Source organism: Lipophrys pholis, assembly GCF_963383615.2.
Source record: "Lipophrys pholis genome assembly, chromosome: 2".
NCBI classification, from domain to species: Eukaryota; Metazoa; Chordata; class Actinopteri; order Blenniiformes; family Blenniidae; genus Lipophrys; species Lipophrys pholis.
Genome location: NC_137636.1, coordinates 29,627,327 through 29,688,274, shown reverse-complemented (window position 1 = coordinate 29,688,274; position 60,948 = coordinate 29,627,327). Strand labels below are relative to the sequence as shown.

Below are 60,948 nucleotides of genomic sequence, written 5' to 3'. Positions count from 1 at the left end.
TAATTAAAAATCAACAGAAGAAAGAAACGGAAAAGCAAACAGTTTGCAAGTTTTTTTGCAGCCAGAATTGAGAAGTAGGAAGTTCTGAAACTGTCTTAAATAGACTCTCTAATAACAGCCTTGCTGCAGTGTCTTTGATCTGCTGCTTTTTATGGTCGGCGACGAGCTTCTATTCTTGGATAGAAGTGCGTAACTTGTCTCACTAATATGAGCGTAATTCATGACCGAGCCTTTCTTCATTACTTAAACAGCAAGAAACCATCTCTTTTACTTCACATTGTCACTGGATGCAAGGTTCCAAATGTTTCAAGTTATATTTGAATACCTGTTGCTCATATTATTCTTTCTTGGGGTTCTCAAACAGCATTCCCAGATATATGTTATTATTCTACAACACATAACGTCACAAGATGCTAGAAGAAAAAACTGATCAATATAAACACAATTGCTTTCAATGCAGGGCAGTCGGCACAACAAACTCTACAGGGATATACAGCGTCACACTTTCCTGTGCCGAAGTAATTTTTTTAATTCCCCATTGATTTGGTCACATCCTGGAAAATTATTATCAAGTTCTTTTGGAATCTGAGTGATTCTCAGCATAAAGATTTAAATGACATCTGATTTTTGAGCTGTTAACCTTTTGGGCCTGGACTATGTCTCTTGTTTCCTCATGTTGTGACCAAATCCCTTTTTTCCCGCCCCCTCTCTTTTCTTTCCAGCGGTTTCCACTGTGCTTCCACCTCACTAAGATTGATTATTTTCCAGGCTGCCACGTTGCTGTGTGTGTGTGTCTGTCCCAAAACACACACACACACACACAAACACACACACACACACACACAGAGGTAAGCCTGTGTGGACCTTGAACAGACAAGGACCTCTCTGTTAGCTGTCATCGTGCCACTTGGGAGGGGGGTCACCCTACCCTCACCCTGACTCGGCAATAACCATGCTCACTTTTCAATGAAAGCTGTGCCCCAAAGGTCAGCATTTCACCATGTGGGTGGGTATGAGTTGTAAGTGTCCCTTCCAAATCCTTCCCCAAGGTCCCATTCAGTTCAATTCCCACCCAAAAAAAAGAAAAAAACCAGGAGAGGCTGGTTTGTGGGCGGGGAGTATGATAATAGCCTCCAGAGGAAGTGAGCACAGTGTAGTGGAATGTAGTTGCCATTAGTGGGAGTTGAGTTGACGCTGGCTAACAGCTAGCCTGCTATGGTGAGTCTGAGCTGAGACGCAGAGGAGAGGGATGAAAACATGCCTCACTTCACTGTGGTACCAGTGAAGGATCAGGCTCAGGCCAGCTACGACAGCCTGGAGGGGATTAACTGGGTTGATTACAGGGATACTGGACAGGACTACCCTGATCATCAGGACACTGTCAGCTCTGATGGTGAGTCTCACAATTTCCACACTGCTCTCTATCTCTCTGATTGAACAAAAAGTGGCTCATCTAAAAAGTTTTAGAGTTGAGAAAGTTTCTTAAAAGTGATACCTGATGGGCTAGACCCAGCAGAGTGTGGTTGAGATTAGTTTTTCTCATGGGCAGAGAGTATTATGGGCAGCTGCTTGAATGGTTACCATGGCAATTCTCCAGGGCCAGAAGACAGTATATACGTCCAGCGGGCAGGTCTGTTTCTGACAGCTCACTTTAGGTGAAGTTTGAGAAAGTCTTTCTCTGTTTAATCATTCTAAATGAGGTTTTCTCACGCTTGTTGGACGAATCTGATCACAGAGACACACAACTTAGGGAGCGCTAAGCAACAAAGGGGAAACAATGAGATGGGTGAGAACCGAAGGGGGGGGGGGGGGGCACAAAGGGGGTGGGGTTGGTACTGCCGCCACAAGAAAAGGCCTCAAGTGCTTCCACGCACAAAAGATGAAGCTCTCTTTGTACCAGAGGAGGATGTCCTTTCACAGAGAGGACTAGATTTCTCCGTCCTCGCTTGTCTGCCTCAGCATGTCTCACACTATCACCCGCCTGGATTTTTTTTTCTCTCTCACAGTGTTGACACAGAAAGAGTGGGGCCGGTCTCTCATGGAATAATGAAGGGGGGGGGGGGGGGGAAAGACAAGGAGAGCTGCAAGAAGTTTGTAGCCCGGGGCAGGATTATGTGAAAGTAAAGTTTGTGTGGGCTGAGGGAGTGAGCCTATTGGGAAGCAGAGTTTGTGTTTAGAAAAGACACATACTAAAGGCGTGGCTTTCAATGAAACACCAAAAGCTGTAAACGGTTCTAAATAAAATCTGCGAGGATCACGGTTCCCTGTTTTTTAAGAGTTTAGGAGTTTGTAGTGAATGAACCAGACTTGTCTGGGTAAGGGAGACATGTGCTTCTGTGTGGTTGTGCATATATGTATGAGAGCATCAATTTGCAAGAAAACATTACCATGTAGATGAGATGAGACACGCTTCGGTGAGCCAAGGGCTTAAAGTGGACTGATACGTGAAGCATAACAAGACAGATCCTCTGCACATGTTGACCCAGCTGCTGACTTGTATATGTCTGGAATGCGTGGAAGTCGCCCAATCCTTCTTCGTGATGTTCATGCATAATGGCAATGGGAGTTGGAGCTTTAATGTTACTGTTAAAAGTGGCTTGAGTGTTGCCTGAGCCATACTTCACCCCGCACACACGGGTCATGATGACAGAGAGAGAAAAACAGATGTCCTGAAATAACCCTCAAGGTTTTTTTGGGTGAGTTCCCCGCAAGCCTGTAACTGTTTAACCCTGTCTTCCCGTAGTCATAATTCTTACGAACCCACCCGAGAAGAGCTTTCTGAAGTATGTGAACAACAACAAGCAAAATAGTGGACGGCCGCGGGGGTGACTGCAGGGTGCTACAGGTTGGAAGTGGGTGTAAGAGGGGAGAGGAAGCAATGAATCATGATTTAGTGCAAAGGGCAAGCTGTGTCATAAGGTTCAAACAAAAACAAACTTACAAATAGCTACTCATTTCATTTCATTTCTACTACCTTTTTTTTGGTTTGAAATCCAGACTTATTTCATTAATGTATACTGTATGTTCAAACTTCGATATAGAATGAAGGAAAGCAAATGTCCTCAGAATGTCCTTGTGTCTTTAGATTTCCTTGGAGATGAAATTGGGTGGGAGAGTGGTCACAGTGGAAAAAAAGCAGGCTGGATGATTTCATCATGGGAGTGGTGTGCTGGGCTGTGTTACATGCTGTATATCGCAGTCAGGAGCAAGGAAGTGGCACAGTGCAGACTCTGTCTCAGGCCGTGAAGTCAGCACTGTTCAGCACAGGACACGACCAACATTGCGATCTTTGTAATAGGCCTCTGCTTCAAACCAAGAAATAGCATCTACATTTCAGGGGGGGAAAGCGTGTTACTCCTACTGCTGCAGAAAAAATGAAAAATCAGCTTATATCTGTATTTCATTGCAGCATTCAGACTTTGCGACCCATAATTAAAGTCTTGTTGTCTTTGTTTGTACAGTTAAACCAACAAAACCAAAACATTTCTCAACTTTTTCTCTTACTGGGATTTTCAGTGCACCACAACCCAGAACTGGATAAAGTGGTATACTGTAGAAGACCTTTGAAGTTTTGCAAACATGTTGAAAGTGACGTTTTCATGCTTTGTCTATCATCTGTCCTTGTACTTGTCTAGTTTCCATTTTTAATAAAAAAAAATTGTCATTTGTGTTGTGTAACATCAGAATTCAACTGTAGATTTTTATTAATCCTATTGAGGCTTTGAGGTTTGGCAATAAATAGTGACTGATGTGCAGAATACTGTTGACATCCATGAATTAATAAAATAGCACATAATAGTTAAAAGTTCCTTCTTCTGCAAATCAGATGATAACATGTTCCTAATAAGGGCCAAATGGTGGGGTTGTGGTTCGCACTCTCACCTCACAGCAAGAATACCTCATGTCAGAGTCTCGTTGGTGGGATTTTGCATAATTAACCCACATTTGTGTGTTTCTACGGTATAAATACAGGTTTACGTGATTATCTGTCTTTGTTTTTGTAATGGTGGTCTTGTGAACCGTCAAGGGTCTCGACCCTGAACTGTAGTGGCTTGGTGTAGAAAATCGATGGATTTATAGGCGTTTATAATGACCGATGACATGTTTCATTAATATTGATAAAGTGACTCACAGTGAGAAGGTGTGGGTTGAAATACTGGACTGGGACCTTTCTGTGTGGAGTTTGCATGTTTTCCCCGTGTGCAGTTCAGTTAAACTCGCAGGACAGAAGACAAAAACTACCACACTAAAATGTTCTCTTGAGCTGAATGTGTGCCAGGAATACACAGTGAATTGATCCACTGTTAACATCAATCAACAAAACCTCCTGCACCAATTTCTTCTTGTGTTTCTGGGGAGTGTAACAGTTGTACTGTGCCTCCTGTAAAGGGGAAACGATGTGGCCGCGCAGTGCAAGCTTGTCAAACTCAGCAGGTCCTGGGGAGTTTGTGCAGCGACTGGTTTATTTGGAGAACGTTACCATGTGTTGCCTCTCTAATTCTGGAGAACATGGCGATCATTCCTGTCAAGCTATCTGGGATGCCACTCCGATAGGCTTCCAGAGATAAACACTTTTTTATGAAGCACAAATGTGGCGCTGATGACAGAGTTACAACAAAGTCAACACAAAACACTGCACATCTTTATAGGCACACAATGGAAACAGTGACAGTTCCATGCATACTCAGTTTGTCTTTCCTTCAGTTCATTTGAATGTCTGGGAGAGTGTAGGGAGGTTTTTGTTTTTCTTTGGTTGGTAATTGCCATTGGCTTCAGCTCCTGTTGTGTTTGCGATCTGCCAGAGTGAATTACAAAAAATTATATGTACCATTTGGGTCTTGATCTTTTTAATACTTCTTCAAAGATCATTGCAAGTGGGATCCTGCTTTGATTATTTATCACACACAACTTTTGCCAGTGTAATCAAATGTTATTTTGGTTCGATCACCTCATTCACATGAGAGGGACAACAGGGCTGCAAAACATCCAGCAATAGAGCCGGTTGCTGCATGGATTGCTGTACTTCTCCGGTCACCAGAACGGGTCATTAATGACAGCCGAGTGAGCCAGGTGCCATTCAACATGAATGTCAGTTTACTGTAGACGATAGTAATAATCTGTAAAGATAAAAAAAAAAGTATAGCGCGACAGATTAAAGGCTCGCTGTGACTATTAATTGAAAATCAAATGACAAACACCCAATTACATACTAGTTTGAACGTCACATCTGACCTCATGACCAAACAAATTGAAGTCCAGTATGTAACCCTGTAAACACGTTTTCCCGTCTGTAAACACGATTTGGCAGGAAAAGTGTCTTCTTAAATATATTCTCTTTATTAGATTAGACAGAGGTGTTCAGCCTGGGAGCAAACCTGAGTGGGGAGGTAGATTTCTAATTTAAAAAAAAGAAAAAGAAAAAAAAAAAAGCCCTGTCCCAACACATTTTACTGAAGCAGGGCCGTCTGCACATCAAATGAAAGCACACACATTTCTGCAGGCATCCAACGATGGCATGGTTATAATTCAGCTTAATGTCCATCGCTATCCACGGTCTGCAATCAGCGGCTCTGGAGCCTTTGTAGCGCTACTGGCTCTGTGAAGATTTCACACATTTATATGCAAATAAACAGCTGAAGCGGCTAAAACAGTCAAAATTGCTAATATGGCTAAAATCCCCAGAAATAGTAAAAAAAAAACTGATAAAATGATTAAACCTGCTAAAATAGCGACTAAGCTAAAATAATCTAACTTGTCACCATTCATATAAGCTTGAACGTCAGATACAGTTTGACATTTAGAGTTGCTAAAACTATCCGATAGGCTCTTTCGGTCAGAAAGGTTGTAAACTCCTGGTTTGTACCGAGCTCACACAATTATTACCAGGCCACACAATAAAACCTGACAAGACTTTTAATTGCCGGTGAAAAACAACAAGTCATCCACAGAGTTTAACTGTCACTTGTGTAAGCCATTTGTTGACAATTGTTTTATAACATGAGACAATGCCTCAGTGGCAGCATTTATCAGTCCAATATGACGTAGCCACACATATCAGCGTTGGCCTTCTGATATTTCAGAACACTCTATCAGGAGAATTGTTTATAACTCACACAAACCTTTGCAAAGTGAGGAATGAATGAGCCAGACACACTGGTGTCTCATATTCGTCTGAACATCTTCTTTCTCTCCCCAGCGAGCCTCTGGTATCACTACTAATCTAATTCTGAAGAGGTCGGGTGTGTCAAATGGCAAGAAGCTAAATCTACTGGTTTGAAACTCACAAGTCAGTAGCATCATGTATAAAACGTGTTTAAGAGAGGCAACATCTCTTTCAACTTTCAATTGCAAAGTGTTTGAAGATCTTAGCATCTCCAGTTCAGAAATGTCAACTAACAGATTGTGGTGTTATCTTTGGATGCCACATACTCAAGTTAGTAGTAAGTGCTTAGGATCGTCAGGCCTTCAAACAAAGTGATTCTTTAGAAACTCCCGAAGCAGACGCACGTCATCCTAATCCCGATGTCGGCGGTTACAGGTCTAGGGAACAAACATGGTGTTTTGGTGATTTCTCCCATGAATTAATAAGTACCAATCATCTGTATGGACTCTGTACAACTGATTTAAACTGGGTTACAAAGAACTTCCTGCGGTGGATTTGTTTATCCATTTGCTTTCCAGACACTGACTTCACCGTTTAGTTCATTTTGTATTTTAGGAAATTGCTGCACGATGCACCCCTTCCCGCCCACCTTTACCCCCCGAGGTCGTCAGACTGAGCTGCCATCTCCTCTCATCATTAGTGCACATCAAGGCTAATATGTTTTGCTCTGGGGCTCAGCAGGTTGGCATTCCTCAGCTCTCTTCAGATTCAGCTCCACGGGAAACTTCGCCATTACAGTTAAAGTTGGCCCATCGCTGTAATAGAATGACATTGGTTGTTGCCACAGGCTAGGGAGGAGAGGGAAGTTAAATGGAACAATGTAACTTTAGTAAACTGCAAGGAACAGTGTAGTTTGCTTTTTGAAAATGGGCCTTGTTTTCTTGAATGAAGACGATATACCAAAATGGTAAGAATAGATTCATACAGTTTGATAGAAAATGTAGCTTCTATGTTTATAATAGATGACTACGAGCACCTTTAGTAGCCTTATACTTTATTCTAACACTCGCAAGCTTCTTCTATCATTATAAAATGTTACTGTTATGTTTTGTAATGGCAGTATTTCAAATCATTCATCTACAGTGTTTGGCATCTATGCACAAAGTTCTATCGAAATAAAGATACAAAAAAAAAAGAAAAGAAAAAGAAATGATCACAAAAACAAAAATACTTTCAGTATTTTTCTGCTCAATGTCCAAATATAAACCGTAGCGAATGCTACCAGATTATATCCTTGGACAATCCTTAGTTACAATGAAGGAATCCTTTCAGTTTTGGTGCAGTGTTAGTAACTTCTGTCCTGCCTTCAGTTTGCACCCATGAGGTAATCATGTCTAATAGTGATCACATGTTTCCAGGTTCACTTGGACGTGTCCTGTTTTCATAGTAATGCAGCATGACGTTAGCCTAGTGACACACACAAACACACAATGACAAAAGAGGGGCTTCGTTTTTGTGCTTCTTCAACTCCTCCTCATGAGAAATGAGTTCAGGACAGGAAGATATTTAAATAATGTCAGCAGAACTGGAAGAGCTGGATGCTTCATTAGCTCCTTCTGTGTCTCGCACAAGTAAACTTCTTGCACTTTTGTGTAGTATGATGTACATTAATGTATTGTTGACACTGTGACTGCAAAACTAGGTGCTTGTGTACAAAACTGAATGAGCCCTTGTGAAGAAATCCTGCACGGACAACCTTTCTCCAGTAGATAAAAAACCCAAAACCTGCTCCAGTGCAAACAGATGCATTGAAACAGGTTCCCAGGTGTTTACACTTTCACCTTTATATCGTGTGAGCAGCTCTCAAGCAATCCAGTATAGTCGTCCTAGATGTGCCGTGAAGACAGAAGACAGTAGAAAGAAGAGCAGTGGGTATACAGTATATGCACGTTGCATTAGCTTTGTTTTTTTTCCCGCACACTTACCCAAGCAACACGCCCTCCAACCAGGAGTAACGAGGTGAATATTCTTGCCAACGAAGGCCACATAGAGTGAGCTAATCCGGATGACTTTTGTGCCTCTCTCAGTGTAAAGTCTTAAATGTGTATTAAACAGGAAGTTTTAAAAAGAGGCCTTTTGTAAACCCTAAGAAGCTAATGGACAGTAATACTGTTTTCCATTTATAATCGGCTTTAAAATGGCAGGGTTTTATTTTTTTTTATTTTTCATTTTTCTTTTTGTTCTTTTTGTTTTAATTGAACATTGAGAGGGCCCCACAGTGGTTCAGTGCACTCACTTCATACTGAGTACTGAGTACTTTGGGGCCTTCACACATTCGGCTCCAGCAACCTGAATTCATATCAACTCTAGAAGATTGATAGATGGTGTCGATGAGGGGTTTCTGCAGCACCTGCTTTGTGGGTGTTAAATTCTAGATCCTCATTTTCTTCTTTGCAAAGATTCCTTGAAGAAAACTTAAGACTTTGAAATTATTTGACAACTGGTCAGGAAGGATGGATTTAGATGTGAATACAACAACAATATCAATGTCAAAACATGTCAGTTATATTTTGAATGTTGTGTTTAACTGTTGCTAAAGTGTAGAATTAGTAGCACCCAGACGTATCACAGTGTATTTGTTTTTCCAGGAGTCGGTAAATAAAGTTGTCAGTCTTAAGCCTTGAAGTTATAATTAGCTCAGGCGCTCCTGTGTCACTAACTTATCACAGAGAAAAGTTAAAGAATGGATGTCAGGGTTATTATTTCTGGCTTAAAATCACTGCTTTCAATCAAATCAAACTTTTGCTGTCAGAAAGGAAGTGAAACTTTGAGCTAAATTATGCATTATTTATTTATTTATTTTCATTTTTCATTGTCACACGTCAGCCTTAAACGTTTGATTCTACACAGGAAAAGTCTTGAGAAAGTAAAAGTCGTAAATGCCCACAATGATACTCTTCCAGAGACACTCCCTTCCGCAAGTGTGTTCTAACTGCAGCGCGCTCTTTCATCTTTTTGCTGGAGCCGTGACTGGATTTGGAGGCGGCCACACATGACATGTCAGCGCACGTTGCTGTAAAAGCCTCCGCTGTACTGCGCTCGCAGCACGACTCCTGCGCACCTTCATAACAAGCCAGTTAGTCTTTAATCTTTTCAATTAGGCATTTAATGTGTGGTTATTAACAAGAGACCCCCACCGTCACTGCTTATTGTTAAACTGAGTTTTATGTTTACTGTCCAAAAAAAAAAAAAAAAAAAAGAACAAAGAAAACTTGGTGGCTGAACTATTCTTGGTGTGAGGGCAGTGACCTTTAGAGCTCAGATTGAGGGGAAAATGAGTTGCTTGAGTTGCTAGTGACAAACTTTTATCCGCGGCTGACTCATCATTGAGATAAAGCGTGTCAAACATACAGCCTGTGGGACAATACCAGCCCACAAGCGAGACCCAAAAGGATGACGTCGCAAAGTCTAAAAATAAGATAGCTACTATAATTTTTCAATAAAATTTTGTTTGTTGTGTCCAACTGTGATGCTTCTAATGCAACTCTACCAAGAAACAGAGCAGATGATATCAGTGTTGTAGCAGTGAAAACTAACTTATTCAAGCAAAAATATCATAAGTATTAAAACTATACCATAGAGGTGTGTTCATAAAAACCTGCATGCTTTTGCCCACATTAGTCTGAGTGGAAAAAGATTAGCAAGCAGGATTTCAGATGTTTTTTTTTTTATGTTTTTCATCATTAATTTAGGTGAGTAATGCATCATAGGTGAGCATTTTTAGCAATTAAACAAACAAAAAACAAAACATTGGGACTTGTTAGCAGTTATTGGCGTTCATTTTGTGTGACTGGCCCATTTGAGGTCAAAGTGTGTGTGTGTGTGTGTGTGTGTGTGTGTGTGTGTGTGTGTGTGTGTGTGTGTGTGTGTGTGTGTGTGTGTGTGTGTGTGTGTGTGTGTGTGTGTGTGTGACCTGTCATTGACTTGCACAAGTGTACACTGCAAATGTATTTACATAAAGCCAACACTAGGGGGCAGTGTTAGAATTGCTTTCCACTCCTCAAAATCCTTTTACACTTAGTTGGACAGAAATTTGGCTTTCATTGCTTCCACTCATCACCTCATTTTCCCCTGTAAAATCCAAGCTTTAGTTTTTTTATACAAATAATGTGCCATTATCACATATTAGCAAACATTGTTTAATTTTTGAGGCATTTGCAGCACCTGTGCATTTTTCCTAATTGTGTTGCATAGCTCTGGCTCTTGCATTGATCTGGAAGAATAATGTCATTATACATTGAAATAATGTTTTGATTATATGATATTCAAAACATTATGTCCATTAATACGCCTTCAACCCAACCAGTGACCTCTAAGGCATGTTTGAAAAGTCACGGGTTATGATTAGGTGTTTATTAATTAAGGTGAGATTACATCCGCAAGTCATTTCGAAGTCCTGTGAAGTCTGTGTGTGGATTGTGAATGTTTCCTCCCACTTCCAACGGCCCCCTTCAGTGTGCACTATTAGTGAGATCAGTCCTCTGAATGAGTTTTCACCCTGGGTGGATGGGTGTCCTGGATAGTAATCGACAGCTCCCTGAGCTGTGAGGCTGATAGTGCCGCGAACCAGACTGCACACGGTGCATAGCTATGCTCACCCACCGTGATAGCAGCAGCAGTGGGACACAGAACACAGGTGAGTGAGGACCACCGCTGACATTCAGCCTGTGCACAAAGCTGGTGTCCTCTGCACAGCTGACACCACTTTCTTTCTGGTTTCATGCCTATTTTGCAAGTCCTTTGTTTGTTTGTTTTCTTGGAAAATGAATGTGGGATCCATAATGCCACTGTTAAAGTTTACATGCTCCAATAACCCAAGGTTAGGCAATCTCTAGGTAATGAGGTGTGAGAGCGTGCCTCTCAGTGTTAATGTGTGTGCAGTAAAGTTTGTGCTGCTGCTTCACATGCAGTAATTGCCCCGGACGCTGTGCTCATCTGTGTTTCGCTTCTTTTTCTTCAGAAGCACAATTTTAATGAGAGTGAAATCTAATCATATGCCTGTTTATCACCTGGACGTTGCTTTGTCATTCGCCGTGGCTTTTAACTGAAGCTGTTCACTTCACTTTTCCCTCCGTGATTTGTGTTTACTGCTCAGAAGAGATGATAAGAAGATGAGATGTTTCAATTAACAGTAAAAGCTGGAAACGAAGCTGCAGTTAATATTAATTTCTCGATGGGGATATATTTATTTTTTTTATCTCATAAAGCCATACTTTTAACAATCCTTTTAATCTTTAATTTGATTATGAAATGCCTTTTTAAATCTTGCAATCAAGCAATGCTATTTTATTTTTAATGCTAATTCATGGCAGTTTTATCATGCATCCATCAGTGCTTGTTAATTTCTATTAACGGCTTGCATAGAAAAACAACCACATGTTGTCAGTGATACTATCTGCCCGGTCTGAAAGAGTAATTTAGAACTTCACCAGCAAAACGTGCTCGCTTGGCTCAAGCTAAAATGAGTTTACTGTTTCTTTCTTTCATTCAATAGGACATGGGAACCACAAAGAAGACAGCCCGTTTCTCAACAGCTCTGATTCTGCGAGCAAGAAGAATGACTTCTATGACAGGAACCTGGCCTTGTTCGAGGTTTGATCTTACGACTTTCCAACAGCTCCCGCTGAATGACCGGCTCTCGTGAGTCTTGTGAAATGAACCTCCGGCCCCGTTTCTTATTTCTTTTCTCCCAGGAAGAGCTGGACATCCGGCCAAAGGTTTCCTCTCTGCTCAGCCGCCTGGTCAACTACACCAACATCACCCAGGGAGCCAAGGAGCACGAAGAGGAGGAGAGCGCCGAGGCCTCGCGTAGGAAGACCCCCAAGGTCAGCAGTCAGAAAAAAAAAAAAAACGATCTAAAATCTCGGGCACACACTGGCTCACTGTTATAGTCAAGTATACAATGCACGGCTGGCTCGCTCCGGGCCTCAATAACCAAGTTATTAAAGCTTGTTGACTGAGTGTCTGTGTCTTTGTACACTCTGTGGTTAGACTGTGCCCCTGTAAGAGTCTGATACGAGCCAAGGGCTGATAACACGGCTGACCTTTAAAAAGTACATCAATCTATAGTAATGATCAATGCACTTGTTTCCTGAAATGTCATGCTCAATACTCCCCTCTCTATTTGCTCTCTCTCTCTCTCTCTCTCTTTCTCTCTCTCAGTCTCCCAACATGGGCACTCTGATGGGCGTCTACTTGCCGTGTCTCCAGAACATCTTCGGCGTCATCCTCTTCCTCCGACTGACGTGGATCGTGGGCATGGCCGGCATCATGCAGTCCCTGCTGATTGTCCTCATGTGCTGCTCATGCGTTAGTTTGCCCACATACACACATCGCTGCACCTCGTTACGCGAGTGGGGTTGCCTCAACCCCCTTGTGAGGGGCATGTGGCGGCTTTTTATCACGAATCAATTCACATGTTACATAAGCAGCAGCCAGTATGTGTAGACTGTGACCTCTCTGGATGGAGTGACAGTGGAGTGAGTCCTAAAATATAAAGATAACTTGCGTTTCTTCTCTCTTCCCACCGCAGTAAGGGTATGATAGTGTTTTAATGTAACGCCAGTACTTTGGGCAGTAACGCAGCAGTAACTGAATCTTATCTTAAATGAATAACAGTTTCTGTGAGCGTATCGCTGTTGTTTGAGCTGCTGTCTCTCCTGTTGTAAAAATGTAGCTTTAGCCCTTGCTGGAGCTGTCGATCCACCAGAGCTGTGATTTATTCTCAGTCTGAAATGATCTGCATGTTTGTAATGAAACATGTCGTTGCTATAGGATCGTCAATCTGTGGCTTTTAAGAATAGGTGTGATGCAGAGTTCTACACAACTGCATTCCTGCATGAGAACACTTATAGTTTAAATGGCTGTTGTTGTTTTTTTGTAATAATAACTGATTAATTAGAACGGACTACAATAACATGTGTGCACCAGCATTTCACTTCCAGCTTATTGATGTAGCTTCAGCTAAACCTAATGAATGAATCCATCATTAACCTGACTCCGGCTCAACTAATGTGTCACAGTAGACTACTTCAATAGACCATCAGGAAATCACAATTGAGAGAGAAACTTAAAAGCAATACATGAGTTACTTCTCCAACTAACTGGTCTGTAAAGCAAACTACTTTGTAAAGCAAAATGAATAACTCTGATCAAGTGCTAATTAACAGTGACTGGCGTGACACTGCTCCTGAGGGTCATTGTGTTATTTGAATGGCTTTCTGTTGATTTGATTTTATGTTTTTCTCACTAATCTACCTTGATATCCACCTTGCATTTATACAGAAAACAGCGTCAGAAATATCACTATTTTAGCAATTATCTGCACATTATTGAAGTGAATTTATTTGAACGTACAAACAAGTGATAAGACATAGCATTCACATGAACACTAAAGAAATGGTTCACACGTTCAGAGGCGGCTTACAAGGGAACATAAGTTACAGATTCTTAATGGATTGGTTCAAACGCATACTAAATATACAAAATCGTATTGTTGAAAGAGATACTCATCGTTTAAGCACAAGCGGTTTGTTGTACTCGTTGTGTGTGAATCATTAATGCTGATTTTCCATATTTTTTGGGATTCTTTCACAGACGATGCTTACGGCAATATCAATGAGTGCCATTGCTACTAACGGTGTTGTCCCAGGTAATATTTATATATACCAAGATGTTACTTGGTTCTTCTCTATGTTAAAATGTATGATCCTACATTTATACTTCACTGATTTATTATCAGTTCTGTGAATGTTTTGGTAACTCTGTGCAACCCCCCCCCCCCCCCCCCCCCCCCCCCCCCCCCCAATGACCCAGAATGTATCAACGACCCAAATTGTTCTACTCAAATTCAAAATATAATGCAGTAAAAACCTGCAAGGTAATAACTGGTCGATAATTCAACAAAAGTGCTGAGAACAAAATGTAATAAAAAACAAACTGTAATGAAACCCAAAATGTAATAACTGGTCTATAATGTAACAAGATACTGAGCCCAAAACTTAAAAAAAAATGTACCATTACATTACGGGTCAGGCCAAATATCTTTCTCTTAATAGTGTAATGATTTTTTTTTAACGTTATAAGTTGAGTCAATGATTAATGGTTTGGACTTGAACTTGAACTGCTTCACTTTCAATAACACTGAAAGAGTGAGTTCTAAAAGTTTGGACTATTTGCTTATACATATATCTTGATACAGTTTATGGTATTTATGTATTAATGCTGTTGCCCAAGTAATTCTTAGTCTTCTGTTCTCTTTCTCTATCTGTAATCTACTTCTCCAATCATCAGTACAAAATAATGTATAGGCATCAAACATATTAAGATCACATTTAAATTTTGGTAAATCTTTTTATAGCATTTATCAGTTATTACATTTTGGATTTCATAAAAAAAGTGCTTTATTACATTTCGGACTCGGCACTTTTGTTACATTATCAACCAGTTATTGCATTTCGGATTTTACTACATTATATTTTATAACAATTCAGGTCGTTGTTACATTTTGGTTGGTTGTTACGTATCGAGCTCTAAAGTTGTCGAGGCAGTTTGCGTCGGCGTCATTACAGTATGACTCCAACTCAAATATGTTGTTTGATTTAGATTTTTTGTTTTAAATTGACGCTGAAACAGCTAGGGAAACGTTTGCTCTAATATTTTTGCACTCGCAGCCAACAGAGATTTAATGTTGCGTCCTGTTTGCGCAACACAAATTAGAAGCCTCCTACAAGCTTTAAATGTATAACCGTTACCGTTTTCTTTTGTAGCCGGAGGTGCATACTTTATGATTTCACGCTCTCTTGGCCCGGAGTTTGGAGGAGCTGTTGGGCTCTGCTTCTACTTGGGCACCACCTTCGCCTCTGCCATGTACATACTGGGGGCGATCGAAATCTTCTTGGTCTGTTCAAACATTATTCTGTGCTTAAATTGGTCACATTTGCTTGCTACATTTCATAAGCTAAATGCAGTTGCAGTAGTTTTTACATAACTCTCATATCATTCCCTCTCCAGAAATACCTACTCCCTCAGGCAGCCATCTTTCACGCCACGGACTCCCACGGCAGTGACAGTGCCATGCTCAACAACATGCGTGTATACGGCTCAATTTGCCTCAGCCTGATGGCTGTGGTGGTCTTTGTGGGAGTCAAATATGTCAACAAGTTGGCCTCGCTTTTTCTGGCCTGTGTCATCATCTCGATTGTGTCCATCTATGCTGGAGCCATCAAGTCCATCTCTCATCCACCGGAATTCTCGTACGTGTTGCTGCAATAGACAGCTTGTGATAGCTGTTAAGGGAAACCTTCGTGTAAAATTAGAATTCGATGGGGCGAGAGAGCATTCCTTTTTGAGTATTATAGATGCGTTACATATTTTTGTATTGCGCTCCTTGTTTTCATATTCTATTTGTCGGTTTCCATCTGCTACCAATTACTTGCTCACAAAGTGATTTTGTGCCACAGATCATTCCACAGCCATCAAGGACATTGCGAGCAAATAACTCTGAATTGATGGCTGTAATAATACAAAAGAGCTCCGTGGTGATGATTATGAAGATGTTAGAAGCAGATATGATGGCGATGTACGTCGTAACATTGTCATATTTTCCATTGTTTTATTGCTGTAGAATCTGCATGTTGGGCAACAGGACTTTGGTGAGAGATCGCTTTGATGTGTGTGCAAAGACTGTGATGAACGGCAACATCACCGAGCCCAGTCAGCTGTGGGAGAGATTCTGTGTGCCAGGAAACATGAGTAGCGCCCAGTGCGACGACTACTTCACCCAGAACAACGTGACAGAGATTCAGGGCATCCCTGGACTGAGCAGCGGGATTATAAGAGGTAAGACGGGCACATCATATCGTTATTACTATTTTCTTTGCATGTCCATACGTCCAAACATCCAGCATCCATCCATCTTCCACACATGAGGTTGCTGTGGCTCCATGGAGAGCAAAGAAGTACAGTCACCCCTGTCCCCCAAACAAGTCAAGCGATATAATCTCTCTAGTCCTCAAGACAAGGAGAAACTTTAGGGTCTCCTCCAAGTTCTCTATTTACCGCCAATCTGAGATGACAAGGAGTCACTCAGATGGTTAAGCTCTTTAATCAGTCATAAACTCATGTCTAAGCTGCTTGTATCTGTGAATCCAACTCTTTCAATCATGACCAAACGTTCGTGACCATAGGTGAAGGTGGGGGTGTCGATCTACCAATAATCAGAAGTCTTTGAAGCTTTAGCTGATTACAACAGTTCAATGCAGCGACCACATCGCTGTGTTGAACTGTGTCGACTTTCTTTTGCATCTTGTTCATCTCACAAAAGTGAGACTGTCTCCAGCGGTCTTCGTACATTTGTTTTGGGATTTTGACCATGTGACAGTTGAGTTCATAATAATCACTACTCCTTCGTTTTTCCTAAACTTCAACTAGTTTCTGTAAAATTCCGAGTTATATTTGGTCTCACCCCCGGCTAGCTCAGTTGGTAGAGCATGCGACTCTACCAAGGTACTGGGTTCATGTCCCATGCTGGGCGCCACCTTCCCGTGGGCTCACCACCTGCAGGAAGGATCTTAATTGGTGCAATGTGATCTGGGTGACAGTGCTCAGACCGCGACCCGGTAACGGATAAGCGGGAGAAAATGGATGGATGGATATTTGGCCGCAATATTACTCAGAAATATGACTCCTGATACAAACCAGGCCAACATGTAAGGGACATTCCTCAGCGTAGTTACCCTGGTGCAGATAAAGCAAAACACTCCCTTGACATGAATACTACCGACAAATAGTGAATACGTCTGTGATTAAAATATTTATTAAATTCATCAAAGATACATTAATTGCAATGTAGGAAAATATGTCACCTGTAGATGCATGAGTCTCTTGTCAAATTCGCATACTTTACTATTATTTTTTGGTCACTGAGAAAAGAGCAAATTTTCCATTTATCACACAAACTGAATTATTGCAAACATTTCATTTCATTTTGAAAATCAAAAATACAATATATTGCAATATTCTATTTTATTTTATAATACACTATTATATCTTAAGATCAGATCTTTTTCCTGCTGTATTTTCAAGAGTTGTGTGATTCGTTTCTGCTGCAGATAACATGTGGAGCGACTACATGCTGAAAGGGGAGATCTTAGACAAGGCAGGGCTGCAGTCAGTGGACACTCACGGTGCCTTGGAAAACCTGTACATGTACGTTTCAGCAGACATCGCTACATCGTTCACACTTCTGGTGGGGATCTTCTTTCCATCTGCTACAGGTACAACAGAGTTACAATGCAAGACAATTCCATTCGACTTTATTATCAAGCATTTTTCTTATTTTTTTTACTTCCTGTAAAACATAGTTGATGCTGTATGGTAAATGCCTAAAAAAAAAAAAAGGCCACTTTTTTATCATCTTGTAGCTTGAGAGTATGAGGTGGTTAAATGGAGGTGTAAATGAAACAAGAAGGAATCATTAAACCTTTCCCTGAACTAACCAGCAGGTGGCATTATTGTACAGCCTCAAATCGTCTGTTTCCTCTTTCGTTCTGTCTGTTGCAGGAATAATGGCAGGCTCCAACAGATCTGGAGATCTCAGGGATGCTCAGAAGTCAATCCCCATAGGAACCATCTTAGCTATAACCACTACTACACTTGTTTGTATCCTCACTTTGCGTGCGCAACCTTCTGTCGTCCTAGAGAACTGGAAGCAGATTTGAAATACACGTTTCTGTGCAATTGAACTCCTTGACAAGTTGCATTCAGATATAAGTTCAGTTGTCCTGTTTGGATCCTGCATAGAGGGAGTCGTCCTGCGGGACAAGTAAGTTCAAATGAGTCCATGGGAATACCTTTTTTTTTTTTTTTTTTAAACAAATGATTCTTGATCACAGCCGTCAGTCACATTCAACACTTCTGTACTTGCAGGTTTGGTGATGCAGTTAGAAAAAACTTGGTGGTAGGGACTCTGTCTTGGCCATCTCCGTGGGTTATTGTCATCGGTTCCTTCTTCTCCACTGTTGGGGCGGGTCTGCAATCCCTCACCGGAGCTCCAAGACTTCTGCAGGCGATTGCCAAGGACAACATCATCCCCTTCCTTAGGGTGGGAGAGAACACTATGAAACACTCTTCTCCTGAAACCTTTGGCATTGTGTGAACATCACTATTTCATGGTGTTCATATGTAGTATTCTCTTTTGACAAATAATCAACAGTCGTGTTATCCCAATGATGACGTTGACCTGCAAACTATAGGTGGAAAGAGTAAAACTACTTAAGTGAAAATAGCACGGGTTTGCATTTTTTTATCGTATTGTCAAGCAGGCATTCAGTTAAATTTATCAAATGTACATATAAAGCAGGGATTTCCTCTCTTCCTCCATGATTAACTGCAAAAATACAGCTAAAGTTTTGAATTTTACTTCAAATTGTGGGAGTAATCTGTAGCCGCTTGTACTTTAAAAAGATGCAAATGAGACTTCAAGGTGTAGATTTCTCTCAAGTATAAGTACATCAGTAAAATTTAGAGGAGCATTCAAAATTAAGAAGGAAAAATGGATCAAAATGCAAGTATCCCAAAGACTACTACTTAAATACAATATAATGGATCATTTTCATCATTTCCACCTCAACTACAAACCATTCAGCCCCAGTGTATTGTTTCCTGTGGTGTTGCTTCTCATCATGTGAGTGTGGTGTCTAGATCTGTCCTCGCTTCTTGTGAACTGAAACACAAGCTGCCAAAACAATGAGGAACCATCAGTGCGTATGGAAACGCTAAGCATAAGACAAAATAACAACGATTTGCATTTGATTTGCAAACTTATCTGATAAGATGGACAAAACAAACAAGGAATGCTGTGTGAATAATTTGGAGCTTCTCTCCCAGGTGTTCGGTCATGGAAAGACCAACGGAGAGCCGACATGGGCGCTGCTGCTCACTGGTCTCATCGCTGAGCTGGGAATCCTCATCGCCTCGCTGGACATGGTGGCTCCCATCCTTTCCATGTACGCCTTACATACACACACTCACACGACTCATGCTCTCGTGTCAAAGTGCACTCACACAATCAAGCTCAATCTTTTTTCACCAGTAGCCTCACAGTTATATATACTGTATATATACTGTATATATGTATCTGCTATACCGTCTCATTTGTGTGGTGCTTTTTTTATCCTTTGTAGGTTCTTCTTGATGTGCTATCTCTTTGTGAACTTGGCCTGCGCAGTACAGACTCTCTTACGCACACCAAACTGGAGGCCGAGGTTCAGATATTATCACTGGTGAGTGAAGGCAAATACCACATAGTTTCACATATTTGTTTACACGTTCTGGCACACTTTACATAGTTTATAGCTTTTGCAGCAACACTGTTTTTCAATTCAGGCTGATTTAACTATATCATATGAGGGAGGTTTGTTTAGCCCTTGTTTTGGCGCAGACCCCTTTTACTCCTATGCAAACACATAATTCCAGTCTTTATGTGTCACGCCCACAGGGCCCTGTCGTTCCTTGGCATGAGTATGTGTCTGGCTCTCATGTTCATCTCCTCATGGTATTACGCGATCGTGGCCATGGGCATTGCCGGGATGATCTACAAGTACATCGAGTACCAGGGGTGCGTCTGAAATCTAATCAGCCATTCGCTCGTCTTGCAATATTAAAATCTTATCTTTGTTTGTTGTGAGTGACCTGTGAGTATAAACATGAGATCGTCTCTTTTTTCGAAAAACAGGGCTGAGAAGGAGTGGGGAGACGGTATAAGAGGACTTTCCCTGAGTGGTGCACGCTATGCGCTGCTCAGACTAGAAGTAGGACCGCCACACACCAAAAACTGGAGGTATGACTCCACCAACACCCTTTAGGTTTTACTGTTTAATACTGACTATCTGCTTTAATTTCTATGTTTTAATACAAAGGTTCACAGAGTCGGACATGACAAGAATGTTGGCAAAATACATAATGAACTGTCAAACGCGCGACACCCAATTGTGACTACAAACTTTAGACACTGCCACAACTGAACAATATATCTTTTATCTACTCTTAAAAAGTGTTAACATTTAATGAATATTTTAAATAATATATCTTCTGGTACTGCTTCATCATTAAGTTGAGTGTCCCGGGCTGCGGAAGCCAATCCCAGTTCGTTCTTTAAGAATGGTACATTATAGAAAATGATGAAGAAAAAAATGTACTACTGTGAGATGAGATGCCAAAAAAATCTCAAAGTCTAATACTGTATATATCTTTTATGATCTAATTAAAGGAAAAATAAACCTTTACTATCTTTATTGAGATTCATGGAATAGCTAAAAGAAATCTGCAAATTCCTCCACTATTACCTCCAATATATCCTGATGTTAAAAGAGCCACTTTGAGCTCGTCTTTGACTAAAATGTGAATTACTTTATATTTAAATAGATGCAATATGTTTTGTTAATTTAAACATTCAAGAGAAAATTTAATGAAGGGAAAAAAAAATCCTGAATTTAAACGATCAACTGGAAGATTCAGTGTGTCAGTGTGTTTGTTAACATTTACTTCTGTTATATGTGATTCTGTTATTATTCGTTCATTACGTCTTAACGGACGATAGAAATCCGCAAATGATTAAACTGCAGACTCTGTAAGATTGTGGCTCATATTCAGTTGAAGGTCTGCAGGAGAGAATAATTGATGAGTACAAAGTCCCACCTCTAATTTATCATCTTTCCATGTGTCCTGCTGACAGAGACCAGTCTTCTTTTATTAGACGATTACCTGCAGTCAGTCAGTCATCTCTCTCTCTCCCCCACTCTCTCTCTCTCTCTCTCTCTCGCTCCTGTTCTACAGTCACATCTCCCTCTATCTGACCTGAGAGGAAGAAGCAACCTTTTCGTTAATATCTCTAATACAGCCTGTTGTTGTCTTTATTTCAGACCTCAGCTGTTGGTGTTGTTGAAGCTGGACGAGGACCTCCACGTGAAATATCCCAGGATGCTCACTTTTGCATCGCAGCTGAAGGCAGGAAAGGGTTTGACCATCGTGGGCTCCGTCGTGCAGGGTAACTTCCTGGACAGCTATGGAGAACTGCAGGCAGCTGAACAGGTAATTGCTGGAAAGGGACCGACAATATATTGTACTGTCCTCTATTGTACTGGGCCGCTGACTGTGCCAAGGGTTATTGTTAGCCCAGGCAGTTTTAAAAAACACAATGAAGCGTTGGTTTCTTTCACAGTCAATGTCAAAAGTCTGAATTGTGCATAACATATTATTTTTTTTTTTTGAAGCAATGGCAATACAGTGTGTAATTTCACTTATTTAAATGTTGTGTGGGTGGTTACACACAGTATTTCATTGTGACAAGTTATTTCAGGCAAAGCAATAGGAGCTGGTAAATTAATTGAAATGTGATGTGTTTGGTGAAAACTCAAAGATGTCTGCTCATTGTTAATGTGAAATAATGTTTAAGTAACGTTCAGTTCACACTGGACTGTATATACTATATTATATATATATATATATATATATATATATACTATATCAAAAGACATCGTGTAATAAGGTGTGGTGCTCTGCATCGAGCTGCTGAAGGTGTATAAGTGCAATTTCAGCGTTTCCATTGTGGTCCAAGTGGTTCCAACGGTTTATAATCTAAACCGAACGATTCGCACATCCACTGCTCACTGTGTTAACAATACATTTCCACTTCCAATCCAATTCCAGGCGATCAAGAATATGATGGAGATCGAGCGCGTTAAAGGTTTCTGCCAGGTTGTGGTGGCTTCCAAGGTGCGCGAGGGCATTGTCCATCTGATCCAGTCCTGCGGTCTGGGTGGGATGAAACACAACACCGTGGTGATGGGCTGGCCGTACGGCTGGAGACAGAGTGAAGACCCCCGTGCCTGGAAGACCTTCATCAGTAAGAGCCTCAATGAAATTCCAGTCATACAACATTAGGGTCAAAGCTTCAAGGGTGTATATGTCGGTACATCTTCATTTTTGGCTGATATTGGCTTTAGAAATTCTATATAAACGGGGTTTGATTTGCTGTAATTGCAACATATATATTCTTTTACATAGCGATTAGCGCTACTTCACCAGTAGACTAGACTAAGTCCATTTACTAAATTAAGTAAGGCAGAACTGACACATCTCATGAATTGAGAGGGAAATCTAAACAATTAACTCTAAACTCACACTCACAGCATGTCTTACTAATTAATACAATTTACTATGGATTTTCCGTGCTTTCAAAATTAAATATATTGTAGTAAATGGCAGATCCATGGGCAAAGAATGACGTTTGTTGACAGGAAAATAAATGCTGTCTCTGCAGCCAGTGCAACATTATTCATGGCCTTGTATTTACATTTCTTTTTGCATTTTGCAGTAAAATTGTTAAGCTTATTGTTTAATCCTTATTTTAACTTTTCATGTATTGCTTTTTTTTTTTAACTATGTCCTTCCCCCCTGTCTTTGATAACAGTCTGGACCTTGTACATAGGTATCAGAGTAAAATCAACTTTTTATCTGCTGCAGTCTGACAAACCTAATATTAAACCTAATATTTTAATCATGGTAAAATGCCTGACTGAATAATCTGAGCCAATTATGATCTAGTGAGTTGCTGCTTTTCAAAAAAGTACTTCATTTAAGTGTGTTGATTCAGTTTTGTTTATAAGTATTGGTTTAAAAAAAACAAACATTTGGATTGATGATGTATTACTTTCACTCCAATGATACTTGAATCTCTCATTAGGTTTTTAAAACTGCTGGAAACATATCAGACATCTAAAAATCTCACTTTTGTTTGTTACTGCGCTCATCATTCATTTTCCAGATATTCATTAGTAAAAATCAACATTCACAGCAAACAAACAGTGTTCAGAAGATGTACTACAGTACAGAAGAGTATAAGGGCCATTGAAGAGAAAAAAAAAATTTGCAGGCTAAAAAACCCAAAAAACAACTTCATGCACTTCAGAAAAAGTCGAAAATCAAAGTCGAGATTTTTCTTTTTTTCACGGAGAGACGTCTATCCATCCTTCATCATTTGCCCGTAGATGTGAAATCACATTAAATCACGTAATTCTGACTCTATAGTGTTGCTTACTGCTTACGGACATGTGATGATTTTACCCAGGATTTCCTTGATTAATAATAACACATTTTATAAGCACCCCAAGAGCCGTGCCTTTGTCCTTATTTCTGGACGAACTTCCTCAACAGAACAACGCTGCAGGCTGCACAGTCTCCTATAGTCCTGATACTGATGATAACTGTACTGTGTTTATGAGCTAAATTCTGTCATGAAGTGTCTTTTCACCACTTCATTAAACCGCCTGCGATGCATTTTGTAGAAGCGGTCATGTGGATGGACGGACTTGGTTTTTCTGAAGTGCATGAAGGTTTTTAGTTTTTTTTAGCCTCCGAATTAATTTTTTTTCTTCAATGGGCCCTAATACTCTTCCGTAACTACAATGTGCTTAATGTACAGTGTGTAAATTCCTCAGCCTGCATGTTGTGTTTCCCGCCCAGACACAGTCCGCTGCACCACCGCCGCCCACCTGGCCTTGATGGTGCCCAAAAATGTCTCCTTCTATCCAAGCAACCACGAGCGCTTCACAGACGGCAACATTGACGTGTGGTGGATCGTCCACGACGGCGGGATGCTCATGCTGCTGCCTTTCCTGCTCAAACAGCATAAAGTGAGATGACAGAGCTCAGTATACATATATGCAGATTCCGCTTACAATGATCCCGTTTCAATGTTTTCACTGCGTCGACATCGCATGTGTTTGCCGCGTTTTTCATACACAACACATAGAATAGTCCACGTTGTGCTTCAGTTTTAGTCAGGAAGTTTCCTTTTTTAAGGAGGTTCGTATCTATTATCTTCAGTTTACATTATGCATGTTGACAAAAGCAAAAGTTTTGAGCCTCAAGGCTATATCTGCGTTTTAGGTGTGGAGAAAATGTAAGATGCGGATCTTCACTGTGGCCCAGATGGATGACAACAGCATTCAGATGAAGAAAGATCTCGCCACGTTCCTTTATCAGCTGAGAATTGAAGCCGAGGTGGAAGTGGTGGAGATGGTAAGATTTCTCCTCACACAACAACAGCTAACTTGAGACAGAAATGTAAACTGACAGGGAAGTTTTCATTTCTTTCTTTCTTTATTTTTGATAGAATCAACTAAACTCTAAATGATTTTTGCCTCAGAAGTTAACGCTGCAGCTCGAACCCGATTCAGTTGAAACCATGTGACTTTTATTTGTTCAGGAAAACAATACTTCACTGTCACATTGCCGATCTGTCACAGGCCTGTTAAAGTCAGTAACGTTGTGTTTCTCCGATGGGACTCCAGCACGACAGTGACATCTCGGCGTACACCTACGAGCGAACGTTAATGATGGAGCAGAGGTCCCAGATGTTGAGGCAAATGAGGCTGTCCAGTGCAGAAAGGCAAAGAGAGGTGGGGCTTTTGTTTTTCTTTCCATTTGCTTGTTTTGCATGAACCTGAAAATAAGCAATTTGCAGCTGTAAATGAATAATTAGGCCTCCGTACCAGCAACAGCTGTGGACTGCAGGCATTTATTTTTCAGGGAGTCGTTTGTGGAATTCATTCTCATTAATACAATATCTCAGGGATGCCTTGTGGGAACTTGATTACATTTGGCACAGTCTTTCACTCCCACTCCGTGATTCCATTATGATGGTTCACCTTCACGTATGTGAGGACTCATCTTCAAACTGTGCATGCATTTTCCTGTGAACTCCAACATGAACAGGTCAGATTTGGTTTATTTTATTTTATTTTATTTTATTTTATTTTATTTATAAATTTTGGAACATGTACAAAAAACAGAGAAAGAAACAAAGAGAAGCAAACAGACTGAAAAAAGACCAAATGTTTCCTTAAGACAAAGCATTATAGGTTACTAACATTCACAAAACTTGTAATTCTTCATACGAAAAAAGTGTTTTTTTTAGCAGGACACTGCTGCTATGGGACAACAGAATTGTGAAATCTACATCAGATGTAAATTCTGAATTCTTTTCACTTTGCTCATTGGTGGAATCAAACAACAACAATGCAGTAATATTAGTTTTAGCATCAATAAATTAACTATGTCTGTGTGGCCTGCAGGCCCAGCTGGTAAAGGACAGACACTCATTGGTGCGCATGGGGAGTCTGTACTCGGATGAGGAGGAGGACGTAGTGGACGTTCCTCCGGAGAAAGTTCACATGACATGGACGAGAGAAAGGTGCGAGGCTGAGAGGAGGAACAGGAGCAACGCCCCGGAGAACTTCAGAGAGCTCATGAGCCTCAAACCGTGAGTCCAGTCGAGATGTTTTCAGCTCCGCGTGCGTCCAACTGACTTTTGTCGGCGTTGAGCTGAATTTAAACTTGTGTCTTTCTTGGTTTTTGTCCAGTGATCAATCCAACGTGCGTCGGATGCACACGGCCGTGAAGCTGAACGAGGTGATCGTCAACAGGTCCCATGACGCTCGACTGGTGCTGCTCAACATGCCGGGGCCGCCTCGAAACGCAGACGGAGACGAGAACTGTATCCTTTACCTTTAAGGGCGCCGGGAGGTGGAATCTGTTTCTCTGTGAGCAAGACGTGCTCTTCTTTAACCTCCTGTGCCTCAGATATGGAGTTTCTGGAGGTGTTGACTGAAGGCCTGGAAAGAGTGCTGCTGGTGAGAGGCGGAGGGCGAGAGGTCATCACGATCTACTCTTGACCAATGAGAGACTGCTTCTCCATACATTCCACCTCTGGATAAAACACAGGTTTTTTTGGGTAGATGCATCATTTTTTTACACTTTTGTATGAACGTTTATGTACAAAAGAGGTTCATTCTATTCTTGTAGAATATTTGGATGTCACGGTGTACATATCTACCTGTCCGCTCTGTCTTTACAAATGAAAGCTCCCTGACAATTTAATGCTTGTTTGTCAAACAACATTTTTTTTTCTTCTTATTTATAGGTCGCAAACACTTCATAAATCTTTATTTGACAACTTGGCAGACAGAGCTATTCTGAGTAACGTACGTTTTGATAGTGTATTGTTAATATAACCCCAGAGTTTTATCCCTCAAACAGCTCTTTTTATCTTTGGATTATCTTGGAGGCACACGCTTATTTATTTATTTATTTTCCCCACCGACGTTAGAAAATGTGTTCCTGCGGGTGATGTTGGCTGGACTGTATGAGTGGGCGCAGAATTCGGTTTGTAAATATGGAGATGGAAGAGATCATGAAGAAAGTGATAATTTATAATTGTGTTGATGTTTTGGGAAGATATTTGTGTTTTGTTTTGGGGTTTTTTTTGATAAGAGGACAAAAAAACAACTGCAGAATGGTCTTTAAACTGTAACGTTTGTACTTTTTATTTTTAACCAGCCTAAAAAGTTTACCAACTTGAAAGAGAAAGAATTTATTTAATTAAAACACGTGTTTCTCTTCAAACTTAACTTTCATACTAAAGATGTTGGAGTGAATGTTTGTGGGTTTTGTTGTGGTTTGTAGGTGGCTTCTGGATAATACAGAACAATCGCAACTGGGATTGGTTTTGAAAGAGACTTGTTTTGGGTTTTTTTAAATATATTTTTTAGAGAGATCAATGAAACGCCAGATTGTGACTATTTAAAAAAAAAAAAAAATTAAATTTTTTCTTAAATGCCAGTGAATTCATATTTTAGAAATACCTTTGTGTATGGTACATCTACCAGACTGATATGAACACTATAAAATATGATTTTTTTTTTTTACTGGAATTAAATATGAAATAACGTATGTAAATTGGGCTACTTGAAGTGGTAGATGGGATAAGTATGGTGTAAGTATCCTCTCTTCTGCAGATTTTTTTGAAGTTAGGAGCGATAAAATCTAAAAAAAACGTCTGAAAAAGATTCTAGAGTGAAAGTCTCATGCTAAGTCGCACATCTTTATTGTTGTCTGACTTCCTAATGAATTCGTTTTGCTAAGCAGCCATTAAACTGGTATACAGTTTGTGTTTTGACGACACATTTTTTTTTTGTCTTGAAGGAACAGGTGGTTCTCATTCGATTCAAGTGCTGAATTCAGTTCAGACACGTTCATTTTTCACGTCCAACTTTTCACAGCTTTTTGCGATCGGGCCTACACGACACTGTCTGCAGCAGTTGTCTTGACTGAAGGACTCATATAAGCCAACTGTGTCTTCTGTGTAAGGCTTACACATAATACTTTAAACATTAAAACACAAAATCAGAAGGCAGCAAGCGGAAGGCTTTGAGTGCTTCATCCCTCTTAACCTGCTGTCATCAGTCACCCAAATCAATGTTTTATCTTCAGGATTCCTTGGCAGAGTGATACTCTCTGAAATTAAAAAGTTTGTTAGCAGTATTTTGCTCAAGTTTTATCACAGCTCTTTCGGTTGTGTAAAAAATTAACATAACCACCTCCAGGGATCTTACCCGTGTAGAATCCTATCAGTTATGTTGGCACTGAATACTGAGTCTCTGTTTTCACGGCGCATTTACACTGAGTTGCTTTGAGTACCTGCTGTTCTGCTTTAATCACTTGGTTTTAGTTGTTTTCTTGTGTAGACACTGCAATAATAAATTTGTCTGTTCAGCAAATTAATTCAGAAGACAATGTCCATGAAGTTTTGTAAACCTCGATGTAGTCATGTCAGGCTATAAGATGAATAAAGAAGCAAACAATTGCTTTTCAACCTGTGGGCCCCTGGACTATTTTGTCGAAGCACAACATGCAACTAAACACTGTCCACTGCCGGGGGTGTCGTGGTTTGTTTTCCTGTCCCGCGGCAAAAACACCCACCACAACTTTAAAGTGTCCAAAGGGGTTTGAGGACATTCGCCCTGTGATGGAGTCCAAGGTGTACTTTTTGCCTTTTACTTGTATTGATCAGCTCAAGCTCCAAACAAACCTACGCTGGTTGAAGCAGGTATAGAAAACCACCAGTGGCGACGCCAGAGGGTTTTTTTTTTGCTGGTGCTATGGGGGAGCTCAAGCTTTCAGTGACGGAGCTGTCGAATTGAGGGATCTTCACTTAATTTCTTACAGTAACACCGGAAATATGTTACATGCAGTTATACTGTCATACACATAAAGTAAAAGCTCCGCTATTAATAAACCAGTATTATGCGACACAATACGTAAGATATTTAGTCAAAGTTATAAAAGATGAAGGGTTTACAAGGCTACCACTTAAAAAAACACCACTGAATGTAAACTTTAACACAACATGTCACTGATGGAGCCTCAACAGCAGCAGGAAGCAGCAAAACGAAAAAATAAAACCAAAACTTTTCATTTCGGCCTCACACACTAACACCCTGACTCCTGCTGCCAGTCACCAAAACCTCCCCTGAAAGAAAAATATTTGGGTCAATGGATCAAATGACATATTAAAAAACACGTCATAGAGTAAACCAGGCGTCAGAATTCGGATCTCAACCACCAAATAAGCAATGATCCTGCACTCACTATTAGATGTCATAATAAAACGATACGTCGGTTGTGGTGGTTGAGAGCGAAGGCATGAACGATTTTGTCAATTTTTTTCTTGCAAAAAGCGATCCACGTTATATTACTATAAGTTAAGCAATCGCGTTACACAGTCTAACATGTAAAACGTGACAGTTTCCAAATGCTCGTAATAAAGCAAATTGTGAAAAGGAAACAGACAGGATGCAACAATCACTGACCACAGCCAGCTAATGTAAAAAAAACCATGGCTTTCCATAACTCTAAAGTGGACCTTTCACGACCTCACTTTAAGGTGTTCAATAGATTATAAAATCAAGCAAAGATAAAAATGAATATTTTATTCATCAGCCTCATTTCTCTGTTTTTTTTTTTTTATTAGCAATATGTCAAAAGAACAGCACAGCATACGCAGCAAGAAAAAAAGTAAAGTCCGAAACAAATGTACATATTAAGAATCAGCACTAAACTTTCTACGAAAATAGAGCGAAACCGTAAATGTTTCTTTTTAATTATTTTTAAACAGTAAGGACGTGATTAATCCCTGCTAATCTTTATTGACACATGGAGTCCTGTGATGACCCCCAAACAGCTGCAGCAAACTCATTAAACTCGCCTTCATTATATCAAACAAGATTAGAAAGAAGAAAAAAAAAGGATGGTGCAGCTGAATTGAAATTCAAAATATTCATTAAATCCAAAAGAGGCTGGGAAGCAGCAGCGCTGCGGCCGGGATTAGCAGACCTGGTGATCTGTGATCTGCTCGGGAGAAGGAGTTCTGCTCGGGGGGCAGCTCTTTGGGGTCGGGGCGTCTGAGCTCCAGCCTGCAGGCGTTCTGCACCTCCTCTAATGGGATCTGGACCTCGCTGGGCCTGGTTAGACCCAGACGATCACGCACCTGGGAGGAGAGAGAGGAATTACATCAACTCCGAATTGTGTGTGTGCTGGCAAAGCTTCAATTTTAAGCAATTCCATATTAATATTACACACGTGTACAATTAGTCATCTATTGATTTATATTGTGTTTAGGAGCACACTTGTAGGGAAAGGTTTGTTTATTTATTTATATACATATAGATAAATCTTTGTCATTTTAGATGCATACACTATGTTTTGTCTTTCTGCATAGATCACTCTCCTCACTAATAATATCAGGGGGACCTAGCTATGGACTAGACTAGCCTAGATTATAGCTAAATAGTTGCCCTGGGTGGTGGTGGTGGTGGTGTGTTGAACTCTGGGTGGTGGTGGTGGGTTGGACTCTGGGTGGTGGTGGTGGTCTGTTGGACCCTGGGTGGTGGTGGTGTGTTAGACCCCACCATAATAAGTTAGTTATGTTTGTTGGGTGTCAAAATCCCAGGTTGCATGTGTGAAATTGTGGAAATAAAATAAAATAAAATAAAATAAAATAAAATAAACCAACCAACCAACCAACCAACCAACCAACCAACCAGTCAGTCAGTCAGTCAGTCAATCAGTCAGTAGTACAGGCATATTTTCTGGACATTTATTTTCCCCTAATAAAGTTCAAACAGGGAAACGTCCATATATTTTAGATTTATTTCAGATTATTATGGCTATCTAGGTATAAGAGAGGTTTGTCAGCTCACCCTCTCCACCTCCTCAAACACTCGCAGGAAGTTCCGTCGGAGCACGTCGGCCAGCTCGCTCTCTGTCCAGTTTCTCTGCAGGAGTTCCTGGATTAGGACGGGGTACTTTGACACATCCTGTAACCCCACAGGAAAGCTGTTAACAAAGAAGAAGAAAAAAAAAAAAACACAACATTTTTTTAAATCATAGTTTTTGCTTCTAAATGACTCAAATGAGTCACTTTGGATTTGCCTAATGCATCACCTGAATATGTCTTATATTTGATAGCCATAACACTGAGCCTTCAGCGTCATCTGTTGTTTGATAACAAGAGTTAAGTTAAAAGTTCAATTAAATGACTACCATTGTGCAGAGAATGTAGTGCAGCAGGTTTTTCTCTTCGCATCTGTTAGCAGTATAAAGTTATTGATTTTAAACATTTCTCTGTCTGTTGACAACTGGACAGCCAAATCGTTGATATTATTATAAAGCAACCAAAAGCAGAAAAATTGATCTGCTTTAACAACAGTCTTTGAAAGACGCTCTCTCGAGAGGGCTTGAGACAACGTGCGGCCGACTGCCTCGAGTTTGCTCTCTTTTCTGAAAACTCTCGACTCTGCAGAAGACAGAAAATCGTAGATTTTCAGTTTACAAGCAGCACGTGTATTTTCCTTTGCCTTTGTGCTTCCAGTCATCTGCACGGAGTGTCGGCACGTGAAATCCTCTCACCCCGTTGCACCTTCAAAGTCTCCTCCGATTCCTATGGACTCAGCTCCAATCACCTGCTTAATGTGATCAAAATGGTCTGTGAAAAGACAGATGGAATAATAAATCACCGGAGATAAAAAAAAAGAAAAAAAGAAAAAAGAAAAAGAAAAGAAAAGAAAAGACATACAAGCTCCAGATTTAATACACGTCTATCAAAGATGGATGCCTCACCGGCCACCCGGGAGACGTTTGCCTCGTCCCTGCAGGAAATGAATTTGCTGTGGAGATTCACCATGATCAACCCCTTGTTGCTTTTCTGCAACACACACACACACACACACACACACACACACACACACACACACACACACACACACACACACACACACACACACACACACACACACACACACACACACACACACACACACACACACACACACACACACACACACACACACACAGTGTCACTGTGAAATCAAGTGTGAAGTTGGACAGAATGCAGACTAAAATTCGATTATTTTAATTGCCAGCGACAATATCTGTTATTAGACCATTCAGTCAGCATTGGCTGCTCCCATCAGTTTGAATGTTTTCATTACATTTGCGATTGTTTATCTCACAAACCTCACGCCGCACATTTAAAGGACTGCCAACTACAACGCTTAAACATACAGATACATCTGGTTGGGCAGAGATCCGTGCTGTTATCCACCAAGTGTGTGTTTGTATTGGTGGTGGGCCGATTGATCCAAATATCGTTGATATCAATACCTACTCTGGTATCGATATGAAATGATACCAGCACACTCAGATCGATACTTACTTTCACTGTCTCTCCTGTATACATGCTGCTCCAGCCTGAACACTTTGCCTGAAATAACATTTTGTTCTAGTTTGTTCTGCAGTAATAGTTTTGCACACGTTCTTTATTTAAGAAAAGAAATCCTGACATTACAATGTTTGTTTGATATAAAATCTATACATCACAAGGTATGGGAGAAAATTGTTTCGTCACTGTTTGTAACAAAACCATATTTAGGCTATAAAGATAATTAAGTATTTTCGGTTTACCTATAAACTTTTCCGAAATTCTGTTAAAGTACTTAAATGTTGTGAAAATTCATCCAGATTTAGAAACTTGATGATGCATTAACCTTGAATATTAAACAGTATTTGTATCGGATTGGCATCTGCGATACTGGCCCTGTATTTTTACCAAATCTTGCAGTATCGCCCACCACCAGTTTGTATCATCCCATGCTGGATCTCTGTGCGTGCTGTGCATGGTGAGACGACAAAGAAAAATATAGTGGGAGGCGAAGGAGGCGACGGAGATTATGTAAAGTGCATAACAATGAAAAAGCCATCAATGGGAAGTTCACAAGAATATACCCGGAGAATTTGAAATCTATTATCACGTCCATGTTGAAACAGCAATTTGTTAATGGGGGGGGGATAGCATAAATGTTTGATGCAGTATGCAAACAGATCAACAATATGAACATATAGCATCTTCTTTTTCTGGAGGTATCAATAAAAATTTGACCGAAAATTAATGAATCATTAACCTGATTGAGGAGATAATTATTCAATCAAGCAACTGAGCAGGCAATTAATCACTCGGCGGATTGTTTTCCTCACCAGCTTGTGCAGCAGCCAGTCAGGTACGTTGCGGCTGTGGTTGCAGATAGCGTAGGAAGATGAATGGCTGAAAATAACGGGAGCCTTGGAGTGCCTCAGCACGGCCAGAGCGCTGTCCCAAGAAGTGTGGGAGAGGTCCACAATCATTCCCAGCCGGTTCATTTCCTCCACCACGGCCTCAAAAACACATCGAAAGACCATTTCAGAAGCAATTTACAGTATCTCAATAAGGACGTCACTTCAGCCAGCACGTACGCAAACACTGGAGCAGGCGAGAACGTGCTGCAGGGAGGGAGCCAGCTAGAGCAGGAGAGCGTGATAAAGACGTTTGTGTCTTGACCATCGTAGTTTGAATCATCCTATTTGGAAGTGGTTCCACATATGGGGGGTGGGGGGGGACATTTCCCAGCATGATTGATGACATGGACTATCAACATTTTTGTGATTGAAACTAAGTAAAACTGAATTTAATGAAAGTTTGATAAAGATAAACAACAATCCTCAACAAAAGTTTTATTGCGAAACCAGAAGCCAAACATTTAGATTACATTATATCAGGTATATATTCATTAAAAATAGAAACATGGTGAATAGGAGAAAAGTAAACACATTAATAGGATGTATAGGGAAAGGCTGCTGGTAAATGAACAAATTAGGCATAAAAACTAATAACAGCTGCGGACTGCATACAAGGACTTACTGCATGTTTCAGATTGAGTATCTAAAGAGCTCAAGAGGGGTGTGATTTATTGCAGATTTTATGAATCCCAGCAGCTGTGAACAATAATATTTTAATGAAGAGGCGACGCCATCAAGTGAAGAAGTGACATTCAGGCTGAATGACAGAAAACATTCGGTTGGAGAGTTGCGGGGGATGGGTGGGGGTGGGGGGGCAATGTAGTTTAAACTCTGTACGGTGGGTTCATCCTCCCACACTTTGAAAACCCCTACTGTGAGTCACAAATACTATTCAAAAGATGCTAGTTTGAGTAATTTGTGTTTCTCTGAGAAAGATTATAAGATTAACTGCACTAACCAACTTTTGGTGATAAAGTCCACGTTATTTAGCCCATCTGCATCTACAAAAACTAATAGCTATAGCTTATACTGATAATAATTGAGACTACACAATTCATTAACTAAAATAATCTGATTATCTTTTAAGATTAAAAAATATATATATTAGAATAAGTAAGAGAATGAAAGAATACAGAAGGTCTACAAAAACTCTTTGTGGTAAAACAAACAGGTAAAATCATAAAAGCTGATCTTACTGTGGGTTAAACTCACCTTTCCAAAGTCTGTCAGGCTGTCATTCTGTCTTTGAAACACACTGTAAAGGTTTGAGGACGATTCAGCCCTGCAATGAGAATAAAACACTTCTCACGTCTCCCGTAACGTCGCATACCGGACTCTTCATGCAGCTACAACGTGATGCTTTGAGAGACAATTAATTTACTTACTCCTTCTGTGTAAACAGACTCGTATTAGATGCATTTCTTTCTATCAAATAACTCACAAAAACACGGCTCCATATTTTCTTTATCCGAAAGCTGGTTTCAAAAACCCGGGTCATAAAAACACGACAGCACCTAGTGTTCGACAAGAATCGATATGATGGTGAATAAATTTTTTTTACCAAGGTGTGTTGCAGGTGTGTGTGAGCGCCATGGAGCGGACGCCGAGCTGGTAGAACATGCGCAGAGCCGGAAGGCTACTGTCAATCGAGTGACCTCCCTCAAGGCTGACGAGACATCCGATCTTATGCCTCATCTCAGCGTCCTTCAGCTCTGTGACGTCGGGCACACAACAACAACAACAACAACAACAACAACAACATATACAAGTGTCAGACAAAAGGTCACATCCGGTGCGTATACCACTCGCAAAGCTTCTCTGCGATCGTGTGAGATGGTCTGATTTGCAGCATGGAGTAGCTCCACCGAACCCCGTGCGGACGTGACCAGCTCGAAGTCCGGATACTCGGTGCACATGCGTCTGACCACATCGATCTGCTCCAGGGTCAGCCTCACGGCGTCCTTCTGCTGGGCCCCGCACATCACATAGGCCGCAAACATCTGGCAAAAGGACGGCGGCGACACGCGAGAGCGCGGGAGACACGTTTTAGGAACTGAAGTGAAATGTCATTGTCTTTGTCAAACACACAGTAAATGCTGTGATTGGTTCATGGGTTTTTATTTGATCATAATATTGTGGCCGTTTTCATGGCCTACTTGTATAACTTTACGGCATCATTCTGATCAGTGTGTTACTGGTTTCAACTGACTTTACTTGCCTTGTATTTTATTTCCTTTCAACGATATAAAACATTATTAGAATAGTTCCGCTTTAATTTATTATTTCAAAGCAATTGAAATGTGTAAAACAGCCTTGTGTCAGGAGTGAGCGCCGTTTAATCTGCAGTACCTGTGTCTGAACATGTCCTGCTCGGAGGCGGGAGATGTCGGTGGCCACTTTACTGACATTATGAAGGTCAATTTGGCTCAGGCGATTGTTGTGAAGGATCCTCAGCTGAAGAGCCAGGTCATTATGACTGACAGGCGGAGCGAGGGGGCAGGAGAGAGAGGGCGACGGGGCGGACGGGAGACAAGAGAGAGGCAATCTGATTTCAATACTCCATCTCTATCAGGGCGGCATCTGTGTAGGCACAACAAGAAGCATCATTCACCCATCGATGAGAGGATATCTGGACATCAAGTCGTGGGCTCTGTCCCTCGCCGAGTATCCAGTTATCAAGTGGCACAGAGAGGAAACCAGGAGCGACTGCATCCAGAATCTGCATGAAGCACTCATCATGACAGTTTTCTTAGAGGACGTGTTCTGAAGAGAGAAAACAAACCAGGTGATCTGATAACAGACCCATTACAACTGTATGGCCAGACACACACACCACCACATAACTGTACAACTAATACAGTAGCAGAACAACAAATCTAATAAAAAGGATGGCGTTCATAAATTAAAAAGTTATCAAATATACTGTATTTTACATTATATGATAATATAATATGGCTAATTTCATCTAAATAGAGGAATACAGATATTTTCAAAGCAAACCTGTATTTTTACCATGTACACAAAAATGATAAATCATGACAGCTACAATTGTATAGCACAGCAAATTCTACATTATTATTATTATTATCGTAATTATGATTATTATTATGATTATTATTATTTTAAATAGCAGGGAAGTTACAACAACAGACTTACCATCCTGGTGGTGTTAAAGCTACTATTTGACCCTCTTGTTGAGCTTACTGTATTGAAACTGTAGGAAGTTTCCAGCACCTCGACACAAACAGAAGAGAGCCGCACCGTGGTGATGCATTCACAGATATCGGAAAATCTAATGAGGTAACACACACTTTTCGTGTAAACTATCTCACAGCGTTTAAAGTTTAGTTGCATTTATTTTCCACACCTTTATTCGGGAGCATAGCTGAACAATATGCTAATGTGACGTAATAAGTTTACATTCGACATCACCTCCAACACTGTTTATGAACGTATTTAACAAATTTACCAGGGGCATTTGAAAGCCCCATTGTGACCTTTGGGTTGGAAGCTGCCCTCTGCTGGTCACATGTTGAGCTAAAGAGTTTAGCTCATAAAATGTACTATTATAAACATTAAAAAATAAAAATGAAAACACAAATAATGAATTGAGCACAGCATAATGATTTAATCAATCAACTGAAGGCGTGGTTCGATAACGTAAAGTTACTGACCGCTTCAATTGTGGGCGTGGTCAAATATCGTTGCAGCTGCTGCCCTTTCAATAGATTAAAAACAATTGAATTTTAATATAACAATGATTAAAATGGGACAAATGGTTTTGTCAGTACATTTGTAAAGTTTGGGGAAAAGAAAAAAAATTAACTTCACACCATCATCGACAAGCCTGTCTCCAGGTAAATATCCTGATTTGTAAAACAGCATTTGGTCGAGTGTTAATTACATGAAACATAAAGAAGGAAGCGTGTCAGATTAAACAGGCTGGAAACATTTAATTTTGTGCATGCACTTTTCTTCTTTTATCACAACCTCACGACAGGAAATCCACACAAGTAACTCCAGAATGTAAAGCTGGAACCTTTACGTTTTTTTTGTTGTTGTTGTTTTTTTTTTAGCCTCAACAAAAGTGTCTGAAGACGGAGCAAGAATACAATCTCAAGGTAAGACGGCCTGTAACAGAATAACAATCACATAATGATGACATTAAAGCTGCTACTTTGCTGTTTACGGGGTGAGCAGCTTACAAGAGTACAGTAAATGTACTGTGGTAATACTGGAAAGTCTCTTTATGGCCCTTTTTAAATGGATCTACTGCACCTACTGAATGCATTATTTGTGGCAGTGATACTTTGCTTTGTCTTGATTTGCCGTGGAGGGATAAAATGTTATTATATTCCCTATTAAACGTGTGCTTTCTTTGGACATTGTGATATAGTGTTTCCTCATGATCAGACGCAGTAGTGTTCGGATATAGTTTATATGACACGCTTCATTCAATACTTATTATGACCTATTGATTCATACTTTGTCAATGTGATTGGAGGTGTGCTGCTTCAGAAACTGATCCGAATACAGCCTCATTTTCATGCATTTTCCCAAGGTAGCTTTTTCTACTTTTTGTTTCCAGGCCACATTTCTTTAGGATGTGTTTCGACTCAGATTGTAATTTTCAGTCTCCTCTTGTATTTTCTTCATGTGGCGCTGCTTCAGAGATAAAAGATAGAGGGCAACATTGAAGATCATTTTCCAGGTTCTCATACCTGGCTAGATATCTCTTCTGAGAGACCTGACTTCACTAAAATGCTCTTTTTCTATACTGACTTATGTTTTTGAACTGTTGATTGTTAATTTTTTTTAAAAAATTTTAATATATTAATTAGTTTCATTATCCAGCTTTTGGGCCTTTTTCTGAACTTTTTTTTTTCTAGATGTTTTAAATGGTGAAAGGATTTCATACACTTTGTTTCAAAGTGTTTTGCATTTTCACACACACACAAACACACATTTGGTCCACTTTACTACATGGGCTGCTGGTAGAGCAGTCATCTCCCAGTCAAAAGGTTGCAGGTTCAATTCCCATCTCCACCTGTCCTTGAGCAAGGCACTGAACCCTAAAACGCTCCCAGTGGGTGGACTGAGTGCCTTGCATGGTAGTGCCTCCATAGGTGTGTGGTTGTGATTAGCAGTGTAAAGTTCTTTGGGGGCTGCCCGGGTGGTGGAAAAGTGAAAATACAAGTGAAATCCATTTGAGTATTACCACTTGAAGCCTCTGCCTTTCGGTGGGGAGTTTTCATGTTCCCCCTGTGCATGTGCTTACTTTTTCTCTGTACGTGGAGGTTTCCTCTTTCTGTGCAAACACATGCATTCCAGGTGACTGGTGACTTTTAAATGAGCCCACTGTGTTTATCTACACATGTCGGATGGATGGATGGATGGATGGATGGATGGTACACCACACACAGTGTCCTAACCCCTCGGGACTGTGTGCACACACAACGCCTTCTCATTTGATATGAGGCGGGTTTCTTGTTGTTATCCAACCGTTCAGATTAAATCCATTTCAGGATTCCCTCCACCGGAGCAATAGAAAACCAGATAGCTCAGCTTTTTGTTGACAATAAGTGTCTCCTAAAAGTCTTCTCTGATTCCGTAAACGACCAAACCGCTCGAATTAGCCCAAAAACCGGGGTCCATATCATGCATGGCAACCTCCGCATTTAGATGCTCCGAAACTTAAGATGTGCCTTGAACTAATGAGTCTGGGATGAATTGTGCAAATGTGAATGAGTCTGGTGTTGATGGGGAGCATCAGGGCGCCACAACTGAATTTCAATTAATTTCAGTGGGAAGATGTGAAGCCTGATTCTGTGGTCCACCCACTGAGATTTGGCCTTGTAGTCTGTAATGAGGAGAGCGATTCGCCTCTGATTGGAGCACCCTACTGTTTCAATGGAGTAATCACAACTGTGTTGATATTACTCCACCGATCCCCCCACTGCGCGGAGTGGACCCCCGGCTGACACTGTTTGAATTCAGATTAACCAAATCATTTAGTCATATTGTCGACCTTGGTGCAGAATGTGACTGGCAACACAAGAAATGAAAATCCCTCGCATTAAACCTTCAGTCTTCACAGTTTGATTAGGAGGCTTAGGCCAAATGCCTATTATTAGTGTTTGTTTTAATTAATGTTGGGGGGAAATGATTAGCCCACTATCAGGTGAGCCTTTATATAAATAAATTGTTTAATTTTAGGAGATGTTTTTCTCCCTAAACGCTTCGTAGGAAACTACTTAAAATGACGACAAGATGTGCCAGTCAACGGGGGAAATGTCACCAGTGTCATATAGATTTTCATTTTCATTTTAATTTCTTATTGTGTTCATGACTTGTGTAAGTCTGCACATCACACTGGGAAGGTCAAGCCACATGTCTCAAATCCTTTGCTGTTTGAAGTGATTCTTATTTGTGCAGCACCCTTCATTGCATAAACTTGAGTTATCTATATGCACAGATTAGTACGTTGTAATTTATTTATTTTGTTAGTTAGTTAGTAAGTCTACTTTTTTATTCTTTCTCTATGTACTTGTATGTACTTGTTTTATATGAACCTGTGTCTGCAATAAAGATTAGATATACATATATATATATATATCTATATATATATAGATATATATATAGTTCTAAGGAAGATTATCATTTCCAGAATGACATCACTGTGTAAGAGTAGTAGTGAAAGATGGCAAATAACCATTAGAATTCAAAATAGAAAAAACATTATACTGTGCATTAAAGTATATTATTCTTAATTCAATAAATAAAAGCATGGGTAACACTGTATTTCAAATGGCTGAACCAGAATAGCATAAAGAAAATGCATCGGAATCCTGTTTAGGAGGTTTGTGTGGAACTTGTTTATACCTTTTGTCGCGAACAACACAAAGGGGTCTTTACCTTGTGTTCACCAAAGTGAGAGGATAGCCTGATGAGAGGTGTTCATCTCTTTGTTCTTTCAAGTGTGAGATGCTTAAGAAACCCATCATGTGCTTTCTTCAGCGGTTGTATAGATTACACCAGCTGATGATGATCACGCCCAGAAGCCTCGGCTGCTCGTCGCTGCCGTCAGCTGCGAGTGGAAGAGTGTTAGAATGCCCACATGTATCGCCGGGTGTATTATTTATCGTGGTGTCAGGCCTGAACACACATCCAGATCGTCATTGTGGTGTTTATTTTGTGTCCCGCCTCCACCTTTTACTGCGCGCCGCTGAAAGGGTCCAAAGCCAGTCCTTGTGTGTTTGCTTTTGTGTCCCTTTTACTTCACAAATATTGATCACTAAGCCCTGCTTGGCCCGTTCCTCATCGGTACCTTTTCAAAAAAGAAGACACGGTGCCATGTTGCTCCGTGTGCTTTATAGGAGACCTCCTTTGTGCTGCCACTGCTTAAATCGAATTAAGTCCTCTCATTATTGCCACAGCGAGGAAATGATGATGATTAAATGGTGGGATGTTTTCTGTGAGAAAAGAGAAGGATTTCAGCGTGCCAGCCTGGAGATTGCCATTAAATGATCCAAAAAATAGCATGGCCCACGGCTCCCATTTGCCAGTTGTAAATGCTCTGTTATAGTCTTAGAACATGATTATAGATAATAAGTTCATCAGATAATGGTGGTCTATTCTGTTACCATTTAAGCTTTGTTTTGCAAAACCCTTTAGTCCGCAGGGCCATAAATGTCTGTCGAATAATATCAGTGATGGCACTCTAGAGCAAGGGGACGTTTGTCTGCGGCTGCATTTAAACTCATTGGACCACTAGAGGGCAGCAGCAGTCAGTTGGTTTTGCACATCATCCGTTCATGTGAAGAAAATAAATGAAAGATTAATATGTATAATAACCAAAGCTGAAAAATGCATCTGTGATTTTGGGCACAAAAAAAGATCTAAATATTTAAAATATTGTGTTTTTGCTTCAGATTACTTCTACATCAAAAATCGGTGTATAATTTCCATGTTACCGCTTAGACTTGTGATGTTTTATTTTTGTTAAATTGTCTATTATTCAGTGTAAATACACTAAGCCTTCATTTTCAGCCTCAGCTTTTGAAAGCCTGCTGAAGACATTTTGGTCTCCAAACTTCTAGTTTCTTTTTTGCCCTGGATTTCTGGCAGCCGGTTAGTCGGCGTTCATTATCTGCTCTTACAGCTTTAACTTCAGCACAGCAATTACATCCTCAGCTGCGCTGATTAATCCAACATGGAGGCATTTCACAAAATGGTTTTGAAAATACATTTCCAGACACTTACCAGGGAGTAGCTGTGGCACAGCTTGTTTATGCAGATAGACCATAGCCAGTCAAATGGCAATAAGACGTTTTCAATGGCTGCTTAAGTGTTCTCTTAACCTCTAGTGTACACTGCACAAGAAACAATAGAGTGTTTGAAAAAAAAAAAAAAAGATTAATTCAATCTATTTTACCCCTGATGTATAGTGGAAGTGCCTTATGTCATGCTTGGGTAACGTACGCTTCTCTGTTGTTCAACATATTCCCTCTTTGGCCGTTCCTTAATATGTCTCCACTGCTCTCTGCTTAACTGCTTAACCTTCTATTGTCTGCCAGCAATCACACAATCAATCACTGTCCCATTACTTGACAAGGCAGACAAAGAGAGTGTATGAGTGAGAAAAACCTTTTGGCCTGTCTCGACAAGCAAGAGGAATGTCGACTTCAGAGGGCTAACACAGGCAGAAAACATAGGCCCAGTAAATATTCAATTTAAAGGATTCCCAGATAAGGCGAGTTGAAAAATTGAGGCAGCACCCATTCTTCTAGATAAGAGAAGACGGAGCCATCTGGAGGCTGGGAGATAGCGAACTCCCACGCCATCCCGGAGACCTCACTCTCATCTGCTGCAGCGGCGAAGAAGGGGAAAAATAGAGTGCCAACACTTTCATTATGTTAACTTCAAAATGAATTCATTCACATTCACTGCATGCAGTCATTGGCTTTGGTAAACAGAAGGTTACTGTTCTGTCCGCCATAGCAGAAAACTGTGATCAGCTCTTATTAATGCATAACGTTGTCCTTTTTCATTTGTAATAGTTAGAAAAAGTATTAAATAAACACCCGTCTTGTCTTGCTGCATTGTCATTTTGAATTAATCTTTAAAGGGAGGAAAACCTTGGTACGCACCGATTGAAGCTGAAATCACAAGTCTGTCAAAAACTTGCACTTTTATAATCAATCTTTGAACCAAATAGTATTTATATAATTTCACTAGAACAGAAAAGAAGCTTTATATGCAATCTTTTGTTTAGTCGGCTTTATGGAAACAACAGAATTTTGAAACTTGTCAGATGAAATATACCAGAGTCATAAGTACAGTGATGACTTGTCACTAAAACTAAATAGAGTATGGCACATCTTGACCTGAACCTCCGCTTAATCCACCTTGAGTGCATCTTTGCAAACACACATTACTGGCAAACAGACTCGCAGACGGAGAATAACCTTGTCCACACTCCTATAAGGCACTTTGTTGACTCCTCCACTGTGCTATTTCTTGCCAGCCACATTGGATTTAGCTCTGGGATAATGTGTTTGTCACTATGTTTTATCTGTTCTCTCACTCAGGTACGCAATGCCGTTATCCCTAATTACCCCCTCTGCATCTCACACTTGGCCCAGAATTCTTAATGCTTGATAACAGATGCAGGTCGATGGGAAATTTACTTATATCGGCATTATCTCTTTGACCCGCATCGCAGACTTACTGTTCCATAGGCTCTCGGGCGAAAGCTGTTAACTCTGTGATAACAACGACCCGAAGTGATAACCTTCCAGCGGTCTTGAGGACACACAGTTTGCTACATATGTGCTGTATTGCAGTGGCAGCGTTTCCTATTCAACCTTGGATGCTCTGCTGTGCTCTGATTCATTTAATGGGATCGAGAGTGAGGTTAATCACTATGTCCGCCATAGACTATTAAAAGTACTGCCTGACCACTGTATGAAATATATTTTTCCTTTTGTGAAAGATGAATTTAGAAGGGAAAATGCCGCCGGAGCCTGTGCAGATTATTATCTATTTTAAAATTGTCTCCGTAATTAGAAGTCACTTTGAATAATTTACTTCAAGAGGTCGGCATTTTCATTTGTAGATTTTCATTAAGATCAAGGGGAAAACGCTTTAGACAAGGTCCAACTTCATATCTTTTATTGTCTGCAGAACATTGAGTAAATGGGAAAAAGTTACTGAGAATTCAAATTGAATAACTCACCGTATAGTTTTTGTTTATTTTGTTTGCGACTACATTTTAGAAGAATCTTCAATCCATAAAAATCAATGTGTATGCCTCAAAACTTTTTTCTCTTTTAAAATTTTCTACCAATGTGCATTCTGCTTGGAGTTGGAATTTGCTCCAATTGCCATAGATGTCTGCAGCATCCAGTTAAGCCTCAGCAATTACTCAGAGCTACCTCTTTTGCAACTAAAATGGGATCTAAATGGTGTGAAAATGAAGCGAGGCAATGCATATAAAGTGTCAACTGGAAAAAGTCCGCAGCCATTTCATTTGTTATGTCTGTCAACCACAAGTGCACAGTTACACTTTGAAAAGTCGGCACCTTTTAGACCACATTTTCCGGCACATTATTTAACTTGAGGAAAAGGCGAATACAGAGGAAGCCGTGGACCACAATAGAGAGGGTGGCTGCATCGGGCCTATAGGACGAATCCTGAGGGTACGTATCTCGTCGCCTTGGTTTCATATTTTACAGCCGTACTGTAGTGTGCAGCTCTGTCAAGCCCAGTTTTAATCCCCTTTTCTACTGTGTTGTGTGATGTTATAGTGTTATCTTAATGATAATCTGTGCCTGTATTTCTGCCCCAGGCGTTTCTGTCAGACTGGGTCGGTTCAGGAGCTGCGCCTTATCAACAGCTTTGCCATTGAATCAGCTTTTTCTACAGACAAATTTCACTGCGGTTATTCTTATCAAAAGATCAGCGCACTGTGATTTTCTGTTCAATCAGAGCTCTGCAAATTCAGTGATGTGTGAGTAAGAAAGATGAAATAATGAGAAAGTTTCAGTTGTAAGGGGGAAAAAGAACATTTATTCAATTTTGTTTTCTTGAGGATTATTAATGAGATGAAACCGGTTGTTTTGCATTTGTCATATCATCAATGGCTTCAAGCTGCATTTCTTTTGAGTTATTGGATTTTCCTTGTGTAGGTTGAAAGGCTATATTTTAAAGCATGGAGAAAGAGAGAGATGATTGTAACACAATGCTGATAAACAATCCTCTCCACAGGTTGTAGATAGTTTACTGAAAGCAGGACTCTGGAGCTTGTGCTATTCATGGCTTTTTATTGGTGTGAAATAGGATGTAAATCGGTTTCCAGAGCTCATAGCACGGTAGCACGCATCAGAGTTCTGTGGACGTGAGAGACCACCTCGGAAGTACCGAGAAATACGTCCCGTGAACGCCGTATGTACAGAGGCAAGCTCTCAGGTCCTCGTCAAACTGACCTCTGGAGGCTGGAATTGGTAGTCAGTTCTTGTGAGAAAGCACTGTTCTGTCTGAGTGAATGTTCTGATTGTCTCAGCATTGTGCTTGAGTGGAGTGCAGCGCCAAATGAACTCCTCTGATTCAATCCTCTCCACTGTGACTCCGGCTCCGCCAGTCAGTGAGGAGGAAGGACTGAGACTCCTTCTCCCAAACACACCCTCTTACAGTGAGGAAAACTGCTGTATGGCAAAGGTCCAAAAGGTCTCTTACATGTCGCCTGTGAGGCGGGTTCGGCACCCTCTCTCTCCTCCCACAATGCACTGAGAGTCTGTGGTGGCTGATAGCCGGGTTCCTGGGGGTCCAGAGGGTCTTTGGAAAGGAGGATGCTGATGGAGGGAACAGTCCTGTGCACGGTCATCTCCGAAGCCCCCCCTTCGGCACTCTCCCACACCTCTTTCACCACCTTGTACCGCAGTTTGGTCAGCTGGTGCAAACATCCCACTTTACGTTTCATGATCTCGGCGCAGGTGATAGTCTTCGTGACGGCACGGCCTGACCCGGTGAAGACCACCTGCCTGAGCCCGCCACTGCTGACTCCACCTCCCCCACTCGCATCCTTCTCTCCCTGCATCCGTGCCATGGCAAATCCCATTAAGTTGCGGATTTTGCTTCCCTCTTTCACTCGCATCTCCAGCACCCCAGAGGCCAGTCCTGGAAAGGGGCAGGGGCTGTCCTCCTCGGTTCGGCACACTTTTTTGAAGCCCTCCTGCCCGAGCTTGAGTGCAGGAGGAGGAACTGGTAGTGCTGCCGGTATTGCTGGTTTCAACGGGCTGCATACACTGACCACTGCCGGCGGAACAGCGTTGCTGTACACTTGACCCTGGTAGACGGGGCACGTTCCCGGCAACACCCCGTTCACCATTTGCATTGGTTTGGCGACCTCCAGTCCTGGGTGGGGCCTGACAGCATCCCTGGTCAGATACTGGTTCTGGCCAGCGACCACTCCACACCCTGTAAACATTTCTGCAGTCCTCGGTGCTCCACTGTAATGTTAGTCCAGGCACACACGTTTCCCACATGGAACACAGTTTAACATCATTTTCATACGCATGTGCCGCGTTTCTCTCCCTCCAGTCAACAGCTGTAAAGTTTCAAGACTTCATATAAGAAATATTACCCGCTCCCCAAGAGCACTATCAACCAAGTCTTTAATGTTCGCTCTCAGAAAGAGCTGGAGGAATAAGATAAACGCCTGCTGGTGAATTAAAAGCGCTGTCGGGACCTTTAAAGACGTTCTGTAAAGAGCATCTCCATTTCATCCCATGAATGACTAGTTAAAAAGTATTCTGGTGACACATTAAAAAAAAAAAAATACAGAGCTAAATTATCCACCTTTCTTCTGGTGTATGCATTTCATATGGTACTTTCATCCTTAAGCAAAATATATGAAGTGCTTTGTTGATTCCTCCCTTGTAAAACTTTTTTTAAAGATAAACTAAAAACTTAAAATAAAGACTCCACCTTGTTCTTAGAGATCCAGTCCAGCGTTGTTGATTTTGATCTGCCGATCAACTCAAAAACTGCCTTCTTAGTTTGACCAGCTGTCAAGTTCCACCTCCTGTTTTGGACCTCTGGATGTTTTACTCCAGCAGCATAGTTGTGTGTGCGTCTCCTCTCTTCATGCCCATGCAGGCGTCCAGTGCACCTAAGGCCAGGTTTGCTTGGAGGTCTGCACCAGGGGGGTTGTCCCTGGAGCTCTGCCTTGTCCTCAGTGATGCTGTGGGAAGTCTGTTCTGTTCCCCACAAAGAGACATAAGGGACAGGAGCTGCCTCACTAATGCTCACAGGAGGAGTGTCTGTGTGGTTGAGGGGGAGCATGAGGGAAAGGGGAGACAGCCCTCTTAAAGGCGCAGGTCTTTTCATCTTTCAGACGAACACCCTCCCCTCCACAACTGAAGCCTGGCATCTGAGCAAAAAAAGAGAAAGGTTGGGCTACAGTGTCCCTTTAAAACCTAGAATGCAGATCCCCGGCAACTTTGTCAATCTCTGTAGAGGACGTTCCGCTGTTCAATGTACATGACTTATTAAACCCGAGTTCTGAAATAGAGACTCAGTCAACCTTTAAAAATGCATTTTCAGCTACGAAACAATGAATTAAATTAGCACGGTTATAATTGAAAACATCCTTCAAAGAGCTACTGAAAGTCAGCAGCATTAAATTGCACTGTACTTAGCCTTTATCCTATTAGATCTTCGTGGCCATTACCATTTACATAATGCAGCATTAATAGCTTCATTGTTGAGGCAATCAAGTGGCACGGTAAGAACGCCTGGCACCTAAACGCATGGATTGTTATATTGTCACAAGCCTGGAGAGCCCTTGTGATCAAGGACACGAGGACCACAAAAAGCATGGATGCATGACTACCATGTTCAAGGTGCTGTATTAAGCCTGACCGTCTTCATTAGTCTGTCGTATCTGTGCAGGTGAGGAGATGGGTCTGACAGGTGGGGTAATAAGCTTCTTAATGGGCTCTCTGTCACCAGTGGAGGGCGCTGGCTGGCTCCCTTCAGCGCTGAGTCAGGCCCAGACAGCTGTAGCATCGCCCTGTTCAGCCCAGTCTCCCAGTCGACAGGTGGATTTGTTTTTGTGTGTGACTGACAGATGGAAGAATAGGTAAAGACAGCCCACTGAGGCTGAACCTATGAGGCCAAGAGAGAGAGGGAGCGAAAGAGAGGGAGAGGGAGATGGAGGCAGACAGTCCTAACTACACTCTGCTCAGTATATCCCACGCTGCACGGTAGTACACAGGCAGTATGAACTCACTGTGGCTCGCTCCTCTTCTTACTGTGAGGCTAATTCACACTGGCATGTGTATTATACTGGATCCCTATGGTAATCAGGGAAAAAATAAGAAAACCCCCATCACCCCTAAATCCAACTATCACAGATAAAATGTCTTTTTGACTGATTGTAAATCCATACTGAAAGATCAATTGACTGATCCACTCTCTTCTCTTTTTGTTGTTGTTTTTTTTTTGGGGGGGGGGGGGTTGTTTAATTCATATGTATAAGGTGAGAGAGCTATTAATCTCTGGAGGTTTTCCAGACACCGCGGGAGACATAGTAACAAATGTCTTTCTTTTTCTTGCCTTTTTTGTAAGCTGAACAGAAGATGGGAGAGAGGGAAGACAGAGGGAGGAGGGAGGTTCTGTAGCGTTCACCACCAAAGTGATCATTCTGTTGTTTGGGAGAAATTACCCTCATCAGTCATACAGAGATGCACAGCTGCCTAAGGGGATCTGGTAATGTTACTGCATAATAAACTGTGTCTGTGTGTGTGTCTGTGTGCATGCGTGTGCATGTTCCACGAGGCTGAGAGAAAGTGAGAAGGAAATGCAAGAGGGCACAGGGTAAAAGAAGTCTGATTTAACCACCGAGAGGTTAAAATTGATGATAAAAGCAGCCCTGTAATCATCCCTCCTTACTACATGATGTTGGCACATCATTTATTGCTTCTCAGTTTAGCTCTGGGAACCGGTTTGCTGGTGGGAATGTGATTGATTAAGCAGTTCAGCATCTGAGTAAAAATGTGGGCTTTTGAGCACAAAGTCTGCAGACACGTATTCACAACATTTTTTGTCTCCATCAAAGACAAAACTATTCTCTGGATGGCTAAATAAAACTATCAGGGCTCTGCCGGAGTGCCGAGTATTGACCTTTTGGAGAGGAGCCCTTTTCTTTTAAGTGGCTTCATTTAATGACGGGTGGAGGCGGCGCTCACGCTTGGTCACTCACTCCTTCACATCTCCTCCACAGAAATGGCCTCTGCCCCTTTAGCTCTCTAAGCACTTACTCCTCACTTTATCTGACCTTGGCTGGGATCTGTGACAGTCTTGGACTTCTCTTCGGCACACTCATTTCTGTTCTCCCCGTTCAGCGGCTCCCTTCTGCTTTTCGTTTTGCCCTCTGGAATTCGAGTGAAGAAAAGCTATTTATCCCCCAAGACTGTGACAAATAGTGGAGCTTGTGTTCTTGTACACATCCCTCTTTGGTGTCGTACGTCAGGTGTCTGAGATGGTTTTATGAATTCTAGGACCTCTCCTTTTGTCGTTTGTTGCAGCATTGCAGAGTCTAGTTGTCGAGCAGCTTGTTGTACTGTTGTCATGGCTGCACATAAGCGCGGTGCCTCACTGTGACAGCCGGTCTCTCACTTTACGTTAACCGCAAGTGTTTTCACGGTCATCAACCAGTGGTGGCCTGGAGGCTGTCATTTCACTCTGTGTGGAGCTCGCCCGCGGCTCGGTTCTGCCCCACAAACTCACAGCCGGCCCTGTTTGGGAGGTGGGGGGGTAGCACATACACATGCATATGTACGCACTTAAGAGACATGCACACACAGGCACACGGAGAGAGAGAAAAAAAAAAACAAAAAAAAAAACTATATGCTCAGCATAAGGCAGGCTGTTGAAGCAATTACAGAAACATGGCAGAACACGATGAAGCGGGCCCCACTATCAGAAGGGAAATAGAGTGAGCAGAGGAAAAATGATGACGCCATTAATAACAGGGAGGCTCAGAGGCTCGTGAGGAGGTGGGGTGGATGACCCCTCTCTGTGATTTCCCTGTGACAGCACTTTGAGGTGCAAATGGTTGTGTTTGTATTAGGTTTTTAGATGTTAAAATGGACACGTTTTTTCGTCCGAAGCAAAACACACACACACACACACACACACACTTATGTACACAGGACCGCAGTGATATATTATACCAAATGAAGCATGAAGAAATGCTTCTATTATTTCAGGAAATGACAGGTCAGTCTTCCTGCTCTGTGTCTCTGACCCAAGCCGTTTGTATACTCTTTTCCTCCAGCTGCTGCTTTCCTCTCAGTACTGCAATGCAGCTGTGTCCCTCGCCGAGGCAGGAAACTTCCATTGAAGACACTTGTGAAGGAGGAACACGAGAGACGAGAAGGGAGGGCCTGACAGACATGAATCAAAAGTTGAAGGAGACAGAGGGATGCTGGTGGAAATGCATCAAACTACTTAAAATGATGTAAGAAAGTTTGAAAACCTCAAGCATTAAGAAGGGAAATAGGAAACAGATGGCAGACCAAAGCAGACATGGTAACTCTTGATTTATGAGGCCTGTCAGTGAAAATGGTGTCTTTAGCTTCATCAGCTGAACAGAATCACAAAGCCACGACACCACCTAACAAATGTTTTGATGTTTTTGACATACCACAATGATATGAAAGGCGACACTCTTTGTTTCAGCATTTAATTGAATAGGGCGGAGTTGAACCCTGTTGCTCTGTGCTTTTAGCCATATTATTGCACATGGTTTGATTAACAGCACAGCCTCTAATTTAAATTGGCAGCAGCAGTTGAAAATAGCATTTGTGTTTTGTGCTTCTGTTTTGTCTGGCCGCAGGGTAAAAGTTAATGGACTTCATAGAAAAAATGTTGATCAATTATATCACAAATTAATTGGCCGTGTTAAAACAAATGCAAAAAGAAAATGAATGCCTCAAAGGAAGTATTCACTTATGGAGATATCAAATGGGTGTCCCAATAATGCTTACTGTACATTTGTAGACACACCATTAGGTTTGCCACAGTGGAAATGGCATTTGAATGGTAAACATGAGCTCCCAAGGCAATACCTTTAACGATGTCTGCTCTTTACTGCTTATTGCCGTAAAGCAGGGACGTCAAACGTTGGACACACGTGCCAAAATTAACCCACAAATGAGTTCAATCCAGCCTGCTGAATGATCTTGTCATGTGTAAAAACACTGATTTTTCTGAAACGGTGACGAGGCCATAATGTAACGCTAGCTGTGATTACATGGACAACAAGGAATCCGATTAAATGTTCATGTGATTGAAATAGCCTCATGTAAACACTTATGTCGGATTAGACTGGCCCTTCTGATTGAAATCATGATTGGATCGAATGAGGTGGTGTAACTGTTCGTGATCCAGATCACAGTCCATGGAAACGACACTTTAGATTCCTTTTCATGTCAGTTACGTTACATTACCATGTGACGCTTCATGCGCTGTGTTTAAAAAAAAACCCAACAAATGGCAGAACACAATTGTTCAAATAAAGTGACAACAATCAATGTCATTGCGACTCAGAAATCTGAGCACATTATGTATTGTTCATTTCAATTGGATAGTCTTGAAAATTTAATCAAGACTGACAAAAAAGTGGCCGTGTAATTTCAGTTAATGAAACCAGGATACGGAGCAGCAGAGAGCAGCAACATTTGCCACTGAGAGATCCGCGATGCAGCAGTGAAAACTATCTACCTTATTGTTGGAGAAATTGCATTTTCATCAAAGCCGCACTATCAAAGCGAGTTTGCAAAAACATGCATGCTGGAGGCTGCAGAAATCCTCTGTGCTGGGAAGCAACTGACTTTAGTCTAAAGAGAAACTCATTTCTTGGGGTTTCAAAAAATTCAGGTTGTAATTAATAGATTATGTAAAATTGCAAGTTTTATTTATTTATTTTATACTTTAGAGCTGCTTGTTTCTTTAAAGGGATCATATTATCCAGCTTCTCAGCACTTTCATATGATCTCATTGGTCCAAAACTGTTTATTGTCCCAAATCCAGCTTTTCCTTGATTTTCATCCATTTGAATATTGGATCATAGGAGCTGCATTCAGAATCTGCAGTGTCTGTGTGAGCTGGACTGGCTCCATCAACACATGCCCATCTTGGGAAGAAGAGGAAGTACTTCCTCTCGTGGTGCCATGTGCCAGAGCAGAGCTGACTAATTGTGGGAGGAGTACCTTGATTGGGATTGGCTAAACCCCTGATGAAACTATATAGGGTTTGATTTCTGATTGGTTCCTTAGAGCAATACACTTTTTAAACATTTTAACAAGCCTGAGAGAGAGAGAGATGAGAGACTCACTTCTGGGGCGTCATGCCAGATATGGGGATGCATATTACTGATAGAAAACCATTAGAAAGTGAATTTTACATAATATGACTCTTTTAAATTGATGGTTACACGACCCCCTCAAGTGCTTCCTTGAAAAAAATCGCACCTGTGTGAGTTTGTTTTGATTGTTTTATATCTTTGATAGAAGACTTAAGCGATTTATTGGAGTCAGGTGTATTAGATTCATTTTTGTTAATGTATTTTGTAATGCTGGTAGATTTGACGTTCGAGGAGCCTTGCCTAAAGATTAAACGTCTAAAGAGCGACTTAGACTAATAAACGGCTTGTGCTGCATGACCAGTAAATACAACACAGCCTCTCTGTGTTCCCTATTTAACCATATGCGTTACATCTACAATCACTGCACATCATCTACTTTTTGTATTGCAAAAATTCATTAGGTTGTCAGATTACATAACATATGAAAACTCTCAAAAGAAGGTGACAGGCTTTCACGACATTGTATTAAAGAAATTATTCAAACCGGTCTTGCATATGCAAAAACCCTTCCAGCTGTGCACACTGAAAAAGACAGACCCATATGTGCTTGTGGCATGGGTAGACTGGACTGTTCCAGCCATGTGACTTTCTTCTTTATTCAAAGAATTCATGGTTCATTAGTCCTGGTTGAGCAGATAGAGGGCGGTGGGGGCTCAGTTGGTCAAAATGTTGCTGATGTACAACTTGCTCTTTTGCTGTTAGAAGTGAAACTAAACAAGACATAGAACAACAATCAAAATTGTCGCAGAGTAAACGAATGCCTGAAGCTGTTGATTTTCACAATGAAGAGACAACAGCATTTAAGAAAAACAAAACTGCAGCTGATAGACAAAGGATTTTATTCTGTGAAGATGAACTTCAAAACACAGATTATTGACACTGTCATAAGCCTACAAAGAACAGGGAAAAATACTACAAGACATTGAAAGGAAAATTCCAGAGGATACTCTCAGGTGGATATACTTTTAGGATAGCTTGTATTTCCCTGTGACCTCTATGCACTTTGTCGACTGCAGTACTATCCTCCTGGCATCGTCGAATGAAGTGAAGGACAGAATTGAGGAGTTTGGACTGACACCCTGCACCCATAAAAATCTGCCTGCGGTCGTTATTGGTGTGTGAATGGGTGAATGTGACTAACCAGCTAAAGCACTTCGCTCTGCTCAAGCAGTTGAAAAGCGCTATATAAAATAAATTAATTTCCCCTTTATCAAGAAACAGAAAGCAGATTTGGTACACAGAGTTCCATCTGAAACAATGATGATATGATCCTAATGCACCAAGTTAAGAACTTCTAAGCAGCAGCACAAATAGCACAAACAAACAATTACCAGAGTTATGGAAAACCACAATCGGAGAGAAAGACATTGAGAAAGATCATTGAGGGTCGTATCTTTATGTTGGTTTGTACAACTACTTCTCAAACTGGTTCTCTTGACTAGTAATCCAACAGATGCTTACTGCAGCGTGATAAGATCAGAAAAATATCATTAGTGTATTGGCCTTGTTTTAAAGATTGAATGTCATTATTACATCACTTGTATGAAAACTCGTTTTTTTTTTAAAATCCACAAAAAGGAGACCCTTTTTGTTTCATATGAATGATTTAAAGGTACAACTGACTTGCAACAACAGTATCGGGGTCATATATCATGTTTGATCTGCTATTTAGGGATCCCATCCCAGGGCAACCTCTACTTCCTCATTTTACAGCTTGGAGTGCATACACAAATACTTTATACACATTGTTGTAGTGTCCTTCGTTTATGTTGTTCTCTGGTGATGTAATAGTTATCACTCTCCCCTCACTTTGAAAAAAGAAGTCCAGGCTGAAAAGGCTTTCTGTGTGGAGTTTGCATGTTCTCTACATGAGTAGGTTTCCTCCAGTATCATCGCACATGTCAAAAATGCATTTGTGTTTAGTTGGTGACTACAAATATCTATAGGTTTTTATGTGAGTGTGTGTGTGAGTGTCAGTCTCTTATTTGCCCTGTGATGGACTGGTGTCCTGTCAGCTGGGTTTGGCCCCATTGCCCTGTTACCCTTAGTTAGACAAAGCAATATAGGAGATGGATGGAAGTAGTTTTACTGCAAGACACTGCTATTATTTTGGAGGTTAAATTTTTTTGTTGTTGTTGAAATGTGGTTGATAAGTGCTTTATTCATCATCCTCAATATGGAGTTGTCCTTTTGTTCAAGCTCGTGTTCACATCTTCCTATTGAACAGCTAGGCTGATTACCTAAACTCAGGTTAACTAGTTTGTTGACCAATTTATATCTTCCTCCTTTGTGTCCCTTTAAACAACACTGCTCTGGATCAGTGGTTTCTGTACAACAAAATGAGACAAAGTAGGCAGTGGCTTCTTGTTCTCCCTAGTCTCCCATAAACACCTTCCTGTCACTGAGTTTCCAGATGGCCACGCTCCTTTGTATCCCACAGTCCGTAGCGCTAAACTTCCTGGCACACACATTTGCATCAGGTCACTGCTCCCTCTGAAACGACAGAGGGTAGGAAGAACACGTAAACTACCCTGCATGCCTCCCTGGAACCCTGGAAATATGCAAATTGTTGTCCTTTTTATATTTGGAGGTGAGAGTTGTTTAGCTACAAGAATGCACACTGAACTAATAGTACTGTAGAAAACCATTCTGGTGTCCGATTGTATATGGACCCCACCTAATATTTGCAATGAAATGTTCATACATTTCAACCACATAAATAAATATGAATATAGACAACAAAATACAATAGGTAGCAGAGTTTCCTCTAGGATTTTTTTCAGCAGCGGAGGCATTCTCTCCGGGGGGTGGGGGGGTTTTCTGTAGTTTGTCTTTTACCTTAGTACTTGAACCATCAATTTGGGCAGCAACGAGTGCTGGCCATACAATCATAACACAACAGCAAGTGAATATAAATAAAAAATAAATAAATGCAGCAAATTTACCCCCACCCCCCAAACACCCAGAAGAATAAAAAAACAAAAACAAATAGACCTTAAATGGTGCATTTTAATGCATTGTGGACTACTATATACTACATTGTGACATGTGATAAATTGTAGGATCAGTTGATAATAATATGTTATGGAAGAAACATACTCATTTAAAAGCACATAACTGAACAAATAAATTTGCATTATGTGTGTATATATTTATATATATATATGTTAGTAGAGTAAAACTAATGAGTCATCATTACATGTTTGCTGTAGGATTTAAATGGGTCATATCTTCCAGCTTTTCAACACCTTCACATGGTTCTCGTAGGTCCAAAGACGACCTCTAATCCAGTTTTTAAATTTTAATATTGGATCATATGAGCTGCAATCAGAATCTGCCGTGTCTGTATGAGCTGGACTGGCTCCGCCCACACATGCCCATCTTAGGAAGCAACACATTTTTAAAAACTGAAACAAGCCAGGGAGAGAGAGGACGGACTTTCTTCACTTCTGATGCATTATTCCAGGAATGGGAATGCATATTACGATTAGAAAGCCATTACAAATTGAATTTTGCATAATATGACCCCTTTAAAGGTTGCAGGATTTGATATTTAGAAGTATTGAATCTCTGTATTGTTGGAAATTATGTAAATTTAGAGGGACATTATAAGTTAGAAAAGTCCAGTATTTATTGTTTGACTGCCTTAAAAGACAAGCAGGTTCATTCAATCCCACTTGACGGTGTGTTACCTCGAACGTAGGCATAGTCGGCTTTCCCGACGGTACAGGCTGCAGCTCTGGCACCTGCAGACGCAAAAGGAAAGAAACCTGCGTGAACCAGTCATTACTGATGATGACGATAGTCTTATCAGCTCCTCACTTTTACATGCTGCGGCAGATCATTTCAAATTGCACCGACGACTCGGCTCGTTTGTGCTGAAAACAGGATTCAAACCAAGGTCCCCCCTGACTGTCAACATAAAGGCTTATCCACTGTTCCACCAGCCTCCATCACTTACTGATATTTAACAATACAAACATTGATGAATAAATGATTAAGACGCTTGCAAATAAGAAAACGTTGGTGTTTCATTTGAATCTTTCTTAAAAAGGTTTGGTAATATTAGGAAACAAAGTTGAAATCATACTCTAAAAGAACTCCAGATTTCAGTTCAAACTATATATCGCCGAGGTCGTTTTCTACACGCATGGCTGAGTGGAGATCCTGAAAGAAAAGCATATGTACCATGGTGGAGACACACAGAGCAGAACTCCATTCAAACAGCTGCACGTTTTAAAGGATCTTTCAGAGTAAAATAAGAATAAAACATCTGCTTTTCTGCTCTTAAGGAAGAATGTCTTGAGTCTTTCAAGCATGAAAGATCATTCACAAAGAAATCAATGTTCTTTAGTTTAAAAGTCGGCCTGAACTTTTTCTTCCTGTTTGACTTCAGCACTTGTTGTCTTTTCCCCAAACAAATCAAGATGAATCAACTTACACTTCATGGTTTTGATAAGACATATCTGGGGGGAAATTACACATATTACTGGTGTTATAGCGGTACTCAATAATGCATAAGCAACCTCTTACAGAAATTCAGTGAGAGATTTGTCCAATTTAGAGATGTTGGTCCGTTTAAGATTTGATCATATGAATAACAATGAGTGTAGATTTCACACATTTGAGCTGCAGCAAAACCTTTTCTGACAGTATGAGAACATGTCAGCATATTAAAGTACTCCATGTTTACTCTAAAGCTCACTTGACGTCTTGTAAAACATTACATGCTTTAATTTATCACATCAAAAGTCATTAAAAGATATTCTAGCCTCAAATGGGGCAATTACAGGTTTCCAGTTGCGCAATCACACAAGCTTCAACAACAGGTGACATTGTGAGAGAACAGCTACTAATAGTTCTACACTTCTCAACGTAAGCCACATTTTTCTACGGTCTCCATTCGTCAATAAATACGGTTCCATACTCACTCTTTACTGCAGAATAACAATATTTGAACCATATAATGTGAATAAAGACGGGGTAGGGTTTAGGTGTCGCGCGCAGCGCCGCTCGGCTGTGCTCGGGTTCCGACGCCTGGACTCGGGTCCGTTCGGGAGGACTTACGCAGCACGCCCGAGCTGCTGGAGCAGGATCACCATCCTTGTCCGACCCGCCAGAGCTTCACTTCAACCCCACAGACGACGCGCTTCCGGCTCAGCCTCTTAAAGTAAAGCTCAACCGGAAGTGACCTTCCAGATAGACACAGTAAAAGCATGAAGGCGGATGAAGCATTTTTATTTTTCCAAATTTTTATTTTGTTTTATTTTAATAAATAAGTTACAGTGACGATGTTTTAAATTCACCAAAACATCTAAAAACACTTGCCTTAAAACACATCAAACTATTCAGACTCACGGAGGGAGGGCAAACAGGAAGAAGAAGTGCACTGTGACGCGGACAAAAACGAGTCAGTCAAAATAGTCTTAACAAAGACTCACAAGGAGACCGGACAGTGCCTCCCTCAAGGGTCTGTCCAGGAGAGGGGCGGTCCGGAGATGGGGCACCTCCAGAGGTTGGGCACCAGGCAGCTTTGATGCCGCAGGACCCCCTAAGGGAGGGGATGAGGACAGACGAGGCAGTCGTTGCCGTTGTCTTCAATGTCTCCATCGTTGGATACTGAATGTTTTCTTTGTTCCAGGAAAAAAAAAAAATACAGCAGCAGGTCCTTTTTTTTAGGCATCTCCTTCTCCTCCTTCGTTTTGGGCTTCTCCCTCTTGTTCTCCTTTCTGTAGATATCGAGTTTTACCTCTATGCTGCCAGGGAGTCCATATTCAATACTACACCGGCCATTTCTCAGTAGGTTGGGTGAATTACCTCCTTAACAGACGTGGTTGAGGTTTCCTTGCCATTACAAAACACAGCAGTCAACTTTAAGGTCTCTCTTCAGAGGTCCACACAGGTTTTATTCTGTATTTAATTGCATCGGAGAGCAATCACTCTCTGCCCTACAAATCCGCGGTAAAGCTGCGCTTTACAATAGACCCATGATTGCAGAAGTTTAATTGCCTGCCAATGCTCTGCTCCCACTGCCTGCTTGCATTGAAGAGCCCAATAATTAGAAACAGGGAGAAATTAGGTGGCAATTTTGTCTTGGCAATTATCATAATGCAAAAGAAGTGCCATTAGTATTGTTAGCCCCACAGTACATAATCCTTTGACACTGTCAAGTCCCTCTCTTAGCTGCTGGGTACAACAACTCTTGATTTCCCCGTAGCCTTTGCACTCCCTCTGTTACTACTTTAGTCATCAGCTATCCGGCCAAGCCAGCACACTCGGAGTAAAACTAGCAGATTGAACACATCCATGCCCGGAGTGTGCGGCGGATTAGACGCTACAGCATTAGCACTCTGTTTCTTTTAAAGGTATATAAATTGGGTGTTAATCCTCTTCCACCATGTCAACCATGAAATTGTGTTTGATATGACAAGAATTAATGCAGTTGACAGATACTGTATTTGTTCCACACTAACGTTTCAGTTTCTAACATTTTCTCGATTATAATATGTTTTATAAGAACTGCAGACCTCGTAGTTTAAGCTTGTATGTACGAAATAGTACTTATTAGAGAGAGACAGTTTCACCTGACGCGTGTAGTTCAGGTGAATAAGAAGATCTCACCAGAAGTACTTACCAAAGAATATTGGACATGAAGAGATATTGATAATTTAAAACTAATTACATAAAAGTACAGAATGTTTTTGTTTTGTTTTGTTTCCAATCCCACCACATACAGTGTACTGAGTTTAAGATATTGACCTTCCCTATAACAAAGCAATCCCTTTTCTTCTGTACCTTTAAATGACGGCAATACAATTACACCTGCAAGTATTTGATCGCTGGTGTTTTTTAATGTAAAATTATTATATTTTTTTTAATTCTGTGGCATTCTTCAGGTCTTGTGAACACTGCTTTATTGTGCTAAAGTATACAGGCACGAACATCAAATGATTGACGATTGAATATCTGAGCCACATTGGCTCAGGTAATTCTGATTTCATTCTGTTATCAAGACAACTATGCTCTGTTAAATGACACACAGTAACTTATGGTTCAAGGTGGCTTTTACACAGCTGGTTTCTTTTTATAAGATTAGCTGGCACCACTTTTTAAAAAAAACAAAACACCTTTTATCTTAATCTGATAAGAGAATTAAATACAGGCAGGGCGTTTGTGGAAAAGCAGTACTATTCAGGGATAGTACTCTGTACTCAAGGCTGGTTGCACTTATGTGCTACTCTGTAGGTTTTGTTCTTTTTTCATGCAAATGCACCAAAACAATAGCGGATGTTGATCATACTGTGTTGACGACCCACAAGGGAGGTGACCTTGCTAACTACACATACATGCACTCAATATCCATTCGGCATTACTGTCTTCACACAGAAGAGTTTATTAGAATAGACAGTTCAATCATATCATTTTGTTGGTATTCATCTGTTGGCTTGATGCGTCTATGGTATGTCAGTTATTGTTGTTGTAATATGTAAGTTGTTGTTTTTTTAGACCTCATTTTATTGGCTGGTATCTAATTCAGAGTGAATCCACCTAATCCACCTACTTTATTTGTACTTTTAGGTGAGTTACATTATATATTTATATACGTTTTGTTTAATGTATTTATTTATATACAAAAGTAGGACATTCACAAGAGTGTCTTATAATTGAAAAAGCTGTACATTTATGAATATACTGCTGCATGTCGAAGAATTTAAAAACATATGTAAATATTTTCCACATAATTAAAGACGGTGTAAAACTTTCATTACCTTCACCAACAAAGTTTGGCAAAAAGGTTATGTATTCGTCTGCGTGTATTTTTTACATTTATTTATTGGTATGTATGTATGCTACCAACTTTTCACAAAAACTTCACACCAAATCCCAAAAAACTGCCAAACAATTTCCCATACAAAGAGAGAGGCACCTCATGGAGATCAAAGATCAGCATCTGTTGCCATGGAAACGCTCCCTGCTCAGTGTTTCACCGTGATGTTGCTACCTGACCTACCCAGTTAGCATTTATGTGCGCGAACATCTGTATTTGCTAGCAATACTAACTCGGTTCCCCAAACGAATATGGCGTTGGCGAAGGTCTGCACTCTACCGAGTGTAGTTCTAGTTTATTCTAGATTCATTAGCCCTAAAGTAATATATTTAATGCCTTTTTTTGTTCTTTATCAATAATCTTTAGGAAATATGACAATAAAAATCAAAGGATTTATTAAATCATAAAGCAGTTCAGATTTTTTTGTACCAGAGGCTGGAGTGAACACAATTAAAATTCAAAGAGTACAAATGACTGACAATGTCATTGTTATTTTAATTATATACATATGTATTTTTAGATGCACATACAATGGTGTATCAGGATAATAAAAATGTGACAACAAACCTCCAACTACCTACACCTATATTTTGTCCACACCAAATTCTAAGGCCACATTGGGAAACGCAGTGGCACACAACACTAATAAGGGAATGTGCACAACCTGTTTGACGACTGTGCAAACTGTTGTATGAGGCAGTTTAGTGGCAGGGTGTTATCTCTGTGCGGAAAACAAGAGGTGCTAATACCCGCCTGAATAATGAAGAGAAAATGACTTTGGGAATCAGGAAGTCCTTCACCATTAATGTTGAACAACTCTCAGTGGCTCCCAAGCAATCAAGCAATGGGATTTACAAAAGATTTTAATTTGAATGCATTATCCGAACTCCTTACAGACCAAAAGGCAGGCAATTGCTCCGACAAAAAGATATGCACTGATAAGTTTGAAGGTCAACAAGCTGCTGCAGTGGAGATATCAGCAGCTGGTCTGTACCACTGCCACTCAGTCACAGTAAAATACAATACACACCCAGCGTGCACATCAGAGGGTGACCAGGTGGCATAAACACTATCAAACACTAAAACTGAGTGTACAATTAGCCTTTTTCACTCCTCATCAAAGTTTACGATCAGTGAAACGCTTCTGTTTCATCACACATTTGAAACTGGTATTGAGCACAGCTTACAATTTCCAAATGCCATAAAGGAGGGGAGCTAATGAGGCCCTATGTAGAGAATAAAAGGGGGATTAATGAACAACACGGTTTAAAGAGACGAGGCAGTCCTCACCCAAACCCTTTACAGTGTATGCATATACTAGGTGAGAATATTCTGAGGCTTTCACACGTTGCCACAGTATTGAATGGTCTGCGCCGCGCTTGGAGGAGCATTCTGCTGATGGAATCAAAACCCCTTTCACAGATTCAAATGAGGTGCACTCAGCTGTGATTGGTATTGGAAAAGCATTTGTCGGAACAGAGGCTCACAGAAGGCTTCTTAAATACAAGGCAATCACAGTGTCTAACGTAGAGACGAGGCGAGAGGTGTGCCCGGACTGCAGAGTGGAAAACAGGACAAAGGATTATGATGGTAATAAGCAGTAAACCAAAACAAAGTCATCCCCTGATCCCTCATTCTCTCTCTCCTTCCGTCACCATGTTTCTCAATCTCTCTTGCCCCTAAATCCTCTAACACGCTCTCTCGCTCCTTCCCTCCCTCTCGCTGCATCGTACTCACCACATATTGACAGGGCCCATTTTTTTCCACTGTGCCTGAGCCACAATTTAAAACTCATTTCTCATTATTTGCGGTGAATCCTTACATATACAATTTCTAATCTGTCGAGGCCATGATGGCTGCTGGCAGAAGCCGAGGCTCTTTATGCAGATGCCCGGCTGTACACCTATACGCAATGTCAACTCTTTCACACCCGGCTGGCCTTATTTTATTACAGGCGTCAGCAAATCTGCATGCCGTCAACTGTGAACCTTTGTGCTAATGTCTTTTTCCCCC

The 60,948-nt window shown here is 40.9% G+C and overlaps 3 protein-coding genes across 3 annotated transcripts; 1 reads left to right on the top strand and 2 right to left on the bottom strand.

The window, feature by feature from the left end:
- The first annotated feature begins 1,150 nt into the window (after positions 1 to 1,150).
- slc12a4 (solute carrier family 12 member 4) lies at positions 1,151 to 27,881 on the top strand. Its single transcript, XM_080458584.1, has 24 exons — positions 1,151 to 1,393; positions 11,658 to 11,755; positions 11,857 to 11,988; positions 12,326 to 12,472; positions 13,760 to 13,814; positions 14,932 to 15,062; positions 15,176 to 15,417; positions 15,789 to 16,003; positions 17,275 to 17,439; positions 17,726 to 17,824; positions 17,930 to 17,987; positions 18,092 to 18,266; positions 19,052 to 19,170; positions 19,348 to 19,446; positions 19,662 to 19,781; positions 19,899 to 20,003; positions 21,085 to 21,253; positions 21,872 to 22,067; positions 23,687 to 23,856; positions 24,113 to 24,244; positions 24,517 to 24,624; positions 25,300 to 25,487; positions 25,588 to 25,721; positions 25,808 to 27,881. Exons 1-24 carry the CDS (start codon positions 1,258 to 1,260, stop codon positions 25,897 to 25,899), a joined length of 3,285 nt encoding a protein of 1,094 aa, XP_080314710.1. The 5' UTR covers positions 1,151 to 1,257; the 3' UTR covers positions 25,900 to 27,881.
- Positions 27,882 to 29,034: 1,153 nt separating this feature from the next.
- On the bottom strand, positions 29,035 to 35,935 carry dpep2 (dipeptidase 2). Its single transcript, XM_080458562.1, has 11 exons — positions 35,831 to 35,935; positions 35,286 to 35,437; positions 35,024 to 35,150; positions 34,545 to 34,674; positions 34,236 to 34,386; positions 33,887 to 33,956; positions 32,597 to 32,773; positions 31,184 to 31,268; positions 30,974 to 31,049; positions 30,265 to 30,400; positions 29,035 to 29,552 (listed from the first exon to the last, which is right to left on the bottom strand). The coding sequence occupies exons 1-11, from the start codon at positions 35,831 to 35,833 to the stop codon at positions 29,346 to 29,348; spliced, it is 1,314 nt and encodes a 437-aa protein (XP_080314688.1). The 5' UTR covers positions 35,834 to 35,935; the 3' UTR covers positions 29,035 to 29,345.
- Positions 35,936 to 44,315: 8,380 nt separating this feature from the next.
- LOC308106387 (ribonuclease P protein subunit p25-like) lies at positions 44,316 to 45,161 on the bottom strand (the record flags this gene model as incomplete). The annotated part of the gene is made up of 1 exon (XM_080458085.1): positions 44,316 to 45,161. One exon carries the CDS (start codon positions 45,159 to 45,161, stop codon positions 44,316 to 44,318), a length of 846 nt encoding a protein of 281 aa, XP_080314211.1.
- Between the last annotated feature and the right edge of the window lie 15,787 nt (positions 45,162 to 60,948).

What these genes read in the sequence shown, in the direction of transcription:
- slc12a4 (XM_080458584.1), top strand. Translation starts at nt 1,258, where the DNA reads ATGCCTCACTTCACTGTGGTACCAGTGAAGGATCAGGCTCAGGCCAGC. An exon ending in GGACACTGTCAGCTCTGATG is followed by an intron (nt 1,394 to 11,657) that starts GTGAGTCTCACA and finishes TTCATTCAATAG; the next exon opens with GACATGGGAACCACAAAGAA. An exon ending in CCACACACCAAAAACTGGAG is followed by an intron (nt 20,004 to 21,084) that starts GTATGACTCCAC and finishes TCTTTATTTCAG; the next exon opens with ACCTCAGCTGTTGGTGTTGT.
- dpep2 (XM_080458562.1), bottom strand. An exon ending in AAACGTCTCCCGGGTGGCCG is followed by an intron (nt 31,050 to 31,183) that starts GTGAGGCATCCA and finishes GTCTTTTCACAG; the next exon opens with ACCATTTTGATCACATTAAG. An exon ending in TGTTTGAGGAGGTGGAGAGG is followed by an intron (nt 29,553 to 30,264) that starts GTGAGCTGACAA and finishes CTCTCCTCCCAG; the next exon opens with GTGCGTGATCGTCTGGGTCT.